The sequence below is a fragment of the Quercus lobata genome, chromosome 2, assembly GCF_001633185.2.
Source record: "Quercus lobata isolate SW786 chromosome 2, ValleyOak3.0 Primary Assembly, whole genome shotgun sequence".
Lineage (NCBI taxonomy): Eukaryota > Viridiplantae > Streptophyta > Magnoliopsida > Fagales > Fagaceae > Quercus > Quercus lobata.
The window spans coordinates 91,809,687-91,880,689 of record NC_044905.1 but is presented as its reverse complement, the minus strand read 5'-3'; the positions used below and the strand labels follow the sequence as shown (position 1 = coordinate 91,880,689).

At 34.7% G+C, this 71,003-nt stretch overlaps 7 protein-coding genes and 1 long non-coding RNA gene across 12 annotated transcripts in view; 1 reads left to right on the top strand and 7 right to left on the bottom strand.

Annotated features, from left to right (window-relative positions):
• Positions 1-3,446, bottom strand: part of LOC115977199 (pentatricopeptide repeat-containing protein At3g59040-like) — an 11,248-nt gene extending 7,802 nt beyond the window's left edge. The window contains exons 1-4 of the mRNA XM_031098908.1: positions 3,311-3,446; positions 2,681-2,993; positions 1,975-2,265; positions 598-846 (exon numbers count right to left, since the gene is read on the bottom strand). Of these exons, the coding sequence (XP_030954768.1) occupies positions 598-846; positions 1,975-2,265; positions 2,681-2,993; positions 3,311-3,369 (912 nt within the window). The 5' untranslated portion in view covers positions 3,370-3,446. The remainder of the gene's footprint in view (positions 1-597; positions 847-1,974; positions 2,266-2,680; positions 2,994-3,310) is intronic.
• A 6,421-nt stretch (positions 3,447-9,867) lies between these two features.
• LOC115977198 (protein NPG1) lies at positions 9,868-19,989 on the top strand. Of its 2 annotated transcripts, none has more exons than XM_031098907.1 (5): positions 9,868-10,329; positions 10,576-10,828; positions 10,933-12,137; positions 13,760-13,907; positions 15,875-19,260. In XM_031098907.1, the coding sequence occupies exons 1-5, from the start codon at positions 10,159-10,161 to the stop codon at positions 15,889-15,891; spliced, it is 1,794 nt and encodes a 597-aa protein (XP_030954767.1). In that variant the 5' UTR covers positions 9,868-10,158; the 3' UTR covers positions 15,892-19,260. The 2 variants fall into 2 exon arrangements, with proteins under 2 accessions (XP_030954767.1, XP_030954766.1); XM_031098906.1 differs by lacking the exon at positions 15,875-19,260 and adding an exon at positions 19,267-19,989 and having other exon boundaries at positions 9,871-10,329.
• A 5,892-nt stretch (positions 19,990-25,881) lies between these two features.
• On the bottom strand, positions 25,882-27,321 carry LOC115973826 (protein PHYTOCHROME KINASE SUBSTRATE 4). Its single transcript, XM_031094067.1, has one exon. The coding sequence runs from the start codon at positions 27,319-27,321 to the stop codon at positions 25,882-25,884; it is 1,440 nt and encodes a 479-aa protein (XP_030949927.1).
• A 5,177-nt stretch (positions 27,322-32,498) lies between these two features.
• Positions 32,499-48,954, bottom strand: LOC115977197 (membrane-associated progesterone-binding protein 4). The gene is made up of 7 exons (XM_031098905.1): positions 48,586-48,954; positions 48,432-48,503; positions 46,143-46,180; positions 36,975-37,018; positions 35,026-35,072; positions 33,042-33,216; positions 32,499-32,734 (listed from the first exon to the last, which is right to left on the bottom strand). The coding sequence occupies exons 1-7, from the start codon at positions 48,771-48,773 to the stop codon at positions 32,567-32,569; spliced, it is 732 nt and encodes a 243-aa protein (XP_030954765.1). The 5' UTR covers positions 48,774-48,954; the 3' UTR covers positions 32,499-32,566.
• Positions 42,176-46,118, bottom strand: LOC115977196. Of its 2 annotated transcripts, XM_031098904.1 has the most exons (3): positions 45,220-46,118; positions 45,057-45,144; positions 42,176-44,969 (listed from the first exon to the last, which is right to left on the bottom strand). In XM_031098904.1, the coding sequence occupies exon 3, from the start codon at positions 44,102-44,104 to the stop codon at positions 43,142-43,144; it is 963 nt and encodes a 320-aa protein (XP_030954764.1). In that variant the 5' UTR covers positions 44,105-44,969; positions 45,057-45,144; positions 45,220-46,118; the 3' UTR covers positions 42,176-43,141. The 2 variants fall into 2 exon arrangements, with proteins under 2 accessions (XP_030954764.1, XP_030954763.1); XM_031098903.1 differs by having other exon boundaries at positions 45,057-46,118.
• A 2,821-nt stretch (positions 48,955-51,775) lies between the features above and the next one.
• LOC115977194 (class V chitinase CHIT5a-like) lies at positions 51,776-60,323 on the bottom strand. Its single transcript, XM_031098900.1, has 2 exons — positions 58,972-60,323; positions 51,776-51,950 (listed from the first exon to the last, which is right to left on the bottom strand). The coding sequence occupies exons 1-2, from the start codon at positions 60,227-60,229 to the stop codon at positions 51,922-51,924; spliced, it is 1,287 nt and encodes a 428-aa protein (XP_030954760.1). The 5' UTR covers positions 60,230-60,323; the 3' UTR covers positions 51,776-51,921.
• On the bottom strand, positions 55,377-58,685 carry LOC115977195. The gene is made up of 4 exons (XR_004088498.1): positions 58,385-58,685; positions 56,754-56,792; positions 56,476-56,545; positions 55,377-55,702 (listed from the first exon to the last, which is right to left on the bottom strand). It is a non-coding gene; the product is annotated as an uncharacterized LOC115977195 (long non-coding RNA).
• Positions 60,324-61,659: 1,336 nt separating the features above from the next.
• Positions 61,660-68,706, bottom strand: LOC115977192 (DCN1-like protein 4). Of its 3 annotated transcripts, none has more exons than XM_031098897.1 (11): positions 68,351-68,702; positions 67,856-67,936; positions 65,898-65,991; positions 64,618-64,692; positions 64,486-64,522; positions 63,275-63,358; positions 63,103-63,163; positions 62,853-62,959; positions 62,701-62,766; positions 62,084-62,220; positions 61,660-61,961 (listed from the first exon to the last, which is right to left on the bottom strand). In XM_031098897.1, exons 1-10 carry the CDS (start codon positions 68,430-68,432, stop codon positions 62,125-62,127), a joined length of 783 nt encoding a protein of 260 aa, XP_030954757.1. In that variant the 5' UTR covers positions 68,433-68,702; the 3' UTR covers positions 61,660-61,961; positions 62,084-62,124. The 3 variants fall into 3 exon arrangements, with proteins under 3 accessions (XP_030954757.1, XP_030954758.1, XP_030954759.1); XM_031098898.1 differs by having other exon boundaries at positions 61,739-61,961; positions 67,856-67,933; positions 68,351-68,706; XM_031098899.1 differs by lacking the exon at positions 67,856-67,936 and having other exon boundaries at positions 61,739-61,961; positions 68,351-68,705.
• Positions 68,707-71,003: the final 2,297 nt, after the last annotated feature.

Sequence of the window (71,003 nt, the reverse complement as noted above, 5' to 3'; positions counted from 1 at the left end):
GACATCCATCAACATTCCTTTGATGTCTTGTTCATTTTTGTATTTCTCTATCTTTATAATTTGTATTCTTTGAAATTGGACTGCACAAATCCCATGTGTCAGCCTATTTTCCTTCTTCAATAAAATTTTTTACTTATCAAAAAATATAATAAAAATTTTGTTTAAAAAAAAAAATCCATCAACATTGCTAAATCATAAGAATTTTAGGGACTCTTTTTAAACATGTTAAGGAAATCAGCATTGCTAAAACATAAGAATTTTAAGGACATTTTTTTAAACATATTAAGGAAGTAAAACATAGATATATAGCTTATTCTTAGATAGCTCACCAGCTAAAACACATATTAGCTGGTGATTTCTTAAAATTAATTACAAAATATCTCTATATCAAGAGGGAATTTCATAATGAAATATACATTTGAAGTTTCAAATTCCTAGGAATAATAATGGAAATTGTAGAACGTCTAGAAACAGCATATTAGAGTACTAATGCTGCATGCTTATTGTCTATAATCACAATAATTTTTTGCTAGTGACTGTCAGTGCATATTATACTCTGGTTACATGAAAGATAAATCAGAAATTTCTTAATTTTACCTGGTCATACATCTTTGAAACTTCCTTGTAATTAGTCTCAAATGACATTAAGCTATTATAAGTAACTGTTGATTGTTGAACTCCTCTCTCAGCCATGAGTGCAAATACTTTTCGAGCTTTCTCATAATTCCTTGCCTTCTTATGCATATAGATCATCATGTGAAACATCTTTTGGTCTGGCTTTAAAGGTGATTTTTCCTCATTCAAAAGGGTCTCGAAAACGTCTTCAGCTTCCTTGAACTTACCTCCCTGCAGTAGCTCCGGTCACTCATGAAATTGCAAGATAATTTAAATTATGAATTACATCTTAGGTTAGAGAGTCACTCCCACTATATAAAAAAAACTTACACAAAAAAATAAAAATAAAAGAAGAAGAAGAAAACTTAACCCATCTCTGTGTATGGTATCATAAATATATTATGATACACATGAAGTTGGGGATGCAACGTGTCTAGGTGTTCAATTTATCTATTTTAAAAAGTTTCTACCATTTTGGAGTGTTCATTAGTTTGATTAGTTTGTTGAGAATCCATAGTCAACCCCAAATATTGAGGGACTAAGGCTTGGTTGTTTTTGTTATTGTTGTTGGAAGTCCAGTAGCCATAACAAACATGTCAGGTCTTTATCCAGTCAAAGCTTGGAGTTCCATCAACTTTCAGTTGTGGATTCAAGGCTCATTACGTTCTTTGTAGGGTCAGCATTCAGTCAAATCTTAGAATATCAACAACTTTCACTTTCAAAGTAGTGGTAGAAAACTATTATTTTCTAGAGCAGTTTATGTCAAGACTCAAAAATGCCTGTAGTGACAATTTTAGATCATAACTTCAATAGATCAAATTTTGTTGAAGGCTGTGAGCCAGCCATAAAGGACCCTGCAATTCAGGCATAGTTCAGATGGTCTTTTTCATTAATAGATTTTCAAAATTTATTGTTCTCAAATTTTTTCAAGTTAAACCTAAAGTTCTAATTCTACGAGTATCAATTTTTTTTTTTTTTTTTTTTTTATGATAAGTAATAAAGATTTATTGATATATAAAAAAAGACACCCAAGCACACAAGGAGTATATAGGGGTATACAATCAATTCCAAAAATTACATAAATCAAGTAAATCAAGAATTGAAAATAAAGATTGGTTTCTCAAATCTGACAACTACTCCAATAAGGTTCTAAAAAAGAATAACTTGAGATCTGGCATAGTTCTCTCATTATCTTCAAAGCACTTGCTATTTCTTTCCCTCCAAAGACACCACATCAAACAATGGGGAACAACCATCCTTATATGACCATTTCAATGATGACCAAACCGACCTTGATGGCAAGCTAGAAGCTCAACAACAGACTTTGGCATAAAGTTATAGGGCTTAAAAAAAAATTACCTCAACAAATATCTTAAGTATTATTTGATATGTTAAGGCTGAAGGTTGAGGGCCTGAAGACAACATCCTTCGAAATATTGCTTCAGCATTATTGTATCGGCCTCCTCTTCCATATGCTTCCATAAGAGCAGTGTGGGATATGACACTTGGTGCGTAGCCCTTCTTATTCATCAAGCTAAAAACTCTCTCGGCCCTGTTGAAGTCCCCTTGCTTTCCATAAGCTGTTAGAAGCATGAGGAAATCCAGTTCACTAAACACCCACCAGCTTTGAGCCCTGAGCCATTCAAGGATCTACAACACAAAAGAAGACTAGTATGTAACATCAAAATAGAAGATCAAAAGCATATATTGACCACCAAAGTAATGAGTTTAGGAATAGTATATTCATTTTATTCCAAAGCACAAAAATGAATGTGTGTGTATGTTAGAGATAGTAGCTCATATTCTGAATGAGAAAATAACACCAGTCTCTAGTTTGAGGACCTCATGGTATGGTAACCGTATATTGGGAAATTTAATGTACACTATTGGGCAGACAACAGCATAACTATGTTGTAATCTTTAATTTTTTTTTTTTTTTCATATAGTGGAATGATCCGTTTGCTTGTTTCTGTGGATGTATGCGCACTGTCAAACCATGAAAAGTTCTATGATTATGTAAATAGAAATCTTCAACATTTATGGATAGTAGATAGATACCTCATACCTCAATGACAAGTTTCCATTTGTTTAGTTGCTTAAATCTGAGCAAGGTCCCAAGGACCTTGTCTCTTGAAATGCCCTGGTTACTAACATTCAGTTGTTTGAGCACTGCAACTGCAGAACCCGTCTCCTGAATTTCAGTCATCAGTCTCCTCCAACTCTTCTGATCAGCTTCGTCAGCTGCATCTCGGAATACCTCGAAACCTTCCTTCTTCTTCTTCCTCTTCCTGGGTGCCAACATTCCCATACAAACAACAACACCCACTCTCCCTCGTATCCTAACATTGCTCACATTATTTACTACAATTGATTTATTACTGCAACATAACACAACAGCAACGAATGAATTATTACATATATCCAATCAAAACTGCATAACAATATTCATTCATTGCAACTACATAGTATATTGGGAAATGAATATTGAAAAAAAATTCAAAATCCAGTTTAGAATAAAGATAACCATCACAATCACATTAAAATACTGCTCACTATTTTGATAAAAACCAGTGACACCCAAAAATAAAGACCCTTATGGAAAAATAAAAGGAGTAGCTGAAAACAGGAATAAAGGGGGTTTATTCTTTAATGGGGTTTATCAAATTCAAGTATTAGACGAAGAGAGAGAGAGAACCTGCAATTAGTAAGAGGAACTGAAGAAATGAAGGGCTTGAGAAATAAGGTTTGAGGCATCGAGTTTGAGAGAGAAAAAAAAATCTTATCTATTTAGACACTCTTGAGTCTGAGCTCTGCCTCATTCTCCGGGCGCGCTTTTCTTCGGGTTCGGAAAGGCATATGACAATTTATATTTTTTAAAAAGTCCAAACTACCCTTCACTAGCTCATACAAATTTCAGTGCCTTCTTAAGGACAAAACCAGAACATATAATTTATATATAAAAAATATATATATATATAAAAAAATAAAAAATAAAAAATTATGACTTCAATTTAAAAAAAAAAAAATTGATATGGGTTTTAAATAGTTGTGAATCTCGGCATTTGGAACTGTTCAAAGTTGAACAGCTATTTGTTGCCAACGACAACAGAGCCTTGAAATGGTTGCATCGGCCAAGCGTAGTTTATGATCGGGTGTTCCTTGAAGCCATCCCCAGTGAGGAAATTTGCCATTTTACTCCATTTTATAAACAATTTTGTTAGTTAGCAAGTTTTCAAAACATATTAGCAAACTAACATCTTGAGTCTCTTAGCGAGTTCATTGTAGCAACTCGAGCTTAAGAGACTCAAGTTCTATGTGTTGGCAGAGTTGAGATGGACTTAAAATCCACGTGAAACTCGAGTTTTAGACACTCAAGTTCCTTTCTTATTCTTTGGCTGAAACTGTTCTTTAGTCGCATACCCATGTTCTTCCTTCTTTCTCCATACCCAAATCAAAAACAACCTATGGATTCATAAATTCTCATACCTAAAAATCTCATTTCTCAAACACCCACACCAAGACCCAAAAATCAGAAAATACCCACACAAGAACAAATACCTAATTGGATCTTCTCCTCTAGCGTCTTCTTCTTCTTCTAGATCTTCAATACTCCTACTCATATCAAATTCAAAGAACCCCCAACGTCTTCTTCTTTCTCCAACGTCGTCATCTTCTTCTTTCTCTAGAACAGAGGTTCTATTATGCTTTCTTAGTATTGCTCTATGGAACTCAAGTCTCTAGTTCCACGTAGATCATTTATCCATGTCATCTACGAACTTGAATCTCTACCATTGAACTCAAGCCTCTTTAGACTCGAGATGCTACTTTGCTAATAAGTTTTAAAAACGTGTTTACTAATGAATATGTTTAAAAAAAAAACAAGTTATATGCTAAATTTCCTCCATCCCCATTTCATGCTTGAGTTCTCTTTGATTTCAGTGGGCTTTGTAGGCAAAATTTGCCAAATAGCACATTTTTAGAAAAAAATTAGAAAAATAGCACCCAAAGGAAATTATTTAGTTATATAGCACATTTTTGAAACTCGAGTTTGGGCTGGAACTTGAGTTTAATAAATTCGAGTTCCAAAAATGTGCTACATAACTAAATAACTTCATTTTAAATTTTTCTAAAATTGTGCTATAGATCAAATTTTGTCGGGCTCTGTCTGTTGGGGGAATGAAAGAAAAAAAGAAAAAATACAATGAAAGAGGGCATCTAAGAGAAAATGAAGAAAATAAATAAAAAAAATATATAGTGAAACTATGAAAGAGAATAAACACTACTATTGAACACCAAGACTTTCCTCCCTCACAATATCTCTGGTTGTAGTTATTGCAGTGTAGCCATTGAAGGGAAGGAAAAAAATTTCTAAAACAATTCATTAGGGTTAATTTGCAAAGTAGCATGAATTTGCCACACTATGTCATTAGTTAGTAAGAATTGGAAAGAATTGAGGAGAATAACATCTCGAGCCTTTGAGGCTTGAGTTCAAGGAAGAAATCGAGCCTTAAAGACTCGAGTTCTAATTACTGACATGGAGATGTTTTTGTCACAAGACTCGAGTTCCATAGAAGAAGCAGAATGAAGATGACGATGAAGATGAAGATGAAGAACCATAAATGAAGGAAGAAGTACCAGATCCAAAGACCTCTCTAGAGAACATAGATCTGAAGAAGCAGAACAGGGGAAGAAGAAGAAGAAGTACGAGCTGGAGGAGAGAAGAACAAGGGAAGAAGAAGAAGAAGCACAGGCTAGAGGAAAGAAGAACAGAGGAAGAAGAAGAAGAAGAAGCACGAGCTGGAGGAGAGAAGAGAAAGAAAAGAAGAAGAATAGGCGTTGGGAAAGTAAATGATGGAACTCGAGTTTTTAGACTCGAGTTTCCTGTGAATTTTTTTCCACATCAGTTGCAACCACTAGCAACTTGAGTCTTAAAAACTTGAGTTCTATCTTGGAACTCAAGTTTTAAACACTCGAGATGCTAGTTTGCAATGGTTTTGCAAACTAGACAACTAACTAAAATATTATAAAAATGAAACTAAATGCAAAAAAAAATTCCAATTCATCAAGTTTTACCTGTTGTCCTTAAGTGGATACGTGGAAAGAAAAAAAAGGCCACACAACACTATTTTTTTGCATAAAGGTGCTACAATTAGCTAAGTTTAATGATTAAATAATGCTACCGAATACCGATGCAACTTTTTAGCAATAATTTTCATAGTTTGTGAATTTATAGATTGAGAGGTTGAGTAAATTTGGTGGGTTTATAGTATCACAGTTAATTATTTTAACAATAATGAGATTTATTGTGAATTATATTATAAGTAAAAACTAAATTTATTGTGAAATTTATTATAAGTATTGGTTGTGTCCATTATTCACGTCATTTTCATTATTCTATATAACATTATTTTATTGGACAAACTAAACATGAGTAGCATGATATATGGCACTTAATGGAAAAATATAAATGGAGGGGCTAATGATACAAACAAGATACATCTTTATGAAGTAAAATCAAAATTCTAAAACTTTAGGGTGTAAAATTTAAAGATTCCTAAACATTAAAGGTGTGTTTGGATACTGCTTATTTTGCTGAAAATTGAAAACTAAAAATACTGTAACAAAATAATTTTTAAATATGTGAATAGTACCACAGGACCCATTTTTAATAAAAGTTTTGTTGAAAAAAGATGTTTGTGGGTCCCATGAACAATGCACGGGACCCATTGAACAGTGCATAATCCCACTTATGGCGCTCTTCTCAACCAAAAAAAAAAAAGAGCGAAAAGCAAAACGTTGGATTTTCATCCGTATCCAAACGGATACTAAGGGTGTAGTTTGCACTTTAGCCTATTTTTTATATCAAAATTATTTTGACTTTTTTTTTAATATTAATTATGTGTTTGGATTTTGCTTTAAACAAACTTTCTTTTTTACTTCAGGTAAATAATCCAACTCTAATTTTTTTTTGAAAATAAACTAAATTTTAGCTTTTTGTCACACATTTAAGAAAAAAAAAATCACATCAATAAAATCTTTAAATTTCAAGTTTTTTATTGAGTGTGAATTTTTACAAATACACATTTGCATTACATTTTCTTCTTATAGCCTCTATGCTTGCAACATTTCAAGATTATATGAGATCAATAATTATCACGACAATAAAACCTTGTTTCTTGCAACAAGTGCAAAAGCTAAACAAAATAAACACTTAGTTCTATTTGTGCATTCTAAGAAATGACATAATTAGTGGTATCCAAAAAAAGACTACAAAATTTGTGATACCAGAATTTTAAAGGAAAAACCAAATTGATCTGATAAAGGGGTGAAGGATGGCTGGAATATAATATGATACAATGAGTTGAACCAAACACTTAATAAATAAAAGGGATATATAGTTCACCACCCTATGGGATACAGAAACACTACCCAAAGAGATATAGAACCAGAACTTGCCACCCAAGGAATCCACCAAAGGGATAAGAGTCTAAAAGAATAAATCCATCTTTTGAAGCACATTTTATAGTTAGCTTTTATGTTTTAGTTCCGCCATGCAAACAAGTCATTTACAAAGTCAATTTGCATTTAATTGGGGTTTTCCTAGGGAATGGTTAGTTTTTATGCTTTAGTTTTCCTAAGTAGACAAGTCATTTATTTTGTTATAGTTCCTATGAGTCAAGGTCTTGAAAATGTAATCTTTTAAATGTTATTTTCATTTTCCCATGCTTAGAGAGTTATTCTAAGCTCTATATAAGCCTTTTGGCTAAATTAAACAAAGACAGAGTGTATTTTCATATTAAAAAAAGGAAAATGCTAATGAGTGCCCTTAAGGCATTGACTAATAATCCATTTTAGGAAAATTTTAACATCACTTTTATGACCCCTCTAGAAAAACCCCAAATAAATGTTATTTGACATTTTAAATAACTTTTCTATGTAGGAAAACTAAAACATAAAAGCTAAAGTTATGTTTGGTAATAGTTTTTGTTTTATATTTTCAAAAACTTATTTTTGGGAATAAAAAAAAAAAAACAATTTTCTTGTATTTTTCAAATAAAAAACATGTTTTGTTAGTTGAAATTAAAAAAAAAAAAGTTTTTTGAAGGAAAAAAAAAATAGAAAATACTAAAATATGTTGTTACTAGGATTTGAACTCTAATGCTAACTCATTAAACGAGACAAATTCATTAAACAAATGCATGTTTTCATTGAATTTTGAAAAGTAGAAACTGAAAACAGTCTTTTGCATGTTTTCAATTTCCTTTACAAATTGAGTTTTGAGAACAATTTTTGTTTTCTGTTCATTTTAGGTTGTCAAACAAGTTTTTTAGTTTCAAAAATAGAAAATTGTTTTTGAAAATAGAGAATAAGAATAAAAAACAGTTACCAAACATATCTTCTACCCTAGGAAAACCTCAATTATATGCTATTTGACTTCTTTTGTTAATGATAAAAGTTCAAAAATGATAGGCTGCACTTCTGGTATTCAAGAAGCACATCTGAGCCAAGCTTAGTATGGTTGTTGGAACTTGGGACACTCCAATGTCAGTTTTTCTATGTCATGCTTCTTTGATCAGTGTGTGTTTGGTGGGACTGCCATGCTTCTAAAAATCTTCTCGTAAAGAGGCTGACTAACAGGTCCACGTTTCGGTGGCCTTCTCTTCCCTCTGGGATGGACCACATTGCCATGCTCATCACCAACAAAAAATGCCCTCCCCTGCTCAGATCTCCCAGTCATCTTCCTTGTGAAGCTTGGAACTCTCTTTCCCTACAACAAACAAATCAGCAGTACTTCATATCCACAATTAATCTACCTATGTAAACATTTACTGCAGTATGCTACCTCGAAACACACTAGCAAATAATTATTACTTCACCATCCATAATACTTTATGAATAGATGTATATTTAGAACAATAATTATTATGTCACTATACTAATAATAAATATAATTTGTGAGCTAACTAACCTGAGTTTGACTGTTTTGTGTAGCACCAACAAGTTGCCCAACATAGTCAAACACGTAGTCCAACATGGTCAAACATATAAACAAGTACGTCATCAAATGTAGATGAGTTCATAATTACCAAGCTAGCTCTAGCAACAACTGCAGGCCCAACAGATGGCATGTTGCTATTTATTTCAAAAGTCTTATTGTTCTGTTGTGATGCCTACAAAGAATGATAGTGTTAGTCCCTTAAACAAAAACTGATCAAATTCAAACCTTCTATGGATTTGTTTTCTTGTCTGCTTAAACAACATAACCTACTTCTTTTGCTTTCTTGTTTGCTTTCCTTTGTTTCTCTCATCGTCAAGACATGTTCTAACATTGTGCCCAACTTTTTTTCATTTCCCACACCTTATATGATCATAGTTCTTCCGTATCTTGTATGGATTTTTAGGTTCATAATGTCTCTTTTTCCTCCTTCATTGCAATTAGAGAGTTACAAGTAATTTCCTTTTGTTGATAAAAAATAAAAATTCTACTCTACTCTAATTTAAGTGTATATGTGTATGAAACTCTCTCTTGGAGACTTAAATCCTGACCCTTACTCCTCACACCCCACAAATGCTTGTATTTATGGAGTGATTATCGCGCCAAGAGAGCGCAGTGATAGTTACAAATAATTTTTGAAAAAATTACTATCAATGCAACAATTAATTAGAAATGCAAATCCGAAACTAAAAAACAAACAAGTCCCAAAATATAAAGCCTGAATTGCAAATTACTTACGGTCACTATCTAAATAACACGGTGGCTGATTTGTTTTCAATCAGCGAGTTTAGGTGTTTTTACGGTGACTCATGATGGTGGTTATCGGTGTTTGTTATTAGATTTAGAAACATCACATGAATGCTGAGTTGAAGTTGTGTTAATAATGTAATATCACTTTTATATGGGACCATTATTTACGTTACTTTTGTTATATTCCAATTATAATAAGATATATTAACAGTTGTGAACCTATAGAAATTTGATGTCGCTAAACTTATTGTAAAGGAATAAAAAGATAAAAAGAGAAGTAATTCAATATATATATATATATATATGGCTAAACATTCAATAAGTTTATATAAAAGTCTAATGAATACGGCATAAGATAACGTGATTGGTGCTAATAAAACTATATCAAGTTTCAAGTTTGAACACAATGGTTAATTTCTTTCCATAATTGTTGTGCGTGTGTTTGTTTGTTTCTTTAAGGATAGCCGAGGTGGCAAAGAAACCAAGGGAAACGGTAAAGACAGAAGAGTGCAGTAAGTGATGACCTCGCATCCGCATAAATATATAAAAATTTAAAACAAAAAAAATGGAACAAACCTTTTTTGGGGTTTCTCTCTTGTGTCAAAAAACGACCGAATATACATTATTTAGATTCACGTTTCAGATCCCATCTCTCTCTCTCTCTCTCTCTCTGAATTTTCAACCAAAAGGTAAAGATCTCCTCTGAAAAAAAAAGAAAAAGAAAAAAGAATTGAATGCTTGTTGTTCAGGGATGATGGTATGAATTCGAAGGAAGAAAGGGTAGTAATAAGTCAAAAATGGAGTTGTGGGGAGATCACTCGGATGTGGAATCGGATTCGGAATGGGTTCGAAAAGTTAGCGCTAATGGGGTTAGCATGAAAACAACAGAAGTTGAAGCCAAGCTCGATCAAGGAAATATTCAAGAGGCTGAAGCTTCATTACGGGAAGGCTTATCACTCAATTTCGAGGTTCTATTTTTTTTTTTTTTTTCCATTTTCATTTTCAAATGTAGTTCGTTTTTTAGATCCCATTTTGATTTCTTCATTCATAAAAATGCTTTTTAAACCTTTGTAGGACCATGAATCCACTTTTAAAGAAATGGGTTCATTTTGTCTGTTCGAATTTTGATATAGATAGTAGAGGGCATGTAAGGTCAATGAGAGCTCTGGCTCAAATGTAATGTATTTGAGATGCCTCCATGGTTTAATTTACAGGAAGCAAGATCCCTTCTTGGAAAGTTAGAGTATCAAAGAGGTAATGTAGAAGGAGCTCTTCGTGTGTTTGAGGGCATTGATCTGCAAGCTGCTATACAGAGATTGCAGCCTTCCCTTGCTGAAAAACCGTCTTCCAGGAGGGGTCGCTTTCGCACTGAATCAGTGCACGCAGTCTCACAGCATGCTGCAAGCCTGGTTCTTGAAGCCATATACTTAAAAGCCAAGTCTCTTCAAAAGCTGGGGAGAGTAAGTGGTAAGTTTAACTAATTAACTTTTGCTCTCTTTTTTATAGCAACTTTGAATTATAAGAGCACACATGGAAGTGTAACTTTTGTTGTCTTAATTGGGGGTTTGCAGAGGCTGCTCATGAATGTAAAAGCGTGCTTGATGCTGTGGAAAAGATATTCTATCAGGGCATACTTGATGTTCAAGTTGACAATAAATTGCAAGAGATAGTCACCCAAGCTGTAGAGCTCCTTCCAGATCTCTGGAAGCAGGCTGGTTTCTATCATGAAGCAATTGCTGCTTACAGACGTGCCCTTCTTAGTCAATGGAACCTTGATAATGATTGCTGTGCTAGAATTCAGAAAGGCTATGCAGTGCTTTTGCTGTATGGTGGAGTGGAGGCTGGTCCACCCAGTTTAGCTGTCCAGATTGATGGTTCATATGTACCTAAAAATAATCTAGAAGAGGCAATTCTACTTTTGATGATTCTTATGAGGAAATTTATCCTTGGTAAGACCCAATGGGATCCATCTGTAATGGATCACCTAACGTTCGCACTATCTGTATGCAGCCAAACACCTGTTTTAGCTAAGCAACTTGAAGAGATCATGCCTGGGGTATATCATCGAGTTGACCGTTGGAATTCTTTAGCTCTATGCTACAGTGGAGCTGGACAAAACAAAGCTGCATTGAATCTATTGAGGAAATCTTTACATAAACATGAACGACCAGATGACATAATCGCACTGTTATTGGCTGCCAAGATATGCAGTGAGGATTCCCATCTTGCTGCTGAGGGAGTGGGGTATGCACGGAGAGCAATTAATCTTGCTCAGGGGATTGATGAGCATTTAAAGGGTGTGGGTCTTCGAACTTTGGGTCTTTGTTTGGGAAAACAAACTAAAGTTTCATCCTCTGACTTTGAGAGGTCTCATCTTCAGTCTGAAGCATTGACGTCATTAGAGGGGGCTATTCCTTTGGAGCCTAATAATACTGACTTAATTTTTGAGTTGGGTGTTCAGTATGCAGAGCACCGAAATTTGACTGCTGCTTTACGATGTGCAAAGCAGTTCATTGATGAAACAGGGGGATCCATATTAAAAGGTTGGAGATTTCTTGCCCTGGTTTTGTCTGCTCAACAGCGATTCTCAGAGGCTGAGGTGGTTACTGATGCTGCTTTAGACGAGACTGCAAAATGGGACCAAGGACCACTTCTCAGGCTGAAGGCAAAACTAAAATTCTCCCAGTCATTACACATGGATGCTATTGAAACTTATCGTTACCTCCTTGCATTGGTTCAAGCTCAAAGGAAATCATTTGGGCCTCCTAGAATTCAGGTTTGATTCTTAATCTACTTTGCATGCTTTATTTCAATTGAAGAAGAGTTTTTTACTTTTCCAATAATAATTTCGGATAAATGTGTCACTCCTAATCTATTGGCATAAGTGGTGCAGATGTGGAATTATTTTGTGATCTTGTAATTATGTAATGTCTCCGTAGGAGCTTTAGCATATCTTATCAATATTTAAAGATTTTACTTACAGGGACATAATTATAGTTCAAATATTAGAAATTTAACCAGATGCAATGGATTTTGAAGGAAGAAATCTTACAATTATTCCCCTTATTCAATCAGGATATCTGAATCTTGTTATCCTTATGAAAGGGAAGGTAGCTTTACCTTACAAAAAGTGTAAATGATGCATGAGAAAGCTACTATATATGAAATTGATGAATAAATCAATAAGTTAGTGATTATAGGATGGAGGCAAGATTTACAATATTTTAATGAGTTTCTCTGTACAACAATTTGAAGTAAGTAGCTACTACTTTCTAATATAATATGTACTAACTTCTCTCCTTTGTGGAAATTGTTATTTTGTTGCAATTTGTAAGTCCTTTATTTATTTATTTTTTTTTATAAGTAAAAATGCTTTATTGAAGTGGAAGCTTTGTGCACTAGATACGACCTTTTAATTATGCTTTATTGAAAATAAAAAGGAAATGAAAAAGAATTCCAAGTACAAAGGCAGTGTACTAAGGATTCAACAAAGAATCAATCAAAATTATGTAAATCAAGAAATTCCTCTAAAGAAGAAAAAGAATGGCCACTAAGGGCAGCTAGCCAATCAAGCATGGTAGGTGAAAGATGCAATTTTAGTTCCATAGTAAGTATGTGTCCCCAAGCTGTTGTCCATGAGAAAAAAGCTACCTTAGAGGAAATTTTAGCCTTCCAAATGCTTTTCCATGGAAAGTAATTGGAAGAACCCGATAGTAAGACTTTACCGCAAACATACCACTCTAGCAGGGGGTCCAAATCAACCATTCCTCCCCATCCTGATTTACTTTAATGGAATAAAGAATACCAATAAACGACCACAAACTCCCCACCTTCCAATCATTGATAGATCTAGCAACCGAAACATCCTAGTTAAGAACCCCATCATGCCAATTCATATTAGAGCAACCTTATCTCAGGCTATATGGTACATTGGGAAGCCATCCTTCACAATTGTATCCCCACACCACAAATCAAGCCAAAATCAAACTCGGAGACCATTACCCACCCCAAATTTGACATATTGTGAGAAACTCCCCTACCCTTCTAAATATGCTTCCAGAGGGACAAACCATACAGTTCCTTAATCACAGCAAAAGTCTAATCACCCACAAGACGCCCATACTTTGAAGCTACTACATTTCTCCATAAGGAGTTTGGTTAGTGGCATATTGCCACAGCCACTTCCCTAATGATGCATTGTTAAAACCCACAAGGCTTCTATTTCTTATAAACCACATCTGATTGGCTCACAAACTGTCTACCAATTTATAAGTCCTTAAAACTTGATTGGTTTTGTTTTGTTTCTTGATGAAAAGAAAACACTACACAGTGCAAAAACAATATGGATTGATGAATTTTTGTTCAACAATTGATCTTATGCCTTTTCTTATATGATAGGCTGTGGATGATAAAGTCAATGAATTTGAAATTTGGCATGGTCTGGCAAAGTTATACTCTAGTCTTTCACATTGGAAGGATGCAGAGATATGCTTGGGAAAGGCTAGAGAGCTAAAACAGTACTCTGTAGAAGCACTGCACACAGAAGGTAAGAAATGAAACTTTAGTGACTAACAAATTAATTTTTGTGACTTATTTCTAAACTCCTTGGAAATTGACATTACATGACAGTACAATGATATTTATTACATGCTTTTGATTTTCTACCAATAAGAACTGCCCTGCACTCTAAACTAAGCCAGCTGCTTGCAAGGGCTGACCTCTAATCTTTGAGGTAGAATCAAAATCTGGTAGATCTTACAGGACATAAGATGAATATAGCAATATTCATAAAGAACCTTGAACAAACAACTTTGTTTGGAACATGAACAGAACACAGCCCTTTCTTGTCTCTCAAGCATACATTTTAAATTTTTAGTCCCTTAGTGGGATGCTCTCCTTTTTGGACCGTCCCAAAACATTAATCCATTTAACTTCCGATATTACCCTTAAATTTGAACTCACATTTCTTGGCCCACCTAAGGTCCTAAGGCATTCAGTAAGACTGTTATGTTTCTTTTATTTGATTAAAATGTGTGCCCTTTGCAACGCACTGTCTATTTTGGGATGGAGGGATTTACTTTCGTTTACCATCAATTTTTCTGTTATGTCTCTCAAGTTACTATTGTTTTACCTTCAAAAAAAAAAACCTTGCAATTTACACCCTTGACTATTACAACGAATCAACGATGTCAGTGTGCCCATCTGTTATGGTTTGCCACATTTTTTGCGTAAAAATGACATTATTCTATTTTACTGTCCAAAACAATGTCATTATTGTGTGGGTTTACAGCAAGATTCTATTGTTGATGAAGGAGCACATTGATATTGTTACAATTTGAGTGTCAATTGTAAGTTTTCATAATTAAGGGATTGATTGAGAAGAAACCTCAAACATAGAGGGTGTAAATAGTATTTTAGCCAACATTTTTTGTTGATTTGCTTTTGTTCCTACCTACTATAAGTAATTATGCATTGAGAAATGTTCCTTATTGTCTATAATTGTCGGTCTTTTCACTAGCATGGTAAGTTTATTTTATCTCTGTTCTTTCTTTAGAAAGGCAATGGACTAAATATATAGTTTGGCTTCCTCATCGCTGTTGAGGAAGAGGAACTACTGTCATTTTACAGATGGTGCTTGAACCCATTCTTCCTACAAGTAAATTCTGTGAGATTGTTCAAACTCTTTGCTGTGCAATAAAGGAGAAAAAGAAATAAGAAATAAAAAAGGGCTAAATGAGATGGGAAGGTTTTATAATTGAATGTTAGGGAGTTCCTGATGCGGGAGATGCAAGAAAATTATTATTTAGTATTATTTATGTTTGTTAGTCAATTGTATTTTTATGTTTTAGGTCATATTAGTTTATTGGGTTATTAGTATTTTAATTTAGCAGTAAGGGTATTTTTGTAATAAGGCAATTAGGGTTTCCTAGCCAATTAGAACTAGGGTTTAGTAATCCTTTATAAGCAACCCATTGTACTCCTTGAGGAGATAGTTGATATTTTGATGAATGAAAATAATGGCCGTTTGGTCTTTCTTTGGTCTGGTGCTGACTCCAGGTCTACCCTAGGTGCTGACTCCTAGTGGTTTTCCCCGCTTGGTGCTGACTCCAAGCAAGGCCTAGGTGCTGACTCCTAGGTCATATCCTTTATTTTTCCGTTCTTTCAATATTATTCTGGTTGTCCTGCGTCAGTTCCTCCTTTAGAAAGATGGTGCCTCTCTGAGGAAGCTGGTTAAATCCTCCTACTCCAAGGTGTTTGACAATAGTAGAGCAAATGGGTGCTCTAATAAGTCTTAGCATCTTGTCCACTCCAACTGCTCTCTACTTGCTTGTTTCTTGTTTTGCAGGTTAATGGATTTTACATTTGCATTTGGTAACTTTTGGGATTGCCTTGACCATGAGCAATCCAAAAAAAAAACTCTCTTAATATAAAATAGGTTGTGCCTTTATTATGCTTTTAGCTGCTTCAGATTAGCTTGAACATGAAATGTTAATGCAGGTAGAAATCTTGCAGGTCTTGTCTTCTTGTAATGATAAACTCCAGTTGAGACTGGTCTGGAACCAGCACCATCCTAACTCATAAAAATATCTTGGCAATGTACTTAGATGATGATATTTTCAAACATACTTGGGCATGGTTGGCCTAAGAGTTATGCAGCATTAAGGTAGCCCTCATCCTTCCCAAAACCCTTGCAATCCATAGTGAAGGAAGAATTTGATCCAAGTTTCTGGTAGGATGTTGAGAGGCTTACCAAGCAAGGATGCCAAGAGACCTTACTGGTTAACCAATTAGCACTTTTGATAACGTATACTTTTACCATGTAGTTCTTTAAATGATTTTAATTTTAATTTTTAAGCACAAGTTCCTTGTTTCTTGTGCCTAACTTTGAAAGTAATTCGACACACTCTTCACAAGGTGTATAAATCTAGATATATTATCCATTATCTCATGAAATTTTGACATATCACATTGATCGGTCATCAATCTAAGATTAATGTAGTCTAATTGTCCTTTCAAATTCTGCATTTAGAATTCTGGAATCAGTTCTTAGACTTTGCATGATTAAATTCTTTATGTAATTTGATATATAAACAACTGGTGTGGTCCGATCAATTTCTAGGTGTCAAAAAAGCTTTGCTAGACTTAACTTACCTTGAGTTTGTTGGTGAGACCTAAATATTTAAGGCACAATTTGTTTTGGAGAAGATGGAATGTAGGCTGTTTGGAAGAAGTTATATTTGTCAAAGGGAGGCAGGCTAACACTGTTGAAAAATGCGCTTTTGAGTTTACCAACATATTCTCTCTCTCTTTATTTACTATTCCCTCTATCATTGTTAATAATAGGCTGAAGAGATTATAGAGATGTTTTTTGTGGGGTGCCTTGGATGAGAAGTTCAAATCCTCTTTGGTGTGTGGGACACAATTTGTTCTGCCATTGTGTAGGTGGTTTGAGTATTAGGAAGTTTAAACAAGTCTTATTAAGAAAATGGTTATGGCTTTAGGAATGAAGACGCAAATTTTCAGCAACAGGTGGTAGCTATGAAGTATGAGGCTTTGAGAATGAGGCACGTCTTTATGGTGTCGGGTAATAGCTATGAAGTACTGGGAGGAATAGGGAAAATAGACTTCAAAATCGGTTATATGGACTTATGGGTGTAGCTTATTAAGAAGTATTAGGGCTAGGTGGGACAGTTTTCTTCAATATGTGTATTTTGATGTGGGGGACGACACACAAGCAAGGCTTTGGTATTATACATGGTGTGGGAATCATTCTCTAAAGGATGTGCCCTGATTTTTATGCCTACTCAGTTGATAAAAATGCCTCTGTTCATTCAGTAATGGATAGGCAGTTGGATGGGGAGGGGTTCTTCCACGGAGGTTTTCATAATTAGGAATTGGATATTGGGAATTGGAGTAAGTGAATTTGATATTTAAATATCTGTAGGAGGGAGGGTTGTACTAAGGAGAGATGGAGATTGAAAGGGAGTGATAGTTTGATGTTTGCTCTTATTATTAGGCTATTTGAGGCACCGATGCTAATGATTTCCCTTGAAAGAGTATTTGGCATGTAAAGGCACCGAAGAGGGTTTATTCTTTGTTACTATAGCAGCTTGGAGGAAGATTCCAACCTATGATGGGGAGGGGTTCTTCCACGGAGGTTTTCATAATTAGGAATTGGATATTGGGAATTGGAGTAAGTGAATTTGATATTTAAATATCTGTAGGAGGGAGGGTTGTACTAAGGAGAGATGGAGATTGAAAGGGAGTGATAGTTTGATGTTTGCTCTTATTATTAGGCTATTTGAGGCACCGATGCTAATGATTTCCCTTGAAAGAGTATTTGGCATGTAAAGGCACCGAAGAGGGTTTATTCTTTGTTACTATAGCAGCTTGGAGGAAGATTCCAACCTATGATGGGGAGGGGTTCTTCCACGGAGGTTTTCATAATTAGGAATTGGATATTGGGAATTGGAGTAAGTGAATTTGATATTTAAATATCTGTAGGAGGGAGGGTTGTACTAAGGAGAGATGGAGATTGAAAGGGAGTGATAGTTTGATGTTTGCTCTTATTATTAGGCTATTTGAGGCACCGATGCTAATGCTTTCCCTTGAAAGAGTATTTGGCATGTAAAGGCACCAAAGAGGGTTTATTCTTTGTTACTATAGCAGCTTGGGGGAAGATTCCAACCTATGATAATATTGTCAGGGTTCTTATATTAAAAAAAAAAAAAAAATGATAATACTGTCAAGGGTGGTTTCTTTTTTATTGGTTGGTGTAATGGGAAGACGGTAGATCTTTATATGATCCATGGTGATGTTGCATATGCTTTGTGGAGTGTAGTCCTTAGAGCTTTTGGGATTAAATGGGTGTTACCTAAGAGGGTAGTTGATCTCAACCTTACTCGCCATCCTTCTTATGGCAAGAAGAACTGCGGTTTGAGATAGAGCTCATTGGTAATAATAATAATGATTATCATTACTGTTATTATTATAATTATCTGATTGTGGTGAATAGATGCTTCTGTGTTTTCCGTGTTGAGTTCTAGGGGAGAAGGCAGAAATCTCTACTGGAATCTCAGATTGATTCATAATTTTCATGATTGGGAGCTGAAGAGGCTGGACTGCCTCATTTAGTTATTATATTCTCATATTTCTTTTGATGGTGGTGCTTATTCTATGTTATGTAGACTTACTAGTAATGGTCATTTTAGTGAAGTGTGGTTGCTGTTGTTATCTGATTGTGGCGGGTAGATGCATCAGTGTTTTCCTTGTTGTGTTCTAGAGCAGAGGATAGTAATCACTATCGGAATCTCAGATTGATTCATAATTTTCATGATTTGGAGCTGAGGGGGCTGTATTACCTCATTTAGTTATCATATTCTTATATTTCTTTTGAGGGTAGTGCTGACTGTATGAGATGGAGACTTATTAGCAATGGTCAATTTAGTGTGCATTTGTCTTATGAATTTTTGGGAGGTGCTAAAAGGCACTTCCAATGGAAGTGCATTTGGAATAGCAAAGTATTGAAGGAAATCATGTTCTTATAAATTGCAAACGTTGGATAAAATTCCAAATATAGATAACCTTATTAAAAGGAATAAGTTCTAGTTAATTGGTGCTATACATGGATGGGGGTGGTTTGTAACTCTTTAGTTGAGTTTATGGATCATTTGAATCTCTGACTGTTATCCTTAGGAAGCTCTTCTTATTGAGCTTTCCTTTAATTATTGAAATTCCTTATAAAAGTAAAAATATTTATCATCATAATCAATTTTCAGTGGAAATAATTAGTTGAAAAGCTTGTTACATGCTGGAATATATGAGAAGAATGTTGTTCCATTACCTAATCCGGTTTAGAAATTGTCTATGTAAAAATTGTCATTTCCTTTTGTAATTTCTCCCAGGTGTAATATTTGAAGGTCGTGGACAATTCCAAGAAGCTTTTGCTGCTTATAATAATGCCCTTCTACTAGAACCTTGTCATGTTCCATGCAAGATCTTAATTAGTGCTCTGTTGTCGAAGAGAGGCTTGAAGGCATTGCCTGTGGCAAGAAGCTTACTGTCAGATGCATTAAGGATAGATCCAACCAACCGTATGGCTTGGTATTACTTGGGGATGGTTCACAAGGATGATGGACGAAAAGCTGATGCTGCAGATTGCTTCCAGGCAGCTTCCATGCTTGAAGAATCTGATCCCATTGAAAGCTTTGACTCCATTCTTTGACTGGCTTCCATCTATCAAAGGTTTTAAATATCTGTTAGGGGAAATTTTAATGATATATACATCCTTCCCTCCCCAATTTCTACAACAAAATCTACGCCCATGCGTGGGGATGGTTTTGCCAATTTAATTTGCTGTTTTGGATTCTGTCTGTATTTTTTCTTCCATGATCAAGGTACATGGAAAAGGTTGTGTTATTTAACTTATTCTGGGCAATAAAAGAAAATAGTGGAAAGGAGTTAATTTGATAGTAGATGGGTAAATTTCCAGAGAGATTAGGGCGGTGACTAGGGGTTAAAAAGATGTATTGGTTAATTTGCAATTGTTGCTCAGCTGTGTAAATCTGTGTTGAGAAACTGAGCAGTTTTGTTGAAAGAAAGTTATAGATTCATTTTCCTTGTGTCAATTCTACATATCTTTTGTATATTCCTCTCTCTCTCTCTCTCTCTCTCTAAGGAAAAAACTTATCTACAATTCTTTAGGTGCACTATCTTAGGTTCTCCAAATAAATGCAACTATATTGCTTTGTACACACAATTTTCGTAAAAGATAAATCACTCGATTACGAAATAGTCTAACAAATTATCAATTTATATTGATTTGTATATGTGTGAGTACAATTCTCTGTGTGACTCTTTACAAATGAAAGAATGCAATAAACTCCTCTAATTTGATCTCTAAGAAACTTTACGATCCGAAGGGTTGTGAAGCTTAATCTTGAATCGTGTCTTAATTTCTCCAAGTTGAATGAGTAGTTGAACGTACTTGATTTGATGCGAGGGACGTTGGCTTGATCTCAATTTAAATTGAAAGAAAATCTCTACTTTGATTTTTAAAAGGAGGAATGAGCTTGGTTTTTGAGGGAGCAAGGGTGCTCTTTTGGACTTAGGAATGACTCTCTATTTTGGCAAAGTGTCAATGACTCAATAAAGTTTTTCTCTCTAAGTTTCAGTCCCCCATTTTTCTCATATGAGAAGCCTCTATTTACAGGCAACTCAATAGCATTTGATTTGGAATTTTCTCTCAGCATTTATTGAGAGTTAATTATGAATTTAATTTGGTATTTCATTTAATAAGAATTTTCCATATAAGTATTTTCTTCTGACGCTGTCATATGGCTTTCTTTATTTGATGTTGTCACATGGCTTGATTTCATTCGCTGATCGTCTATATCATCAATTGGAGATTAATTTGATCAAAAATATTTTATCATAAACAATCGGACGATTGTGAATACATCATAAAATTTTGATGTCTACATGCTTATTAGCCAATGCAACCACATGGTTGAATTTAATTGGAGATTGAGGAGTTTAAGGTATTGCACCTAAGGAAATATACCTAAATTTTACCTTTTATGGTATCTTATCCTGGTTGTTCAATGGATTTTACAAGACGGGTACCGTTCAGCTCTATTTTAATTGTTTTCTTATTGAGAATGATTATCTTGCAATTGAGTTGACTTCAAAGCTATGATGCCTTTATATGTGACTACTATTGGGAAATTTAGGGGAAACAATGTAACAAGAAATTGAAATAGAGAAGTGTGTGTTGAGTTCAGTATCAGCTCAGCTTTTAGCTTTTATTTACAAATTTTTAATACTTCACTTTTTCTCGCATTTTCTCAAAATTTTCAAGATACAAGTATATTTTAGCACATTTTCAATAAAAAGTTTTAAGCAAAAAGCTAGATTAGTTGTTCCTAAATGGACACCTAGGAGACATGAAATAATTATTTTCTTTAAGACAATATTTACCCATAGTTGAATAATTTTTTTTTTCTTTTTTTTGATTGACATAGTTGAATAAGTTTGTTAAGGAGTTACTTGCAAATAGTCTTTAGGATACAAATAAGCTAAGATTCCAGAAATAGTAAATCTAGAAAATCTTTTGAATTTATTTAAAGGTGTACCTAAATCTTCAAGACTTCAAACTAGATATGAGATCCTCCTTCCTCTTTCCTCCTCAAACTCCAATTGATTGAAGGTGAGTCTCAACTCTAAGATTTGTTGTGGCTTGTGGGTTTGCTGCTTTGATCTGTGGGATATTTAGATCTTAGATTTTCATCTCTCTCTCTCTCTCTCTCTGTGTCTCTCTCATGTGATAGAATCCAATGGTAACCGATTTTCGTGCCGATGGAAATCGCCACTGATGTTGCTGGAAAACCGTTCCAATGACGTGGCGGCAGCTTGCATTTTTTTGGAGAACGACGAATTCAGCATGAACAAAAAACCATTCTCCAAACTCGTTGATGAACACCCCTACTCACTTACGAAAAGGAATTTGTGACCATTGCTAGTAACTAGGGGCATAAAAGGTTCACTTTCCCTCTCTTTTTTCTCTTTTCACAAAATTCTACAAATAACTTCGTGCCGTTTAGAATTTGCTTATTTGGTTGAAACTGAAATTTTTTTGCTAAAAATACTGTAAATAAAGGTAAAAATTAACTAAAATAGTTCAGTAAAACCCATAAATAGTACCAAAAAGTGCAGTGGAACCTATGAATAGTAACAAAGATAAGCTGAATAATAAAATAAGTTGGCAAAGATAATCTATGCTAAACACACACTTCATTTCTCAACTCATGATTTTGCTTGAGCAAACTACCTTTTCACTTGAGTGAACTTATTCTTGCTCAAGGGAACTTTTCTGTAAACATTTTAAGATCATACAAAAAGTTCGCTTTTCCATGGATCAACAAGAATCCACAATTTACATGATGATATGAGACGAGATTTTAAAGTAAATTATTAAATTACAAGGAATTAGTTCATTTGTGGAAATATAACAATTATCCAATTGATGTTTACTTCATAGAAAATGTGCATTATTTCACAAAACCTGCAATTTTTTACCCTTGAAATGCATAATGGATTCTTATGAGGTATTTACCTAATTTTCCTTGGGATAGTGATTAGCTTATTCCCAATTTGGCAATAATCAACTTTGAGTTGTCTGGGGACACATGCCTTTAGGAAATTATTTGGTTTTTTCATGAAATGTGTGTCATTATTTTTCAAATGAGTTCCAAATTTATTTGAATTGGTCCCAAGAATTTTATTTAGAGATATGCATTTTGGTCCTTACCAATGAATCATAGGGTCATCCAATGTGTGATGAAGAAAAGAGTACAATGTTCATTTTACTGTGTTTGAAATGATTCAATGTTCATTTTTAAATTGAAGTTTTCTATTAGAGGAACTCCAACGTATTAAAACATGAAAATTATCTATTATTTATGTTATCTCATTTTTGACCCACTAGAATGAACTTTGTACTCTATTCTTTGTCACACATTAGATGACCCTATAAATTATTCACATCAATACAAAATGCCAATTGGAAAGTGAACTCATTCTTGGTGAGGTGTTGTTGAATCATTCTTACTGTTGATAATTTAATAGGTACAAATTTACAATGATGGGGATGAGGGACCCATAGATGTCTTTGTTGAAAACACTAGTTTAACTAAACGTTATACTCTATTCTTCATCACACATGAGATGACCCTATAAATTATTCACATCAATACAAAAAGCTAATTGGAAAGTGAACTCATTCATGGTGAGGTGTTGTTGAATCATTCTTTTTATTGATAATTTAATAGTTACAATGATGGGGACAAGAGATTTAAACCCTAAATGTCTTTGTTGAAAACATAAAAAAAAAATAAAAAAAATAAAAAAGTATGAGTTTAATTGAACATTGTGCTCTATTCTTTATCACATATTAGATGAACCTATAAATTATTCACATCAATACAAAAAGCTAATTGAAAGTGAACTCATTCTTGGTAAGGTTTTGTTGAATCGTTATGTTTTTGATAATTTAATAAGTACAATGATGGGATGAAGAATTTAAACCCTAAATGTCTATGTTGAAAATACTAGAAAGTACTAGTTTAACTACAATACTTTCAGCATTGCCAAAACAATTTTAATATTTTTCAAAAGTATCCAATGATTTTCATACAACATTCAAGATGGATGCAGAAAAAAGACTTTTCTGACACATTATTAAGTTCTAGAACCATGTGAATGTTGATTGGAGATACTATTTAAAGATAGTTTTAAAGAAATTATTTATTACTGGTTTTCAAAAATCTCTAGTCGATCAATTAATGCACTATTAAAAACACTTTTATTTTATGTGATTCACTGACACGAGTTTGTTAGGTTCTGCCTTAATGTTATGACTGTTGAACAAACTTGATTCTATGCAATACCTGTGGCTTTGATTAGAACTAGTTCTGCAAATACAAACCAAAGGAAAATTTGGATTGGATATTTACTAAACAAGTGATTAATTGAAGTTTAATACAAGAAACTCTCGTTGATTCATGAGCATTGTTTATATCATATTTTGTCCAGTCTCGACAAGCATGCCAAAATGTTGGTTTAAGTCCTAAAAGCAAAAAATGTGTTTCTAAAACTAAGAAAATAGGAAAATACATTGAAAATTTGTGTTTTTCTTGATTGGGCATCGCAACAAACCATCCAAGATTTCAAAATCCCAAACTTGCCATTTTTGGCAAAGTTTGTTAACTCTAACCAAAACCTAACCGAGAGTGGTCAAAATGCTGACTTTTTTATTCGACCGTCCGATTGAGGTAAATTGTAAACCATCTTAAAGATCATTAAATTCTCTTTGAAATGACAGCTCATGGGTCAAAATCAGATTTGAAACGAATAAAATATCAAGAAAATACCAAAACCCTATATAAATGTATTATTTTCAGGTCAAAAGCTGTTTTTGGGGCGTTTTCACACAATAAGTTGTACTGGTCTAGCCATAACTGGTGCAATCCACTTAGACTAAATTAAATTATGATGAGTTATCTACCTTCCATTAAAAAGGCTCGACGATATTTGCCTTGGATTGGGAGAAATGAAATTTTCAAAAATAGTGCTACTAAATTTCCTACATTCTGTCTCTTCACTTTCAAACGCGATATCTCGATGACCGTAGCTTCTAATCATATGAGGTCAGAACCTATGGAAACTAGACATCAATATCTTTCCAGGGACACCAAGTTTGAAGAAATCCAAGCTCTCAAAGACCTCCAAACAGCATCCCAAAAATAGGGTCGAGAAGAGGAAAAGACGAAAGCCGAAATTGAGAGGGCATCAAGGAAAAATTGGTCAGATGTTTCGGAAATATGATTTGGTAGTGTGTGTTTTGAGTTCTCCATCACAAGCCTTCTCTCTCTCTCTCATAGCTTTTGTTTGTTTTTTGTTTGACATAATACTTAGTTATTTTGAAAGTTAGAATTTGAATTTATATCAAAATACAATCTTGCTATGTATTTGAATGTGCCTGTAAACTATTTTAGTAATATTAGGTGTAATTTTGTGATAAGTTTTTATTATCATGATAATCTCTCCTTTAAAAAGAATGAGAAATTTGAATAATATATTTGAAACTTAAAATATATATAACTACAAAAAATGCGGGCTATAACCGCGTTTTTTTAGCCACGTTTACAAAAAACGCAATTATAGCTAACCTATAGCTGTGTTTATAAGTGGTTTTAGCTGTGTTTTTTTGGATAGGGCCTATTGTCGCGTTCAAAAAACGAGGCTATATATATATATATATATATATATATATACATACCATAACATAATTTAGAAAAATATGAATCACTTAAAAAAAAAGAATAATATCAATCAAACATACCAAATATTAAAATGATATATTTGTAAAAATGGATGGATGAAAAATAATTTTAGAAATTGTTTAATTTAAAGAGAGAACAAATTATCTTCCACAAAATTTAAAGAACAATTTATACATTATACCTCAATTATAAAATAATTATTTATTTTCACATATTGTGTAGATCTGCAGCTAGTTATATATAAAAATAAATAAATAAAAGTAAAGATTTAAAATGTCGCAAATTTGCTTTCAAAAAAAAAAAAAAAAATGTCGCAAATTTTCTTTGGAGGTAAAGGGGTAGCTGAACCGAACAAGCCAAGGCAGCACAAGTGCTTATTTTTAAAGAATGCAAAGACGAGAAGGATATGATATAATAATCCATTATTCATGATTTGACATTAGTGCTTCTTACTGAAGTAGAACTGCACATGATTAGAACAGACATACAGGATAAGAAATGATAATATAAAAAATCAGATCACGCTATTATTGAAATGTAATAACGACACACAAATTGCATAGAGAGAGAGAGAGAGAGAGAGAAAGAATATTGGTGTAATTAGGGATGGATCTGAATGTCTCTCTTATGTTGCAAAAGGAAGAGACAGACCATCCTTATTTGCAAGACTAACATGCCTCAAATGTAGACTTTACTGATAGAGGCAGACCATCCTTGCTGTTGCTGTGTCCTTCGATTACTATTACTAGTAGAAGACAAGCACTTCACTGGTTTTGGTCCCACGCTCACTGCCTTCTCGCATTGACAACTCGAACTCAACGACAACCCATTCATATTAGATGATGATGATGATGATGATCTTTGTTTGCTGCTCTTTTGATTGCACCTGATGATGGTTGTGTCATCATCCGCTAATTCTGATGCGGCAACTGACATCCCTTCAGCTGTTGTAACACTCCAATCAATGCTAGCCTCACTTGCCTCATACCACTCTACATCTGTAGGTGCAACTGCAATTTCATTTGGCTCCTCACGCCTAGTACTATACAACAAGTAATTATTAGACCCCTTGGCATTGACGATCTCGTCTTGAGAATCTCTGTGCTTCGTTGTTTTTGTTGTTGAGAAGCTCTCTATCTCAAACAGGTCGGAGCTTGCGTCGCTTGCCACTTCTTCATCATCTATCATAATTGATGATTTGTTGGGACTGGTTGCCAATGTAAAACTCTTACTAATTGTCTGAATAGTAGAGATAGATGATGATTCATGACGAGCTGGTAGTCTTGCTTTTAGTGACGACGATGATGATGACGATGGATTTAGTATGGGAAAGGTGAAGTTATTAGCACTATGATCGGTATTAATAAAGGGCTTTCCCGAGGCTCTTACTACACTATGCTGCCCCTGCATTTGTAGAGGAAAAAAACTTGGTGTGTTGACCCACATATTATCTGACCTGGTTTTATGGGGGGTCTGCCTTTTGGGATTCATTGCACTTGTACTACTACTGTGACAATGTTTGTGCAATGATGATGGTGTTGGTGCTGGCAGATGGGCTTTTTCTTGGACTTGAACAGATTTTTTCCCTGTACAAGGGCATTTTCTGCAGAAAAGCCATCTACTACTAGTTTTTTTCTGAGCATTGCGCATGGAAACTGGAATTGCACAGGGAGGATTGGACAAGAGACCAGTCTTGCTGTTCCAACTTGCTTCGGATGAAGCTGTTGGAGTTGCCGCGGCACGAGCCATGTAGTTTCTGGCATTAATATTGCCATCCACAGAGGATGAAGCTGAAGAGAATCTTCTGGGAGCGGCAGAGAGATCAGATCGCTCCGAATTACGCTCCAGATTCATAGCATTGACATTTTTCACAGGGGATACTCTACTATAGTAGCTTACTTTCTCAGCCTCTATGTTACTTGATTCATTGAAGTACTTACGGGCATCGAAAATGCCAATCTCGTCAACTATGGTGCACCCATCAACTGCATGGTCGCCACTATTAACGGCTTTATCTGGTCTATTATAAGAGCACACAGATAAATCCTCGTCTCTTGAACTGTATGTTTTTTGAGATAAGCTACCATTAGAGGTTTCCATAACTGTTGCTTTTTCCATCATCCCTGGCACTCCTTTCGTGAAAATTATTAGAAAAAGAAAAAAAAAGACGGTTTATAATATAATATTCAAAATTTTGGACAAAGAAATGGAGTCCTGGAATTGAATTGCCTCGTAAACTTCATACTGGTGGTGTATATATACTATGGTTGGATTCAACTTTGTCCGTCAATCATGAAGGGACTAGGAAGTAAAATGCAAGAAATTCTTCAAAAGGAAAAGAAAAGAAATAGGAAAGAAACACCTTTAAAGAAACAGAATCTTTAAGATCTTTCCATGTGCATTAAAAATAGTTAGTATTCTTAAAAAATATATAATAATAATAATTTATATTTATATATTTTTAAAAGTTGAAATATAACTTTTATTATTGCTAGACTCTAGTTGAGCTACATCAGCGTCCACGTCATTATATATATATATATATATATATATTTTTTTTTTTTTCCAATTTTTCTATAATTGTTTTTAACATTTATTTTTTTAACATTTACACTTCTCCAGCTTTTCTCTCTCTCTTACTTTTTCATCTCCCCATTACTTCTCCAACTTTTCTCCCTTCCTTATCTTTTCACCTTCCCACTACCTTCTAAATTAATATTATTCTTCATCTTTCCCTTCATCTTCCTTCATTTATGTCTTTTCTTATTCACATTCTCTTACTATAAATTTGTCGCAATCTTTTCCATTCTATGCATAGTTTTCTTTCACAACAAAAAGATTCTCTCTCTCTCTCTCTCTCTCTCTCTCTCTCTCTCTCTCTCTCTCTCTCAAATTTTTGGTGGATTTTTTATTTTTCTTGCATATCAGCTTTAGGTTGATAATTTTTTATATTCTTTAAAACTCTACTTTGGGTTAATGCAAATTAATTTTTTTTTGTTCTCTTTAATTGTTAAATATTATCCTATTGTGTTATAAAGAATTCAATATAGCATATAAAAATATAATATTATTCTATTACATAGTATGATTTGAATAATTTGGTATTTATTGTAAATTGATATTTCTTCTATTACATAGCATGATTTTTTATAGTGTTCAATTTAGATGTTAAACTATGAGACTTTACTAATTTTTGTTTATTCTTTAATCCTTTGCGGTGGACAAAGTACTCTTAATAGTTGTACTAGAAGTACATTACAATGTCATTTATTTAGAAAAAAACAAAATTTAATCAAATGAAAATAATTAGATGGGTGACAAATTTTAGCTTTTGCAATTTTATTATTATTATTATTATTATTATTATTATTTTATAACAATGCATATATAGAAATTTAAGTCTTAGATTTTGCTAATAATTGTTTATTTGATAATATGTTTTGGGTGGATGAAATTACAACAAATTTTTTTATTAATTGGTCCAATTAATCATTGTTAAGTATTATTGATTTTATTAGTTACATTTTTCGGAGTTTTAAATTGTAGGCAAAAAAAATAAGGTTTGAGAAATTTTTTTTAAAACTAAAAGAATAATTTTCAAATTTTATATTCTGTTTAATGATCCACAAAATGTTATAAATAAATTTTATTAAAAAATGAATATTTTTGTTAACTAGCCTTTTGAATTTTTGAGAAAAATTGTATTTTATTCATTTTGGAACGACAAAATTTATATTTATAATTTATGATTATTCCTATATTGCATTTATAATTGTTCCTATAATAAATAAAAATATGATTACGAAATATATCACTCTTTATTAAATTAGTTTAAATTGTAAAAAAATAATGTGGGGCCCGAAATCTGGGGTCCCAGCCCACTTTGTATTAAGGGCCCAAAGCCCAGGCCGAGGAGCCCTACTGCCAAGAACGCGCGATGAAAGCTCCTTGAAGGCCCAAGGATGTGGCCGAGGACGACTTTACGCCCAACATCTCACAAAAACGCCTGAAGAAAAGGACAGATTCAGTACAAGAGCAACACGAGGGAGAAGGCTGCCAGCACCTTAATGTGGAGCCCAGCGCCTGACAAACCCATACTCATACCATGCTATCCAGTTTTTCCCCAACCACTCTGACGTGAGGATTGACAAGACGAGTAACCACCCCGAACAAGGAGAAACGGACACGTAGGTGAAGAATAGGAAAGAAATACTAGTATAAAAGGGAAGCTTGCTGCATTTTCAGGAGGGGCTTCCCAGTAACTAGAGGGAGGAAGGGGGAACTCATAAAAAAGAAGAATGGCGAGGATGAGACGCTCCTCGGACTAAGTCCGAGGAGATAGATCTTCACACCACATCCGTGTAAGGCTTAGCCCTACAGGCCAAACCCATCTTCATATGGACTCCCATGAAAATCCTGACTAAACCGTTGCCCAACGACCAATGTCCAGCCTTTTTAAACCCACTCTCTACAAATCGTATTGTTCGGGCCCCTTTACATACGAGCCCATCCTTGGGTCGTTAAAAATTGTGTCCTTACAAATAATAATAATAAAACCACCATAAAATAATTATCACGTGCAAGTGGCTGCGCCAAGTGGCTACTCTCACTAATTAGTAAATGAATTTTATATTATTTGTTATGATATATTTTTTCAAATTAAGGGATGCTATTTAACAATAGTTTAATTTTAGGTAAAACTTTACCATTTAAATTTCAACACATTTAAATTTTATTCAAACTAAAAATCTATTATAAAAATTAAACTTAAATCCCGAACATCAACCCACTTTTTTTTTTCTTAAAAAAAACCTCACGTTTTGACTTTTACTCCATTTAAAAATCTATAATTAATATTTTAAGAAAAAATAATTAGTAAATTAATTTTATATTATTTGTTATGATATATTTCATCAAATTAAGGGATAATATTTAACAATTGTTTAATTTAGATAAAACTTTATCATTTAAATTTCAACAAATTTAAATTCTATTCAAACTAAAAGTCTATTATCAAAAACTTTTAAACTTAAATATTTCAAAAAATTTAAATTCTATTCAAACTAAAAATCTATTATAAAAAAATCTAAACTTAAATCCCAGACAACAACACATGTTTTCATTCTTAGAAAAAAAAAACATTTTGATTTCTACTCCAACTAAAAGTCTATTATCAACATTTTAAGAACAACTAATTATTAAATTAATTTTATATTATTTGTTATGATATATTTCTTTAAATTAAGGGATATCATCTAACAACTATTTAATTTAAGTAAAACTAAAAGTCTATAATCAAAATTTTCTAAATTTAAATCCCACACAACTCAACTTTTTGTTTTTGTTTTTTTCCTCAAGTTGCATCCAGTATTAAATCAATTTTTTATTAGGATATTAAGCTACAAGACACTTGACTAAGGGATAAGATTTAACAATAATTTAATTTAGATAAAACTTTATCATTTAAGTTTTAGAAATTTAAATTCTACTCCAACTAATACTCTATTATTAAAATTTTCATATGTATATATTAAGCCATGGCTTTTCAATATTATTTTTTTTAAGCATTAAAGTCAGCACTATAATTAAATCCCACACGACACACCCCACGTTGTTGTATTTTTATTTTTTTTTACTTTTTTTTCCCAATATGCAACTTTCGCTTATATTTTAATTTAATAAATTCATGATACTTATTGTTCTTTACTTTTTGCATGCAAGATATTATGTCAAATGAAGTTTTCTATAAAGAAGCAAAACAATAAGTTAAATTTCAAACTCTAAACAATTAGAACTTAAAGCAATTTTTTTTTATTAAAATTATTTACTTATTTTATAATGTATTATTACTTTCTTTCTTTTTTAAATTTAGCTTTTATATATATATATATGGAGAAAGGATTAAGTTACACTTGAGGTAATTTAAAGCAATGTTACTTCCCTCATTAGTTTTTTTATTGAATATGAAATTTGACAAACCAACCATTAGATTACATTTTCTTCTTATAATATCAATGCTTGCAAAATTTCAAAAGATAATTTGAGATCACTAACCATTTTATTTATAAATGTTTAAATTCTAAGTTTTTTGTATTATAAAATTATGCATAAAAAAATAAGTTTATAAATAACACCCTATCCTTATGAAATTTGGCATGCGTGATAAGAACAAAAAAAAAAAAAAAAACATTTAGTATGTGTTTGGATTCACGTTTTGCGCGTTTCATGTTTTGCATTTTCTTCATTTTTTTTTTTTTCACACGTTTCAGCTTTAACTAGCACTGTTCACAGGACCAACAACCATTTTATTCAGAAAAAAAATATATATATATATTAAAAATAGGTCCCACGGTACTATTCACACATTTAAAAATTATTTCGCTATAGTATTTTCAGTTTTCAGCAAAATAAACTGTATCCAAATGGACCCGTAATCTAACAGTGAAATTCTCAAAATACTAATCCCATATAAAATTATTAATAATTAAATAGTGTAATACCATTTAAAGTTACACAAGACGTAACTTAATCTACATTGTAGGAAGGAGAGCTAAAAAAAATTCCTCCAACCATATCAAATTTGGTACTTAAAATCAACAAAGGAAGAAGAAATTACTGAAGACAAATTGATAAATTCATATGAATTTGCTTATGTTGATGAAACAAATTATGCAGCACAAAGTTTAGTTCATTTGTCCTAGATCAAAAGAATTAAAGGTACAAACCTTTAAAAAATTCACGGTGAAAAATAGTAGAAGGCAAGACTAGTATCAATTGGCTTCATGCCAACAGCAGAACATGCCAACATAAGATTTTATAGAAAACATGGCCATACGATTTATCTCTTATGGCTGATGACATCGAAGTGCTACGTTAGATGGATGAAAATTAGAGCCCTATCACTTTGATCACTTTGCCATAAACATAAATATCATAAACTCATCAACCAGATGAAGGGGTAAGATTTGCACACGCAATGCAAACAGTAAAGAAACAGTTGTATATAGACACATGTACCATTGTCCGGACATTTAAATCCATATTCTTATTTTATTTTCTTCTTAACTTTGTCCATGTAGGAAACAAAGATAATAAGTCGGATAAGTCTTTAAGAATTATTGTACTTTAGGACACCTAGGCATTAACAAGTTATTCCTTTTTGGTTATCTTCTTATACTCCATTCTTCTTATATGTAGAGTATCATTCTTTTGTAAAGAACAACGAATAATAGAACAAGACTCTTTTCAAAAAAAAAAAAATTTCCTTAAAAAATTATATAAAACAAGATTATCAACAAAAAAAAAAAAAAAAAAAAATTATATAAAACAAACTTGTTCTACAAACATGACTTGTACAATCTAATTAAACTCGGCAACTCTTGCCAAGGAAGTCACATCCGTCATAGACTTCCAACCCTGGCTGGCCCAGTTGCTCTTCTTTAAAACAGGCACAGCGCTTACTCATCTTCCCAGTCAAAGCAATTTCCAAAGGCCTCTGAACTAACCTTGGGACGCCAACATCACACCAAACCTGACCAAAACAATCAACACGTATGATATTGCTCCATGAACATTAAAATGCCTGTTTAATCATTATAAAAGATTTGATTCAATTCTCATTCTCTATTATGTGCCCAAGTTTCCTTAACTACAGCTTTATGTGTAACAAGGTGGATGCTAAGTCCACTACCTGCCATGCACTCATGCGCAGGCAGACTTTTCTTTAAACAAGCTTCTACCACATGAAGTTGAATCCCTTATAAGTTATGGAAACTGGGATGGAGATCCCAACAGCGGGAATAGCACTAACACATGGTTTTCAAGTAATGAAAAGATACCTCTCCACCATCTCCCTGGCTCCACCTTGAATTGCAACTGGGTTGTTTAGCTTCTTCTTTCTTTTGTTTCTCCAAAAGCTGTGCACCTCTTGCAGCCTTCACTTCAACTCCTTTCAAATATTTTGTGGAATTTCCTTGGCTATCATAGTAACGGCCTACTAGCTTGCCAACAAATCTGACAATCAGGAGTAACACTTAAAGCATTATGCTTGTTCATTGAAATTTTCATGTCAACACTGAAAGCATTATATGCTTGTTCATTGAAATTTTTTTCTTTGAAGAGATCCATGGAAGCATGTCAAACTCAAAACTGGAATATGAAGACGTATTAGTTTAAGAAAAAGAGAGCCATATTAAGTTTAGTCACCAGATGTCCGCAGCAACAATTATAGGAACTGACAGTGAGTACAAAAAACAGCATCAAATTTACATCAACATCAGCAAATTAGGTGTCTAGTTAATATAGCAAAATGACTTCAAAAGGATAAATTAGGCATAAGTCAAAATCCAAAAGTAAATATTAGAAACTTTATAGTAATTTTCCATGTTTCTCTTTGCTTCTATGCAATGTAGCCTTTTTCCAGATTACATAAGCCGTTGAGATATCCATGAGTCCAAAATGATATTAGAGACTCATCAGTATAAAAGTTCTGTTTGGGCCATTTGTGCTTTGTAATACATATATTAAAATTTATTTATTAATTAGGATTAATGATTGACTAAAAGTATTTGGGGACATAGGCTTTTTAAATCTCGTATTTGTAAGCTACGAGTTCCATGCTTTGAGTGAAACTCGTCTGTGTCTGAAGGGACAACTTCCACTGAAAACATGAAATTCGTCTCTTGAAGAGTCGAGTTCAATCATTAAACTCTTCTCTCCAACAGATATGATTCAAAAATAGCTCTTTCCCAGAACAACTTTTAAACATGCTATTTTGCCAAATATTTGTTTTAAAAAAAGAATTATTAGGCCATCTTTTTGTTATAGTCCCCAGAATATCTACTTGTTTCAGTTTCTCTTTAGGTCTTCGTTTCAAGTTAAGATACTCTATGCAATGTATACTTATAGCTTGACGGGTTATGTTATGGTGGACTTTTGGCTTTGTTTTCCTTTATAAGCTCTAAAGTCCTAATAGTTTTGAGTTTTCAATTTGGGAGCAACAAATTTTGTTTATTTAAGATGCTCACTTATGTATCGTGTTATTCGGATGTAATCCTTTATATTTTATTTTTATTTCCTTTATAAGCACTTGTATTTTGGTTTGTTAGTTGCTGGGATTTTGTCCCTGATCTGCATATTTGGGTAGTCAATCTTGGCTGTGTGGTTTAGATATTGTTTGTCTAGTTGTTGTTGGGAGTTGTTTGCCCTGTTGTAGCATTTAACTGTCGTGGCTGGTTTTCCAGCTTGTTGCTTAATAAAATCCACTTGATTATCATTATAAAAAAATAAAAAAAGAGCTTCTCCAATAACCCTTTATATGAATTTTGGATCTTGAACTAACCACAAGTGTAATCCATTTCTTATTCATTCAAATTTTCTTTAAGCCATAATAATATCTCACTTAGGATGAAGCACATGACAGGCTTGCACACAACAAACACGCTCCAGTGATATGTAACAATGGAGAGAAAGTAACATGGTTTCCACAATTTTAGGAAGTCATCTTGAAAATCCATTTTCCAAAATTTTACAATAACATGACCAAGGTATGACACTTTTTGAAAAGGTGAAAGTTGGGTGTTCGAAGATTTATATATATCATTAATCACATTCATTAATAAAAAGTAAAGAAAATGTTTCAGAGCTGCATGATAAATCTTTAATTAGAGAGGTTTCCTGAAGTTTCAGATGCAGGCCACTAACAAAAAGCAAAATTCACTGTAGGAAGATTTTTTTTATATGAGGGAAGAGTTATAACATGATGGAGAATTTCCAAATTTCAACTTACTAGAATGAAAAAGACAACTGATCAATGTAACTCACGTGTAGCTTCTGAAATAGAAATCCCGCCATTCAACAACACTCTTCACCTACAAATGTAATATAATTCAATTATATGTGGAACTTGTTAAAGCTGTATTGAAATTGGTTATGGGGCATGGAACAAAATTAATTGCAACAGATCCCATACAGTCGGAGAAAAAAAAGGGGTTCCCTTGTTTGCTCACTCTATTTTTTTTATTTTTTATTTCACACTTATTTATCTTAAGAAAATAGTACTATTTTGAAAGCAGTGATAGGAATCTGTTTTAATAACCTCACTAAGTACAGTTAGAGAGATTCCTCTCTTTTATTGGTAAAGATTTACTCATAAAAATAGAGAGAGAGAGAGAATGAAGAATGTAAGAATCTCACAAGGTGGAGTGATGCAGAAGCATCAAATTAGTTGTTTCCATTAGCAGCCTTGGTATAAGGCAACAACAGTCAGCCAATCCTTGAGTAGCTGAGTTCGGCTGTGCAGCAGCCTACTTTAGTGTGGTCTAACAGTTCCAGCAGCCAACCAGGGTCAAGATCAGATGGTTAACTAAGTTGTAAGGCAAGTTAGTTAGTTGTAACTGGAGGGAGCATGGAAGGCTGGAGTTTTCTGCTGTGACAGTTAGATAAATTCAAATCAGTTAGACAAGTAACCAAACAGCCAACTTGAAGCAGTTATTGTACCAGCAGTCAATTAGATCCACTTGTATTTGGTTACTTAATTTGTTTGCTGATTGGATAAGCATTAACCAATCAGATTTAATCTTGATTAGAACCAATCTAATGGCTGTTAGTGTAGTGCAGATTGTACAAATAGCAGATCAGGTTCTCATTTGAAATCAGTTTAAAGTTAGTGAACGAAATAAATTCTGAGAGCTCTCTTGGAACTGTGTTATTGCAGAGGTTCTTATCCACCTATAAGTTACTAGTATTGATGAACACCTAAGCCCAAAACAAAGAAAGGCCAAATAGTTTATTTTGTCTAAACTAGTCTTTTATTCCTCTACCAAAAAAAATAGGTTGTACCTACTACCTAGTGCATGGTCTGGGAGAGGTGACAAGTCTGCCCTACCCACCCCCCCCCCCATATTTTGTCTTCCATTCCATGGTTTTAAAAACCGGATCGGTCGAACTGGGAACCGTGCACTAGTCCGGTCCGGTTCTTTTTAAAAACCGAAATTTAAGCAAAAAGCAGGAATAACCAGGAACTGACGATCCAACCAGAAAAAACCGTAACTGTTGCAGTTGAAACAGTTATAGGCTGGTTTGTTCAAAAAGCCAAAACTGCACCCTTTGGGTATGTTCAAAACGGTGTCGTTTTGGTTTTAAAACCCAGATGACATCATTTTTTAGTATTTTTTTTTCCAAACTCTAATTCCTCTTTATCTCTCTCTTTCGTCTTTCCATCCCCTCAATTTCGCCGCCACACTCTCTCTCTCTCTCTTTGCTTCTCTTCTCACTCTTCGCTTCTCACTCTCTCACGCTCTTTGCTTCTCTGCTCACTCTCTCATGCTCTTCACTTCTCTGCTTAGTCTCTCACTCTCTTTGCTTCTCTGCTTGGTATGTTCACTCATAGTCAATTATCTTTTCTCTTTTTCTTTTTCTTTTTTGTTGGATAATCTTGTGCATGCATATTGAGTCACAAATTATATCAAGTCTCTATTTTCTTTTCTTTTTTAAGATTTGCTCTGCTTCTCTGCCTCGCCAAATTGAAAAGATTTTAGATTTGCTCTGCCAAATTGGTAAGTCTGTTGTCTGTCTCTCTCTCTCTCTCTCTCTAGTTTTTTTATATAGTGTAGGGAGGCTAATCCCATGTTCAGTTATCTCAGATGCAAACTTGACAAATTTCCAGCCTTGTTTGCGAAGGCCGGAAAATGGATTAACCACAGCCCCAGACCCAGACCCAGACCCAGACCCAGACCACTGTCAAAAAATAAAAAAGCAAATAAATCAATTACCTCACTGCTAGATAACCCCTGCAACGAGTCTGTGAGCCCATCTCCTGTATAAAGAAACAAAGGGGGAAAAAAACAAGTTTACATACAACATAATAAATTTGGAGCAGTAATAGTTTTACAATATATATATATATATTAGACTGCAATGGTTATCTTTTGAGTTTTGGTTATTTGATATCATAATTTATCATTATTTTTAAAATGACAAAAAATGCACACATACCCATGAACCAAGTTGCAAGAACACTCCTAGAACTAACCAATTGAACCCGTAAACTTTACAAAGAATCCCTTTTGTTAGCCTCTAATGCAAATTAATAACAGAAATTGACCAATGATTCAAGCGTGTGACAACCAAAAAAGCTTTACAAATTACAAAATTATGAGAGAGAGAGAGAGAGAGCACAAAGTCTTGGTGCCTTAAAGAACCCATCCATGATGATTGCAAAAACAATTCAACCCCAACTCCATCTCCAACCAATTCCTACTCTAAGATTACGTTGTGAAACAGGATAATTTACTGAATATAAAAGATAGTCAATTAGAGATAACTAATCCCCTAAACTTGAAAGAGGAAATAGACATTTTTGGTTAATTTTATGCTTAATTCTCGTTAATACATTCAACGTATATAAATAGCCAAGGACGAGATAATCTCATCAACAAATCCTAAAACATTGGAACTGATCCTATCCTAAAACATAGGAATTAAATTGATTACAAATAAGTAATATTACTAATCTAACTAGGAAGTCTTATTCATTCACTAAACTAAATTCAAATAATTTATCTAGCACTTAGGTCATAACATTCCCTTCCCTTTCAAGATGAATCTTGTCCTCAATATTCCAAAACATGGGAATAGATGCTTGCCTACACTAAACCATATTCTTCTTCCCCAATTGGAGAAAACTCGACCTCGAATCTTAAAGAGTTGAAGGATAAGAATTCGAAACATGGATACTTGCACCAATTCTTTAATCATTTTTTTGAAAGGAAGAGCCTTGTTTTTCACATCCTTGAACTCATTGGGAATGACAAATTCAATGTGTGAAATTAGATTAGGTTTATTCGAAATCACGAGAGGCTCCCTTTGATCCATCTTTTCCACTTCATTAACCCTTTGATCTTCAAACGCTATTTGTATAGCAAGTGCATCCTCCAACTTATTACTCTCTAGAATTATTGGTGATGCTTGGAGTACATCACTTTGATTCTTCGAAATTTCATTGGATTCTTGAATCGTTGGGTTTTTCTCGAAGACCTCTAACATTTTATCACATATATCTTGCATCTTTGCTTAGACTTTGGGACATGCTCTTAAGGATCTCTAACATTTGATTGACATTCTCCGATAGGCTTCCCAAAGTCTCGGAATCAAGGCTATGATATGGACTAAACATGATGGACTTTTGAGCCTTGTGCAAAAAATGATTTTTTAAGAGTTTTTTTTTGGGGCGGAACGGCTATTGGGGACTAGTGTGGGTTGGGCGGTTTTGGGAGTAATAAATTTTGCAATTGGGAATTTTTTTTTTTTTTAATGGTTGTCGTTGGTGTCTGTTGAAGAATTTTTGGGTTGTAGACTTGATGGAAATGAGTGGGTGGAAAGTGGAAACACATGGTTAATCTTACACTTAATCTATGTGAGACACTAGGATCATAACATATCACCACGCTCCGCAACTGACATCCACGACGGCTCATTCTATCGACACTGAACCGATGGTAGCCCTTTCTTTTTTTTTTTTTGGATAGGTAATAAGATATATTGATAAAAAAGGAACACCCTAGTGCACCGGAAGTGAACAAGGGAAAGGAAATCAAATACAAAAATTGCAAGAGTCTAGGAAAACAATAAAAGAAGGGAAAGATTTATTTTGCAAAGCAAACAACCAATCCCTTAAAGTTCTAAAAAAGAGAAGCTTGAGGTCTGGAATAGATCTCTCAGAATCTTCAAAACATCTACTATTCCTCTCCCTCCAAAGGCACCACAATAAGCAATGAGGAATGATAGATTGAATAAAACCATTTCGATGACAACCAAAGCTGCCTTGCCAACACCGTAGCAGCCCCAAAACAGTGTGTGGCATAACCCAAGAAACTCCAAAAGGACCCAAAACCATAGACCATAGATCCGTAGCAAAAGGACAATGAAGGAATAGATGGTCAACCGATTCACCATTTCTCTTACACATGTAGCACCAATCCAAAATCCACACCTTCCTTTTACGTAAATTATCAATCGTCAAGCATTTCCCTAAGGCAGCAGTCCAAACAAAGAAAGCTACTCTAGAGGGAATCTTCTGCTTCCAAATACTTTTCCAAGGAAACCCAAAGAAAGCGGAGCCAACTAAAATTCTATAATAATCACTAACCAAGAAACCCTTAACTTTGCTAGGAATCCAACACATTTTATCCTCACCTAGCCCCCTTATAGGAGAACCATAAATGGTTTCCATGAAGTCAGACATAGCCTCTAGATCCCGAGCATGCACACCCCTAACGAATCTCACATCCCAAAAGAGGACACCATTGGTGGACATCATAAGCTCAGCCACACTAGCATCCTTATTCCTGCAAAATCTGAACAAGTCCAGATATCTAACAGCAAGAGATGTCTCTCCACACCACCGGTCCTGCCAAAACTTCAATCTAGACCCATCACCAATATCATACAGAATATCGCGAGAGAAGGAAGGCCATCCCTGATTGATATTTTTCCATAAACCAACACCATAAGGGCCAATCACAGCTCTGGTACACCAGCCCCCCCCCCCCCCCCCACACACATCCATATTTTATCTCTATCACTTGCCTCCAAAGGGCATCTTCCTCAACCCCAAATCTCCAAAGCCACTTCCCAAGCAAAGCTTCATTGAAAAGTCTTATCTTCCTTATCCCTAAGCCACCCGAAGAAATAGGAGAACAAACAGTAGCCTATTTAACCAAATGAATTTTAGGATCATCTCCAAAACTGCCCCATAAGAAATTCCGCTGGAGCGTCTCAATTCGGTTAGCCACACTAGCAGGAATAGGAAATAAAGATAGAAAATAAGTGGGTAAATTAGAAAGGGTGCTTTTGATTAGGGTGACTCTACCTCCCTTGGATAAGTATAAGCGCTTCTAACCCGCCAATCTCCTCTCCATTTTCTCCAGAATTGGATTCCATAGAGTCTTATCCTTGAATTTAGCACTCAAAGGAAGACCAAAATATTTCATTGGGAGAGAGCCCTGCTTGCAGCCAAGAACAACCAAGAAAAGGTCAATATGATTGACTACCCCAACCGGAACCAATTTTGACTTGCCCAGGTTAATCTTTAGGCCTGACACCACCTCAAACCAGATAAGAATCATACGAAGAATCAAAATCTGATCTAAATCAGCCTCACAAAAGATTAGTGTGTCATCCGCAAAAAGGAGATGAGACACCGCCTTGGATCTTCCCTCCAAGTTACCCACACTGAAACCCGACATGCGACCTTCATGAACAGCTTTATCCAACATTCTTCCAAGAGCTTCCATCACCAAGACAAACAACAATGGAGACAACGGATCACCTTGCCTCAAGCCTTTAGTGCTACCAAAGAATCCACAAGGAGAGCCATTAATCAAGATGGAGAAACGGACACTAGATAAACAAAAGAGGATCCATTGTCTCCATTTGGCAGAGAATCCACTTCTTTCTAACATCTGCAGCAGAAAATTCCAGTTTACATGGTCAAAAGCCTTCTCAACATCCAACTTACAAATCAGCCCCGGCATCCCAGACTTCAATCTACTGTCAAGACATTTATTAGCAATAAGAACAGGATCAAGGATCTGTCTGTCCCTCACAAAAGCATTCTGAGAAGCTGAGATTAAATCCCCCATCACCGAGCGGAGACGATTAGCCAAGACTTTAGCAATAATTTTATAAACCCCTCCAACCAAACTAATGGGCCGAAAATCTCTAATCTCATTAGCCGCATGTTTTTTAGGAATGAGGGTAATAAAAGTTGCGTTTAAACTTTTCTCAAACTGACCATTGGCAAAAAAATGATGAAAAACAGCCATGAGATTAGGCTTAACAATCCCCCAGCAAGCTTGGTAAAAAGCCATGGGGAAGCCATCTGGACCAGGGGATTTATCACCATGAAAACTTTGAATGACATCAAAAATTTCTACCTCTTCAAAAGGCCTCTCTAACCAATCCGCATTCTCACCAGATATCATTGGAAAAACCAATGAATCCGGAAACGGCCGCTCAACCTGCTGCTCAGAGTACAGATTCATGAAGAAATGAGTAATGTAGTCTGCAATTATACCCTGATCCGAAGACAAGGTACCATTAACCATTAGGCTTTCAATACCATTATTTTTTCTGTTAGAATTAGCCATTCTATGAAAGAATTTGGTATTGGCATCCCCTTCCTTCAAATGCAACACCCTAGACTTTTGTCTCCAACTAGTCTCTTCCATAGGAGTCAACTTTTCAATATCTGTACGAAGATTAGTTTGTGCTAACTTCTCCTCAACAGATAGACTATGAGTCTCCTCTTTAGCATCCAAACCATTCAGTTTGCTCCAAAGGTCCTGTTTCTTAAAAGTGACATTGCCAAACTCTGTCTCATTCCACTTTTTTAAATCCAACTTCAAGGCAGCCAACTTCTTAGCAAGAATAAAACTTGGGGTTCCTTGTAACAAATAGGATGCCCACCACATCTTCACTTTGTCGACAAAATTATCCACCCTCAACCATATATTTTCAAAACGGAAAGGAATTTTACCCCTTCGCTAACTCCCACCCTCCAACAATATAGGAAAGTGGTCAGAAAGAACTCTAGACATCCTTTTTTGGGTGAACTGAGTGAAGTGATCTGCTAAAGTAGGGGAGAAAAGGAACCGGTCTAGCCGAGAAGCGGAGGAAGAATTGGACCAGGTATAAAGGCCCCCTTCCATATGAATATCCATCAACCCATGCAATGAAACAAAGTCAGAAAATCCAAACATAGCCCTGGAGAAGTGATGCAAATCACGTTATGAAGAACAAAGAGTTTTTATTATTTTCCTTTTCCTATTTGAATTAGGATTTATTTACTCTAATACTTTGAATTAAAATCTTTTTCCTAGTTAAATTGGGATTTTAATTGTTTTTCTTTTCCTAGTTATATTGTTTTTCCTTTCTCAAGTAGAAGTAGGTTTATTATTTCTTTTCCTAAAAGGAGTAGGAGAAATTCTATTCCTATAAATACTCTTTATAGAGAGATTATTTATGTTATATGTGTTTTTTGAATAAAAGTTTGCTAGAGAGGTTTTCTCTATTACTTTACCTATTAGCCTAGTATTCTTGTAGAACTTAGGTTTAGTGGAAGAGTTGTAGTATTTGTGTGTTATAGATTCTGCTTCTACACGCCTACGCTGCATCAAAAAGCTAGCAACCCCCAAACGCTCTGAAGGGAAACGGATAATATTAAAGTCCCCTCCCAGACACCAAGACAAATCCCACCAAGTGATCAACCCAGTTAGTTCCTCCCACATCAACTTACAGCTATTGTTCAAATTTGGCCCATAAACCCCTGAAAAAGCCCAATCAAATTGGTCACCAACATTTTTAAACTTGCAAGAAACCGAAAAATGCCCCACCGCTTCCTCCACCTTTTCCACAACTCGGCTATCCCACATCAATAAAATTCCTCCAGAAGCACCATCTGAGCCCAAGTACAACCAATCTACATATGGATAACTCCATATACTTCGAACAATACCTCTCGTAATCCACTCTAGTTTGGTCTTTTGCAAACACACAATATCAACCTTCCAGGATCGCAACAAGTTGCGAATCTGAAGCCTCTTGCCAACTTCATTCAGACCTCTGACATTCCATGAAATAAGCTTCAAATTCATTAAGCGACGGAAAGAACCCGATTCCTATTAATACCACATCGCCTAGCAGATGAAGAGCCATAATTAATGGCACTAAACAACCCTTTCAACTCTCTTAAACCTTTCACCCCCGAACCTTTTAAACCACATGATTTCTTATTCACCTCAGCCCTTCGATATAATTCAGCTTCAACAGCCAATAAAAATTATGTTGCTTGACCTTCTAAACCCTCAAGGGACGTGCCAAGGAAGCTATCAAAATTATTGAATCTCTTTTGAAACCAATCGGAATAAGGTTCCTGACTCTATGAAGTATCCATACTCACAACACTTTCCTCATCTACAAGAGATTGTTCTGCCATGGTTGAAGGTAGAGAAAAAGCAATTGGATCAACAACTAGGGGCTGATCAGCTTCCTTCGAGTAGGTATCCGAAACCCCATCCTCCACCAATACTTCATCCTCTTCGAAAAGAGCCGATGACACATTCGTAACGTCAGAAGACTCCAACGTAACTAAGGCCAGCTGTTGTTGCTTTTCCAAAACCTCTGTAGCTTCACACCGAGGCAAAGCGATTTGAAGCGGAACCGCAACCCTCCTCCCATCGCGTAATTCAAGAACCCATTGCTCCGAGTCCCTCCATTTCTTGACTATATTACCGGAATGCTCCTGGAGAGTCAGTCGGAGCTCACGCAGTAAGCTCTCATCGCCATCTAAGGTGCATACCGACCCATTCATGGCCTCCTCGGACTCGTCGGAGCCAAGAAGCTCAGAGTCGACTACATCGGAGATTTGGAACGAGTCAATCGACGCCGATAACTCAAAGCAGGCTTCAACGATCTTGTCGGAGTTGAGGGGTTGAGCAACGGCGACATCGGAGACGTCGGAGACCATCGACGACATCAGAGGCATAAACGATGGGCGCGAAGAAGTCTGGTTGGGTCTCTCGCATGGACTCGACATCCCTGGAATTTGGGTCGCTCGCATCGGAGAAGATCTGGTGGTCTTTTCTTTTCTTTTGGGTTGCCAGACCATAGAGGGCTTGGGCTTAAGTTTGTGGGGCTGGGCTAGGTTAAGTGGGGAAGCTTCAGCAAGAACATTGGGCTTAAAAATATCTTGCGTGGGCCCAGCACCAGAACAGCCCACTTCCTTAATGTTGGAGCACTTAATATCCCACTTGCCATTCAGCCCACACACCAAACATAGAGAAACTTCTAGGGACAAAGGAGAATCAGCACCATTAAGAGCGTCATCCTTTATTTCAAGCATGACTTCAGCCTCAGGAACCGCGCTTACCTGCCCAGCACCCCTTTCACGCAGATCCTGGACTGCTCAAGCTAGACTTGATAGATTGATATGATTTGATTGAATTTTGAATTTTGGGCATTGCAAGCTTTCCTGATCTGCTTCCACCATTGGTTTTCCGATGACCATCCACCGCTGCCGACAGAAAGGATTTTTGATTTCTAAACGTCTGCACTGTCGAGAACAGGGCAAATTGAGATGGCAGTTTAACGCCAAGAGTGTCGGGAGCAATAGCCTTACAAAGATGAAAGCCAAAACCTCTCCACCCACAACCCAGCTTTCCTTCCGGTACAATGATGAGGCCCTTCCGACGACCATGAAGAAGTTCAGAGATCATAAGAAAGCTTCCATGTGCATTGAATCCCAGTTGCAAAATAAAAACCTTACTACCATCCCTGAAGGTTCTAGCAAAATTTTCAGGATGAGTATTTGACATGAGATCCTCAACATAAGATAGCAGACGCAAAGCACTATCTTTTCCCAAGAAAACCGACCGGAGAGAATCCTTGTATCTTTCAAATATACGTAAAGAGTAGAAAGTACCTCCCTCCTCTACTGAAAATTCAAACATTTTGGATCGACAAAAAAGAAAATGGAACCACCCATGATAACCAAGGACACGAACAAACCAGAGAATTATGTGACTAATCCGAGGTAGCCAGGCCTCAGATACACCGGTCTTAGAGTTGGTGGTGACAAAATATGCAATAATGGAGAAACCAAGTCTTCTACAAAGGACTTAGTAGACAGATGCCTTGAAATATATGGTGGAATTTTGTAGTGCCAAGACCTTATAGCCTCCATCTTTTCTAGGCACATTGTTCAACATCTGAAGGTTTGTAAAGATCCAATAGTAAGAAATGGTAAAGATTATGTTTTACATCAGGTTGTACTGTTGTAGTAGATCTAGAGATACCTTTAATATGACTTAGGCCATTCAATGTTTGGTTTTTGAACTTGGGCTACTAGACGATGTACAGCAATTGCACAAGGAGGCAGATAAACTGCAGCAAAGAGAAAATGAGTTTAGAAGTATATGATTGATGGTAGCCCTTTCTCTTTTTGAAGGCTCCACTCACCTATCAATTATTTTAGTCTAGTCTCTTAGTCACCCCCTCCGAGACCCAACTTCAAAGCCACAACTGATTTGATCTCATACTCAATAAGTTACGTCCAATTACTCAACGTGGTGGTTGGCTACTTGGCTCTGAGACCAAATGTTACAAACCCATAAGTAGAACTCACACTTTAAAATCGGCTTATAATGGTTGAGTACCCAAGAGCTTATAATCACATGGTTAAGCTTACACTTAATCTATGTGGGGCACTAAGATCATAATAGATTATTGATGCTTGGAAAATATTATTGTGTGTTTCTGGATTTTACTTAAAAAAAAAAAAGTATTTCCAAATTTTAGCCAAAGCACTCAAATTCAGGCATTTGAGTTTCTACTTTGGGTGTCAAAAAGGAATGATCTATAAGAATTTCACCTTGGCCTCAGATTAGGGTTCTTCAACCTATTCGTCGCAATGCTTACTATGTATCCAACTATCCATACATCTCATTCCAACCCATTTATAGCAAGATTTCAACTCTCCTTTGGAAATGACAGCTTAAAGAACCAAGGTGGTTAAAGGCAATCCGAGCAAGCGCCTAGGCTATCAAAGCAGTGCAAGGCACCACTAAGGTGCCTCAAAGTATTGAGGCAAGGTGCCTTTAGTGAGGCACTTGACTGGAATAAAAAACCAGTGCATGGAGGCAAGAATCACACTCAGATTCAGTTCAAAATGAAACTGATGCAATTGGGGGGTAAGTGATTACCAAAGTGATCTTGAATTTAAAGTAGAAAGCTAAAAGAAGGTTTCATTGTAAAAAATTAGAGGCTGACCATGAGTAAAAATTTTGATCAGCCTTCAAGATATCTCAATGGAGTATGAACATAGAACTTTGCATGAAATAATCAATAGGACATGAATAGAAAATATAAATGACAGTTGCTACCTGTGAAGTTTCCTGAAACAAATGCACGAGAAGCATCTCTGAAATTCAATAAGAAGGCAAAAGATGTCAGTTTACAGTTCTCAAACATACATTAAAAAAAGAGCAAAGACAGTCACAAATAAGTAAATATAAGTCAATTAGGGCTGTGCTGGAAACTAAGAAGCATGAACACAGACACAGCATAGGGCATGGTGACACAATAATTCTTGAAAGTTTAGGACAAAACCTGGTAGAGATGCGGCAATTAATTAATATGTATCTTTAGAGACATTTTATTTACTTATAGGCATATTTTATTTGTTATTTTAACTTTTCAGAAAAAAAAATAATAAAAAATAAAAAAAATAAAAATAAAAATAAAAACATATTTAAAACCAAAGGAATTTAAAAATTCACAATTAAAATAAAATTCCTCCCAAGACATTGAGGACAAGCGTGCAAGAGTGTCTCTAACATGTCTGACCAAGGGTTTTAGAGTATGCATGCTTCATAGGCTAGAAATGAGAAGTCTTAGGCAGCAAAGTTTCAATATATGAATAGCAGGTGCTATGAATCTATGAATCAATTGACCAACTTTTCCTTCATTTTCCAGTTGCTACGGATCTGTGGTCTATGGTTTTGGGTTTATTTGGAGTAAGTTGGGTTATGCCAAAGTTTGTTGTTGGGCTCCTAGCTTGTTGGCAAGGTCGGTTTGGTCATCAACAAAATGGACATATATGGCTAACTGTTCCCCACAGTTTAATGTGGTGTCTTCATAGGGAAAGAAATAGCAAGTGCTCTAAAGATAATGAGAGATCTATGCCAGACCTCAAGTTATTTTTCTTTAGAACCTTATTGGATTGGTTGTCAGCTTCGCAAAACCAATCATTTCTTCTTTTCTTGATTTATGTAATTTTTGTACTTGATTTGCTGACCCTTGTACACTTCATGTGTACTAGGGTGTCCCTTTTTTGATATCAATAAATCTTATTACTTATATAAAAAAAAAGTTTCAAAACATGAGTGTTGCCATAGATTCACAAAGGGTGACAAACTATATATAAACTTATGCATGAAAAACTTCCTAGATAAAATTATCATAGTATAATAGTGCGAAAAAATGTTGAAAATACTCCATAAGAGCATTCACATTGGAGGTGCTAAAATAGCTAAAATGCTATTTTATCATCTCAAACACTAAAAACACCCCACATCCCATGTGCTAAACTTTAAAAAAAAAAAATAGCAATATCAGCTACCATAGCTCAATTGCTACTTGGCTCTCTCTCTTTGAGACAAAACCCCCAAACTCATTAACCCTAAGCTTGAGCTCCTCCAATCATCAACGGCAGATCGTCAAAGCTTCATCTCTCTATGGCATCACCTTCATCAATTGTGGATTGTTGTAGTTTTCGTGGGTTGGCGGTGGTCGTTGTGGTGGTCATGGGTCATTGTGGTAGGTTTTGGGTTACATTTGGGTTTGAACTGGTGTAATGGTGGCGATTATGGAGGTTGTTATTGAGTATTTTGCTGATGTGGTCAATTTGGGATTAGCTTTTGTGGCGGTTGTTAGGTGTTGTTAGATGTTCGATGGGATTAGTTTTGATATTTGGGCTTGGCGGATTTTTCCGGTGGTTGTTGGCAGTTGTTGTGGCTGCGTATTTTCTGCATTGGTTCAAAGATGGAATGTAGGGTGACTGGTGGTGCTACTGGGTGTGGGATTTTGGGTTGGCTGGGATGGGATGTAGGGAAATGAATTTTTAATATTTTATTGGGATGTAAAGTGTATTGTTAAGTGGTACATTAAAATAGATAAGAGTAGCTTCTTGAGATAAGGGCCTGTTTGGTAGATAAACTCAAATTCACATTTTCACATTTTAAACAACATTATACACTTTTTCACCTACACATATTTCAAAAAACTACAAACAACATTACTCAAACTACTCTACCAAACACTCCCTTAGAGCTAAATTTAATTCCAATTAGTTATATAAGCATTCGCATCACTCTCAACAAACTAGCCTGCGCTTAAAAATAAAGCTAAAAACCCACAAAAAGCTCATGCATTAGTCTCAACAAACTAACAAAGAAATCTAACATTCAATTTCACCTGGCTACAACCAGCGAGACACTATTCCTCACTACTACTAATAAAATCATTTTTTTTTAATTCTTTTTCTCTCTCTCCTCTCCTTGTTGACTCAATTCTCTCTCTCTCTCGTCACCTGACCGATCAACATCAATCGGCGATGAATGCTCTTCCGATCAACACCATATTTTTGAAATTGAAATAATAATAATGCTTACCTTCCAGCAAAATGATTGTAACCCCCTCCAGTGCCATAATGAGATTTTCCTTTAGTCACATCAAACACAGATCTGAAAGAACAATAAAAATAAAAATTAAAAATTAATAGAAAGAAAGAAGCAAAAGGAAGAGAGAGAGAGAGAGAGTAGCTACCCGAGAATTCCTAAAAGTATGGGTAAATCTGGATGTGTGCCATTGTATAACGCCAATTCTTCGACAGTGAACAATCTCAAATCTTCTTCTTCTTCTTCGACGGTGAACAATTTCAATCTGAAGAGAAGGGCGGCCATGAGGGCCACGAAAACCCCCAACATAATGATAATAATATTATTATTCTTCATTCGCCTCTTGCGATCGAGAAGAAGCTGGCCGGAGAGGATGAACCAAAGAGGGCTAGGTGAGTGAGGAGCCGCAGCAAGTTTTGGCTGTCGTGGAATTCAAAGATATGTGAAACGACCTCGTTTTGGGAGTGTGATTTGACAAAGGGGCGAAAAAAAAATACAGGATATCTCAATTCGAAAGTGGGAAGTGGGAACTCACTTCTTTAATGGATTTTTATTTTTATTTTTTAATTTTTAACTGGGAAAATTTTTAGTTATTGTCATGATGCAGATAAATGGTGTTTCATTCTTTTACATTATGGTGGATTTTACCATGAATTTAATAAGTATATCTCACCATAAATGTAAGAAAAGAAAATATCATTCTCCGTACTTCGAAAGTATATAGTAAGAATTACTCCATTCATCTATTGCTAAAAGTCCCTACTACACCATCATTTATTAATTACTTCATCCGTCTCAATTTGTCTGTACTGTTTGAAAAGTCAAACTTTTTAATAGAACATCATTTATTGTTATGTCTGTTTTATAAAAATGTATAAGTTTACAAAACTACTATTAAATAAATTTATTAGCTTTTTTTAAAAAAAATAGTTATTCTTAATGAGACAACTAAAAAGATGCCTCAATTAGATTGATTTTTAAATATTTGTTAGTTTTCTTTTCAAATAGTTTTGAAAATAAAGTAGGGGTATAATAAGAACATTAGTAAATTAATGACTTTTATTTTTAGAAGCAGGACAATATTTTGGAACATCGTACAATAGAATAGAGGACAAATAAAGTGGGACAGAAGAAGTATTATTTATATGTACATTCACTATTTAATTCAAAATGCCAACGGGGGCTTGGTTGAGTGGGTAAGGTTTGTTCACTTCGTGCACCACACCTAGATTCGAATCCCGCTGCCCGCAGGAGTCCGTTGGTGGGCATCCTTAGTGGGGTAACTCCCCACACAGTGATACAGGCGGGCCCCCGAGATCGGGCTACCCCGTCCAAGGCCATCTGGCGCCCTGCCCGGGGATGTAATATAGCCATAAAGGCCCCCATTTTCGTTTCTCAAAAAAAAAATATATATTTAATTCCAAATAATTTATTTTTTAGTTTCATAGGAACTACAAGTTTTACTACATTGGTCTTACAAATTAAAGTGCGATTCAAAATTCAGTTATGAGGTGATTGAAATTCACCAGTCACATTCATTGACACATCAGTTTGTAAGTTTCATGTAGTAAAAATTGCAAATTTTTTTAACATTTTCTTTTTAATTTGTGTGCATCAAGAGTGCATTAAAAATATTTCACTCAAAAGTCATATACATGCGTACTTTTTTTTAGAAGAATATACATGCATACTTTGTTCTCCATTAAAAACATTTCACTCAAGAATCATATACACTTCCTCTCTATTCTCCTTTTTTTCAAAATAATTAGGTACCTAAAGGAAAAGAAGTGCATGTTATTCTACTTGTTATGCAAAGACAAAAAAAAAAAAAAAAAGCTCAAATTATGCACACAAAAAATGTTGATACCATGCATGGAAATTGTATAAGAAAATTGTAAAATATCATGTATTTGTATGTGTGTGTATTTATTTATTATTATTATTTTTTGTGATATTGATATATTCAGGTTCTCTTTTTATCATATTTTTTATAATTTAAGTTTCTTAATGATTACCCTAGAAAAATTTCCTAAAGTCGCCACCATTAGGAGAAACTTGAAATGTATGCATAATGAATGTAAGAGAATGGATCACCACGTCATCTTGTCCTGAAACATCTAAATATGTCTCACTCATTATACTATTGTTGGGATTCATATGAATTCATCATTTATATGAGGGGAGGAAGTATCATTTCCTTGAACTCCAAATATACCTAATAATTTCCATGTGAATGAAATGTTCTAAAAGAGGCAAATGCCTATCAAGCTTGCTTGTTTGGTAGTATTTAAATACATAAGCATAGAATGACCTATTTAAATCCATATGATTGACCGCCGCGCACCTTGATGCGGTGATCACTCTACAAGTATAAATGCTCTTGAGGTGTAGAGGGCAAGGGTCAAGATTCAAGTCTCCAGGAGAGAGTTTCACACATATATATACTTAGATTAGGCTAGAGTATTTTTATCTTGTATAAAAAAGATTAAAAATTAAAATAAAAAAAATCCATATGATTGAAATGTTCTAAAAAAGGCATCATCACCTATTTTTCAAAAAAGATCAGTACCAGCCTCCATTTTCTGCCTTTTACTAGCTAGCAAACAATTACAAATCTGAAATAACTATTCCATGTGACTTCAATAGAGCATAAGTATTTATTTGTCTTTAGGGTTGGGAGAGCTTTCTTTATGGCCTGTTTGGAAGTTTAAAAAAGGAAGGGGAGTAGAGTAGAGGGAGTGAGAGTAATCTAATTACCTTGTTTGGAAGTTTTTTAAGGAAGGAGGAGGAGGAGTTTGGAGGGGTTTCAACCACCTCTAACCCCTCATTTTTAATTCCTCCAAATTGGAGAAATTTGGAGGGAGAGTAAAATAGATAACTCCAAACAAGGAGAATGGCTAATTACTCCTTTCCCCCCTTACTAATTTTAAAAACATCCAAACAAGGTGGAGGGGAATCATTCCCCTCTACTCTCCTCCCTCTCTAAACTTCCAACAGGCCATTAATTTGTCAAGAGTGATTGTGTGCATGTGAGAGAGAGAGAGGTTGTTTATTATAACAAGATTATATTTGGGGATTTTAGGGGAAATCATTGAAGAAACATAAACTTGAACTAAGCTTAGAAACATAAATAAATTCTCTATCTTGAAGATGATATTTGCCTCCACTCAATTGAGTTTGCTATAACGCTCCAAAAAAAAAAAAATCTTTTAGATACAATTAATCTAGGATTCCACAACGTAGCAATCTTAGATAATTTTGTGAATTTCTCTCTTATGGTGTGCAAAATCTGTATATGCTCTAGAAAGGATAAAAATTATCATTTCACTCAAAGAAGCTAAATATGAAACATTATTTATAAATAATAAAAAGTTGTCTTACAAACGTATATAATACAATTGCAAATTATTTGTGACGCACGTACATATACATCATAGAGCAATTCGAACAAATTAGATGAAGATCATAGAGCAATTCATACAAATTAGATTTCTTCATCCCATGTGTCTGAAGCTGCCATATATCAAACACAATGGAATTAGTGTAGCAACTAAAACTCATGTAAAAGTTAGCTCCTTAAAGGCTAAAATCATTTTAAAAGTATTATAGCTAACAAATTAATAATCCACCAGCCTACGTATTTGAATCCTAGTTAATTAAGAGGATCATACTCCTCAGTCTTCATATATTAGTGATTTTCCAATTCTATGGAAATTTAACTATTCCTGTTGATGAAATATGATGGTGGGTTAAAGATTTTTTATTTTTCCTGCTTTTTTTTGTCCAAATAAAATGCTAAAATGATAGTAATTGGCATTCCAAATTGGTAAACGCACAAGCACAACAAAATAAAATATAAAATATACATACACAAAAAATTTAGAGTCTTTTTCACATCTATTATTGGAGTAATTCTACGGTACCCCCCAAAAAAAAGGGGGGTACAGTACCCACTAGTAGGTAACCTGTTACACCAGGTTACTTTTTTCTCACATTTGACGGTTCCATCTTCACATTGTGCAGTTCTAATATCACATGTGACAGTTCATTTCTCACATTTGGTGGTTTCTTTACTTTTTTCTCACATCTGACGGTTTCATTCTCACATTGTGCGGTTCCAATATCACATATGACAGTTCTTTTGTCATATTGGGTGGTTCTCTTACTTTTTTCTCACACTTGACGGTTCCATCTTCACATTGTGCAGTTCTAATATCACATGTGACAGTTCATTTCTCACATTTGGTGGTTTCTTTACTTTTTTCTCACATCTGACGGTTTCATTCTCACATTGTGCGGTTCCAATATCACATATGACAGTTCTTTTGTCATATTGGGTGGTTCTCTTACTTTTTTCTCACACTTGACGGTTCCATCCTCACATTGTGCAGTTCCAATATCATATGTGATAGTTCTTTTTTCACATTTGGTGGTTCCCTTACTTTTTTTTTTTCCACATTTGACGGTTTCATCCTCACATTGTGCGGTTCCAACATCACATATGACAGTTCTTTTGTCACATTGGGTGGTTTCCTTACTTTTTTCTCATACTTGACGGTTTCATCCTCACATTGTGCAATTCCAACATCACAAGTGACAGTTCTTTTGTCACATTTGGTGGTTCTCTTACTTTTTTCTCACATTTGACGGTTCCATCCTCACATTGTGCAGTTTTAATATCACATGTGACAGTTTTTTTCTCACATTTGGATGTTCTCTTACTTTTTTTTCTCCCATTTGACGGTTCCATCCTCACATTGTGTGGTTCTAACATCACATATGACAGTTTTTTTGTCACATTGGGTGGTTTCCTTACTTTTTTCTCACACTTGACGATGTCATTCTCACATTGTGTAGTTCTAACATCACATGTGACAGTTCTTTTCTCACATTTGGTGGTTCCCTTACTTTTTTCTCACATTTGACGGTTCATTCCTCACATTGTGCAGTTCCAATATAACATGTGACAGTTCTTTTATCACATTTGATAGTTCCCTTATTTTTTTTTTCCACATTTAACGGTTTCATCCTCATATTGTGCAGTTCCAACATCACATGTGACAATTCTTTTATCACATTGGATGGTTCCTTTACTGTTTTCTCATACTTGACGGATCCATTTTCACATTTTGCAGTTCCAACATCACATGTGACAGTTCTTTTCTCACATTTGGTGGTTCCCTTACTTTTTTCTCACATTTGACGGTTCTATCCTTACATTGTGCAGTTCCAACATAACATATGATAGTTCTTTTGTCAAATTGGGTGGTTCTCTTATTTTTTTCTCACATTTGACGGTTCCATTCTCACATTATGTAGTTCGAACATCACATGTGATAGTTCTTTTCTCATATTTAGTGGTTCCCTTACTTCTTTTTTTTACATTTAACAGTTTCATCCTCACATTTTGCAGTTCCAACGTCACATATGACAATTCTTTTGTCACATTGGGTGGTTCCTTTATTTTTTTCTCACACATGATGGTTCTATTTTCACATTTTGCAGTTCTAACATTACATGCGACAGTTCTTTTCTCACATTTGGTGGTTTCGTTACTTTTTTCTCACATTTGACGTTTCCATCTTCAAATTGTGTCATTCCAACATTACATGTGACAGTTCTTTTTTCACATTTAGTAGTTCCCTTACTTTTTTTTCTCATATTTGACGGATAACAGGGTGGAAAATGGCATTTTCCACCATTTGGTTCGGGAGAGAAAAAAAGAGAGACAGAAAATGGGGAGGAAAATAATCCCTTCGGGCTCACACTTTTACCTCCCTATTTGGGAGGAAAAGATGCTGATGATGTAATTTACACAAATACCCTCACTTTGTTACCCTCACCTACTCCTCTCACTTTCCCACTATTATATTACAAGGACATAATAGTCAATTTATATAAACTACATTTTTCATCCTCCAATTTTTCTCTCCAACCAAACAAAAAAGTTTTTCACCCTCCAATTTTTCCACCCCTCCAACCAAACACACATGAGGGAAAACCAAATATTTTCTATCCTCCCACTTTTTCATTCAGCCTACTGATTTTCTATGCATCATCAATATATACTATAAAACCGAAGATGTATAACCTTATGTGCTCTCTAATTGTTCTTATGCAACATTTGCAACTTAATCACAGTTGTGTGTTTATTGTGGTGTCTAAGGTTGGAAATAAGGTGACTATACAATTAGCAAGTTATGCAAAAAATCCAATACAAAGATTGTTGATAATTTTAAAATTTTCAGTAAACACTTGAATTGAAACTACAGATTTAGTATGAAATAGTCATCAATCAAGGCTACTACACCAGGTTTTATATTTTTTAGGCATTTTCATTAGATCCACGTGTGCAGAAGTGTCAAATGACTGTGTCTGACATGAATATAATCACTCCAACTAAAGTGTCTATGCAATTTTGTTTCATAAAATTATTATTATATTTAGACCCATCTAAAACAAAATAAATATCCCAAAAATTTTCTACAATAACAAAAATTACCAATAGAAAAGGTAAAACAATTAAGCATAATTGACTGATTTTACCAAAAACGAACAACCCAGTCCTTTTTAAAAAAATTATCAAAATAATTTTGTCATTGAGAGTTTAGCATATCGACCACAATGATAAGTGTGAGCCTCATTTGAGTCCGCAGAACCTCCACGAGCTAAGTCCAAGAGAGCCTTAACAGCAATGGAATGTTTTCATTGTTGAAGACTTATTGGTGCCACAAAGCATTTATCTCTCTCTCTCTCTCTCTTTGGATTTCGCAAAATTTATACAAACTCATCATTCTAAAGCCATTTGGTATTTGTTCCTATAAAATATTGGAACGTGTAATTTGAACATAATTAGCTGTTAAAAGGAAGTGGGCCTTTAATGTGCATTAACATCTCCATTCCTTTCAAGCATTTGCAAACTTCCAAGAAACAAGCAGCAGCAAAAACAATTCAACATGTTATAGAATCATCACAAATACTGATGATTTTTCCAAGAATAATATTTCATTTATGAAGAGCTAACAATTTTATGACTTAAATCTAGGAGCAGCATAAATTCAACTTGCCGCCAATACTTCTTAAAAAAAAAAAAAACAAAATGGAACCACCTCATAAAGTTTGGTACAAACAAAAATCATTCCAGTATCAACCTTTGGCAACCAGCCAAGTAAACACGTAACTAATGTAGAGCAAATTTCAGAATAGCCTTAATTTCACATTGGGGGCCGACCTGAACCTAGCAGCTGGCCGATTAGATTAGTCACCTGGCAAAAACACAAAATAGCTTGCTTTTATTTCCATTACATGATGTTAATCGCACGCAAATCATAATTCATACGTGATGAAATACCAATTCCTTACACTAAATTACCACAAAACAAAATAGAACCAGCAAGCAACCCACACTATTCAAATACTGATGTCACAGAAAATCACATGTCTATAAGGTTAGGCCTTTCTAAAGCAACACCAAGGCTGCAAGACTTACACAGATATTTCTAAGCTAATGGCATGGTGCACAGAATTATCAGTATAACATACGCATTGATAAACTACATAAAATAATGTGAAGGAAGCATGGAAGTAATGGATGATATAAAATTAAACTTAAGCCAGAAACATGATGGAGAGAATCCAATCAAACATCAAGACAACAAAATTCAAAGAAAGGCCAAGGGGAAAAATGAAACTTTTGGTGTGGAGGGGTCGAAGGTAGAAGAAACTGAAATATTGTCTTTTTTGTAACAAAATCCAGTTCAAAAGAATATGACAATAGATGAGAGTCAGTCCACATTTTAAACATCTGCATTGCTCCTTATACAGGATATCTATGAGTAGCTTGAAAATATTTACAAACTTATCAAGCAAATTATAACATGGATATGACTTTATATCAATCAAATTATAACAAGAGACAAGAGAGTAATATAATAATGAGAAATTTAATCTACCCCCTCAAAAAAAGAGTACATCAATCAAAAGTTTATACTGTGGGAAGTACTGTGTAAACCATATGCGAATATGATTGTCAACTTACATGCCAATATTTTGATACGCAGCGATCAATGCAACTATTTTCACCCATATTTAGTTCAGACTCCTTGTACCTGAAATAATAAATGATAATATGACCAATTTGATACATTTTCTTTACACAAGGATGTCAAATGAGTACTTTCTGCAATTAATTAATATAGAGAAAAAATTACTGAACTTTGTAAAAAAAGTTAATTGGATTCTACAAAGGTGAATTCAAAATCAACTTAGAAAAGTTCATGCAAATTGCAGGAAAGAAATTAACACAAAGTTTTGTACCTTTTCTCAACGCACTTATTAAAACATGTGTTTGTAAGCCTGATTCAAAAACAGAAAAAGGAAGCAGGTCAACCTCAATAAATATTTATCCTGAATGGAAAATCATAAACAATGCAATTTTATTCAAAATATATATCACTATGAGACATCCTCAACCATAGCAGTCCAATTCCCAATCTTAATCTAGCAAGTGAAAGCATTGATAAATGTGCTTACTATAGGGTAGTTTCTTTTTTGGTGGTAATTATGCACTTATCCTTTTTATAGGTGAGACCACACCTTAAAATGACATTGACCTAAATTCACAAAGTAATATTTCCAATCATAATGGTTAGTCATTTATTCGGTATCATCTTGATTCAGAGTATCTCACCTCACCTAGGAAAAACCAAAACTAAAATAAACTCTCAATGAGAAATAATGTTAACCTGATTTTTCACAGTAACTGGACTAAAAAAGAAAAAATAAAAATAGTTAGCTAATCCTAATTTGAAAGTAATCACTGGGTTGAACCTGAAACTATCTGTGCAACGTCTGTTGTTGCTATTCAGAATTGGAGATGACCTTACCCTGTACTCTGTAATTGTTGTTGAGGTAAAGATGTCAGGGTTGCTATATCTTTGTCAAACAAACAAGTGGGTTTTGGTTTTTGTCTCTTGCTACATTCTCTTTCCCTAGGTGCAGTGCTGCTCTACAACTTCTGCGGTAATGTACAAATGCTTTGGGAGTCGGGGGACCAACTATTTGTTACTCAAGTTGAGAGATCGCTTTGTTACTGACTAATTCCCAGTTGAATCCTTGCCTTTGGCACCAACTGGCTCTATGCAGAGCCACACTGCTAGAAAGTAGAAAGTAGAAACTAATGCTAAAAGAGGGACACAATTTTGATACAGGAGATGATCTAATTAGGAATGCTGTTTTTATTACAACTTCAATTTATGGTGAACATCATCCAGATAAAATATCTGCTCCTAAAACTCTGAGCAAACTCACCAGGCTTCTTTCAAATTCTAAATTTTAGAGAAACCAACTCTAAAATTGGAAACCAACTCTAAAATATAGCACAAACCAACACTAAAATTGGTGTTCTTACTGCCAAGGTGGTTGAAAAAAAAAAAATCTCCTAAGTCCATAGGTTCATAGTATCATGTCCTCCCCACACTCCCAACCAAATCTAATCTTGTCGCAACTTATGGATAAGGGTTCCCACGTCTCACTCAAGTTTCATGTTTCGCATCCCAAACTCAAAAGTGTAAAGATTTTTTTTTTTTTTTTTTGAGAAACCAGTCTGTGAGACAGACCGATGCTTTTATTAAAACATAAGAAAACTATGAACATCAAACAAAGTAAGGGGGATAATGTCCCCAGGTAAGTCTTCAACCCAAACCTGAAGTTCTAGCCCAACCCAAGATTTCTTTGCCAAAGCATTGGCAACCTTATTACAATTTCGTTTCACATGGCAGTAGTGATCCAAGCAATCAGTGGTGGACTATCAAGCCCTTCGGTGTAAAGATTAATTTGTCAAATATATAAGAACCGAAACTCAAACAAAACAATAATAGCATAAACCCACAAAGTTTAGAGAAATAATATAAACCCATATCAGCGTTAATCATATGTGAAGAGAGAACCTGAAGATTGTGGGTGGTTCCACCGATTTAGAATGGCAGAAAAGAAGTGCCACCGAGTCATACGGGAAGAGTTGAAGCGCCGCCGAGTTGGATTGGATATAAGTGAGCCGCCGATTTGAGGATGGATTGGAAGAGACGAAATTAGAGAGCGGCGCCGACGAGTTGGATTGGATTTAGCTATTTTGAGGGCTTTGTTTAGAGAGGCAAACTGAGACAGGCAGAGGAAGAAGCAAACGTGAGAGGAGAAAAGTATGATTAATGTTATAATTTTTGGTTTATATATAAAACCTGTTTAGCCGGTAACCAAAACCCATTAAAATTACACCAACGGCAAGATTAAAACAATATTAAATGAATGGTTCTGATTTAAGAGGGTACCGTACCCCCCTTTTTTTGGGAGGGATACGGTAGAATGACCCCTATTATTGATATGGCAAATTGTGATTTTAAAAAAAAAAAATCACTTTCATTAAAACCACTTTTATTAGTATTTAATTAAGTACTAACCGTAAAGTCACCTCAACTGTGGTAGAAATGGTTGTAAATTTTGTGTTTATTGGTGTAAAAAAAAAAAAAAAAAAATCTACCTGTTTTAGAAAGTGTGAAGTCCTTGTCATACCCAAGGGCCCAGAAGAAATACCCACCAAGACCTTGAGCCTTTGCAAATTCAACCTTCTTCTCAATCGATGCTGGCCCATCGTACCCAATCCAATCGGTTCCAGCATATGAGTACATCGATACAGTCTGCTCATCAAACACCACACCTTCAGCATTTGTCACATTGAACTCCACTATGTCAATATATTTCATAACACCATTATTGCCAGGCCCAGTTCCAACTGCAGGAGCTCCAATTCCATTCTCGCTTGGACTTTTCAATTGCCAAGTTCTTCCATAAAGTGGTAGGCCCATGACTAATTTCCGTGGCGGAATCCCAGCCTTGATCCAAGATGAAATGCCATAGCTAGTGCTAATATTGCTGGCCTTGTCATAAAGCAAAGCATGTTCACCAGTGACTGAAGTGTCCCAGCTTCCATGATAATCATAGCACATGGGACTAACAAAATCAACATATTTGCTCATGGCTTCGACAGGGTAAGCTCTAGGTATGTTGGATAGGAAAAAATTGGATGCAAAATAAACTGCTGCACTTAAAAACAGCTGAGGTTTTCCAGAGATAGAGGACTCATTTTCAATAGCTTCATGCCACTCTTTAAAGAGTAATGAGAGATTTGACATATCTTGTGGAGTATGTGGAAATTCCCAATCGAGGTCAAGCCCATCAAAGCCATACTTCCTAGCCACACTGACTGAGGAGTTGATAAAGGCTGCACGACTATCTGGATTGCTTGCCATATTGGAGAGAGTGTGTGGGCTTGCAGTGCCACCTCCAATGGATATGAAGGCCTTTGCTCCAGGAGTTTTGGCGTGGAGGGTGGCCGTGAAGTTTTTCATCCATTTGTCATCAGTCTGAGTGATCAAAATTTGGTAATTATTGGCATCAGGCACAACAAAAGCATAAAAGAGGTGAGTGAAGTAGGATGTAGAGATTGCTGAGGGAGGAAACTTTTCTGCTCGCCATGAAGGCCAATAACCAGCTTTGATACCTCGAGGAGGTGTAGATGGAGATGGTGAAGTACTTTCAGGAAGTTTCAACATGGTATTGGCGATGGTGAAGGTGAAGTTGACTTTGGCTGGAGAGTAAGGTTTGACTCGGTCCTTGCCAATGCCATCATATATTGGAGTATATAACCTTAATGATACTGGTAGGTGTGAAAGCTCTGGCTGTGTCAATATACAATGCTCTCTTGGATTTACATTGATAAGATAAGGTTTGGTTCGCATAAATTTACAATGTCTACTGTTTGATGGGTGTTAGTTTTTTTTGTTTTTTTATTTTTATTTTTTTGAATAATTTGATGAGTATTTGTTGGGTTCTTATTTTCAATAGGATTTTGCCATTTCAATTCCGTGTACATTTGGCTCCAAATTAAAAAGCCAACTTATTTTATTATTCAGTTTATTTTTGCTACTATTCATGAGTCTTAATGCACTTTTTGGTACTATTCATGAGTCCTACTGTACTATTTTAGTTAATTTTTACTTTTATCTACAGTATTTTCAGTAAAAAAATTTCAATTTCAGCAAAATAAACGGATCCAAAACAAATCCTATAGCTCACCCCATTTTATGATTTTATCATCAAACTAATTCAAGTGATAGTTGAAAGAAAGTGGCATCAATTCAAGTGACGATTGAAAGAAAGTGGCATCGCCTGTAGAAAGTGGAAGAATCTTATAGTCATTTAGCTTGTAGCTTGCAACTTGCAATACACGCGATCTTCAACTTAATAAACAAGGTATTCTTTATTTTGGTAAGGGTGAAACTTATGGTCCATTTGAATTGAGAGGAAGTAGGGTAGAGTAAAGTAAATTTAGCCTAAAATTAGCATTTTTTTCAGTCAACTCCCCTCTACTCCTCCCCCTCCTCCTTTGCCCCTCAATTCAAACAGGCTATTAGGTACAGTACTTAGATGTTATTTCTTAGATTTCTCTTTTAAAATTCTACCATGTGGATTTTTTCTTATGGGATAAAAATATATTTTTAAATTAAGTAGCTACATAACCAAATTTTAAGATGAGAACTTAAAGAACAGCATCTAAAATACTTTCAATAAAAAATTTTCAATTTCACCAAAATAAACAGATCTCAAACAGACCCTGTGTGGCTCACCCCATTTTATCATCAAACTAATTCAAGTGACAATTGAAAGAAAGTGGCATCAATTTAAGTGACAATTGAAAAAAAGTAGCATCAATTCAAGTGACAATTGAAAGAGAGTGGCATCGCCGATAGAAAGTGGAAGAATCTTATAGTCATTTAGCTTGTAACTTGCAACATGCAATACACGCGACCTTCAGCTTCATAAATAAGGTATTCTTTATTTTGGTAAGGGTGAGACTTAGGTACAGTACTTAGATGTTATTCCTTAGATTTCTCTTTTAAGATTCTGCCATGTGAATTTTTTCTCATGGAATGAAAGTATATTTTTTAATTAAGTAACCACATAACCGAATCTTAAGATGGAAACTTAGAGAACAGCATCTAAGGTACTGTACCTCAGTTTTGTCCTTTTGGTAAATACTAAATAACAAGATTAACAATTGACCTATTTACGAAAGAAGTATGTCAATTGTAATTAGAGTCTAGTTATTCTGCAAATGATCATGTGGATTATTAATCGTCTGCATCTTGATAGCTATGCAGGTTAACCATTTTTAGTTGAATTAATCTTCTGCATTCATTTTTAAAATCCAATACAAATAAATGCTGCATTCATTTATAACTCATGTCTAATTAAAAAAATTATTATTGACCAGTCAACGGGGCTAGGGGAAACCTAAGTAAAAATTTTGATGTTACAAAAACAGTACTGCAATGCTCAAGAATAGAATAAGAATGCCTGAAGCACCTCCAGATCACAAAATTGCAGCTTTGAATGAGAAACGAACTTCAGCAATGTTGTCAGTATAAATAGTTTGTTAGATATGATCCCTACATCAAAGTTTGCAAAGTCCTGCAGATCCAAGTATAACATATTAATATAAAGCCATAAATCCTCATTCTTCTAGTTTGAAAGCCAATTGGTCAGATGTCAACTGATTTTCGAAAAGAAAGAGAAAATATAAATACGATTACCATTTATCTGAATTGATTTCTGATGGCCAAAGGTGCTGAAATTACTTTCGCTTTTCTCTCAACCATTCAACAAAACTATCAAGGATCAGAGGCCAAGCTTGGTCGGAATCATAGTTGTGAAGATCAGGAAAACTTATCTGCCAACAATAAAGAGAAGGATTTAAACTTTTAAGAGTAATTTAATTGAAAGAACCTGCACAAAAAGGGCTAATCATATCTTGCCATCAATTACCGCATCAAGTTATATAGTCACGCATTTCTTACAGACGGAATAAATAATTATGTCTACTACTACCCCAAATGAATCCCAAGAATATGATAATTTGAAAAATAATCTTGGAAAGGCAACCACTCAAACATGACATTACAACTATCCAAATACAAGACATTTACAGCATTGCACGGTGTTCCTTGTTCTATAGCAGTATTGGACATAAACAGTAAAAGAACATGTCACTTCTTCGCTTTATTTTCATTGATCAGGATGATATAATTGTATTGGAAAAAAAAAAAAAAAAAACTAACTATAACATAAATTTATATTTACTTGATTCAACTCCCCAGAGATCAGTGCAAGAAAAAAAGATGACAGAATGATGGCAAAAACAATTGCTTACCTCATGGCAAAAACGATAGAAGTTAACCCACTGATCCATGGTTAGCACCCTGTAATCACTCTGGAACTGCATGGGTCACAAAACATACCATGGGGTAAATGTCGAAATAACAAAACATAAAAAATCTACATTCACGTAGACAAGAAAAATACCTTTAGATACTCAGTTATTGAATCAACCTGGGCACAGAATTGGGAACCCAGAACAAGATTCAGCAATTCACAAATGGTCTCAACGTCTACACACTTTTGCATCTCTTCTGAAAATTTCATCAATGTCAGATTGGCTAAAAAAATGTGTGTGTGTGTGTGTGAGAGAGAGAGAGAGAGGATAAAAGAACTTTGTCTTGAAAAACAGAGTGCAATGAAATGTTCAAAAAAGGCAGATGCCTGCCAAGCTCACCAGTTAGGCAGTATTTAAATGCATAAGCATAGAAATCCTCAAAGTTGGGTGGCGTCATCACCTATTTTACACATAAAAATCAAGATCAGTTCCAACCTCCATTTCTGTCTTTTATTAGCAAACAGTTTACTTTCTGAACTAAATATTCCATGTGACTTTAAAGCATAAGTACCTCGGTCTCCAGGGTTGGGAGTGCTTTCTTTAATTTTTCAAGGTTGTCGACCTTTAGAGCTTTTAGTCCTGTTCGCCACTCATCCTAATAAATGGAGGATATTGATCATAACATTTCGATGAACAAATCAAAAAATATTACCAAAGGAAATTCAAGAAGCTATAACAATTGATTAAAAGAATAGTAAAGGGGATATGTATTTCAAGGTCATGGTTAACTCGATTTTAGGTTGTATTAAAGATAATATAAGTAACAACCAGTGGCCTGCTAGCACCCACCCCTACTTGGGGGGTTTAAACAAGGGATCAAACTGATTCCTCTCATCTACTATAAGCCATAACACCACTGTTATAGTGCGATGAGACCATGTCCAGGACAGAATGTCATCCATGTTTAATATCCACCATTAGCCTGAAGAAGGTAGGTTTATAATTGCTTGTAAGCCCCAGATTCTAGAGAAGCTTGAACAATACAAGCAACACGTTAAAGCTCTTACAGGTCCTTTCACCAAGCCTGGATCACTTGGGAGTTGCTTACTAGTCTCTCGGTGGGACATAAGAAGATAAAGTCGACTGTTCCCAAGTCCAAAGATGTGCTTCTCAGTTATGTCCTTTGTAGCCCATGATTGCTAGGTATCCTGTCTTTCCCCTCAGATTGGACTGTCATGGGTGATCCCAATGTCGCTGGGTGATCTTCCTCAAAGTTGGCATATAGGTTTTTACCACATACATTGGTATGACAGTTTTGAATATTCACTCCTTTCACTAGGGCATCTCAAAACTTAAAAGACCATCTTTAGAGTTTTAAAGGGAGAGATTTAAGCATGCTTGATTTGTTGCAAAAATCTAGAACTCATCTGTTTTATAAAAATTTAAGTTAGTTTTCATAGGGAGGAGATGTTTGTGAATGAGTGATATATGAAGTTTGGGGGGTGTTTTCTTTTCAGTTAAAAGGCTCTTTTTCATAACTTTGGTGGTCGGTTTTCATTATCTTTCTCCTTTACTAGAAAGTCTTGGGATGTCTCATATATTATACGTATGTGGGTACAAAAGTGCACGTGTGTGGATTCTTTCATTACCCATCAGAAAAGTTATACATTCCTTATATGAAGTATGCACATCAAAGAGTTGACAACCAGGATATAAGAAGACATGTAAGCCCAGTGGCAATATGTTCTAGCAGTAAATAGCCGCAGCAATTCTCAGGCTTACCTTAGAAAAATAACCCTGCTTTTTAGCTTTCATTTTCCTGTTAAATGAAAACAAGACAAATTTATAATAAACGTAAGATATAAATCAGAATGAAGTATGGACAGAATAACATGTACACGAAAAACAACATACCAAGCGAGCATCAATATCCTAACATCAGTATGCTGCACTCCCATGCCAGAACAAAGTGTTTCAACTCCTTCTGGACTGTTCAAGCATATAAACAGCACAAGGAAATCAGTAATCATTTAATGATGCACATCTGATCAATTACAGTCACATCAACTTTAGCAATTCATGCTGGCCATCAAATCAAGGAATTTTTTTAGAAGTCAAATAATTTTATATAAAAGAGGAGATATGTCAGATACGCAATATGCGCATTGGCCTACTTCTCAAAAAAATACAATCTCAAATTCAGAGGGTCTAGGAATTTTTTTTATAAAAAAAGGTGATTGGATACTGGCCAAAATAGTCATCCACTCAAAAATAGACCTCTAAATCATTTGTTTGAGTACATAATTATGCTTGAGTACAAAGGAAATTGGGTTAAAATTAGCAGAGTTTTCCTTAATGCAATCAATTTTCTTTAGAAAATCATGGCACAGATGGGCTTGAAACCATAAAATGATAAATAAGAATGAAAAAAGATGTTTTGAGGGGTCAGTAAGGATATCTTTGACCTGGGTTGACAAACCTAATGGACTAGAACTCACCCATTCCAAAGATATCCACAAATAGAGCACATGCCCATGTTGTTAATGTAAATGTATAATTTCTTTATATGTAAAGAAATATCACACTTAATTGTAGATATACAATATAAACGAATAATTCTTAAAAGTAGACATGGTAACAAGTCAAGCATCCATAGCCTAGTGGTTAAAATTCATGAACAATGATGGACTATTAGATTAAAGTCTGGACAAAGGAAATTTTTGATACACAGAAAGTTGCCTTGGGAATGTCAAGAAACTCCTTTACTCAATTATGTAAATAGTAAGTTGAATACATAATCCATATCCAGTTTCCAATTAGTTGATTGGAGCTCATTACCAGTTACAATCATGTAGTATCTAAAGTGTGCAATTCAAATTTCATAATGAGAGCAAGCATCCTGCAGTCTACAGGTACTTAAATAGTAAGAGAAACCCTTCTGGGAGCTGACATTGTTGCATGGGCAGAAGTTAGATGACATGATCCCACAATAAAGGCCACAAATGAAACAAGATCAATTATGCTATCAGGATGCAGTGCAAGCCACAAGCTGAACAACTAACAACCACACAATGGGAAAATCACATTACTGTTCAAACATGTTGGATACCAATATAAAATCACTACATTAAAATTATCAGCTCTGAAGATATCAGTAGCCTGACAAAAAACACAAATTTGTATATATCACTTACTCAATCAAGCCTAAATCCTTATTTGCATATGAATCAAATAGTTGATCTATCCGATCCACCTCCTTTGTTACAGCTTTAACTGCTCCAGCTTTACCTGAGGATTAATAACATGATACAGAATGATAGTAAGAACAGTATACTTAATAATGTAGACAAAACATGAAGAGCTCAATCAAATGATAGCAAAACCATACACTTCACAATCAAATATCTATCAAGTAACCACTAGAAACATTTAACAAAATTATTTGCTTCATTTTTCTTAATGATACGCAGACTTTGCTTAATAAATATTCATTAGTCAAAGCTTATACCAACAAATGATAAAGCATCTGAAAACATAGGCTTTTGCACTATATTTTGATTAAAAGAGAGATGCACATTCATAAAGTACCACTATTCCCAAAAACTTAGCTGATAAGAAATGTGTGTTTTATCACTTAACCATTATTCTAACGCTCCCCCTCACCTATGACTCAGTTCAAGGGTGTATTATTTACATTTACATAAATAATGCAAGGACAGTAATCAATATGAACGCTACTCATAATTCAAGTATCATCTAGAAGCATAGGTTAGTCCTTTAATAAATTAATGACATTGATGATGTCAATATATAATAGTCACAAGGTTAATTATCAAATTATTGAATATATATATATATATATATATATCAAAATGTAAGTGTTTGGCCCCCATTCTACCCCAACATGATCAACAAAAAACCAAATGTTCCATGACCCCTATTTTTTGATAAATTGACGTGTTCCATAATGACACTTTGATGAATTCCATTAGACATACTAAGAGCATTTGCATCCGACGTTGTAAAATAGCATAAAGGCCAAATTTTGCCCAATCAACCCAAAAAAACAACCACAACTGCAGTACTTATGCAAATATACACAAGCATTGTTGTTGTGCATTTTAGTCTTTTATTCTTTCTTTGTGTTTCCCATTTTCCCAAGGATGAAGGAAGAGAGTGGATGGTGGTTATGATGTGTAAAGAGAGCGAAACAATCTAAAAAAATCAAGAAAATTGATATTTTAATGAAATAGAACTTCGAATAGATAATTTGATGTGGATGTTTTGAAAAGTGGTTAGATAAAATATAAAAAATAGGTCCTTATGCTAAAATAGATAAAAATTTTAACACGAGCTAATGTGAATACTCTAAGCGTAGAGCCACATATCATCTCCACTAGAGTATCAAGCCAAACCCCTTTGGCATATACAGATGAAGGGTAAGACAGTAATTTCATAAAATTGATAAAAACTTTAAAAAGGGAAAGATCATAATAATATCCTAAAAGTAAATTCTTTCATACATGTGTGGAAAACAAGTAGGATCAGCAAGTACATGTGGCAAATTTTGATTGGCCTAGAGCAACAATTGTGCATAAAGTGAGAGGTTAGGTAATTTACAGGAGGTGAGGACAGTAGTGCAGTGCACCCATGTCACGAGTGCCAGTGCTTTGATTCAGCAAAAGGAGTTTGGTTTTGGTCCCCTTTTTGACTTATTTTGATTAATATCAGTTCTTTTTTTATGCATACATATATATATCAAGAACAAGAGGGCAACATTATAATCTCATGGGAACCAAAAAAAAAAAAAGACAAATTTTAAAAGGAACACAATAGAAGTTAATCTATTTACATTATACTCCCCATAAACCACTTACCAAATTGACTACAAGTTATTTAAATTTTTAAAAAAATAAATAAATAGATTTTTTATTTTCGTTTGGGTAAGTTTAACTCAGCCAAGGATTTCTCCAACATCTAAAATTAGTCAATGCTTTTTCTTTTTCTTTTCATAATACATAAATTAGTCCCCCCAAATACACATTAAAGTCTATGTTTTTTTTTGGGTATTATCTTCCTACGTTTTCTAGGGAAACAAACAGGAGGAGGGGAAAATCAAGAAGAGAATTTTGGGGGGGATTGGATTGAGTACCGGAACGAACAGAAGAAGATTTGACGGATTCTGAGCTTGGTGGGGCCGCTTTTCGTTTTGATGTGCGAGGCTTCTTCTCTACTTCTCAATTCAACACACCAAAATCAATCAGCCACAATTTTGTCAAACCCAGAATCTCTCAACAATATATCATAAATTCAACCACACTTTTCAACCAAATCCATCAATTTTCTTTTACACAAACTTTAAAAGGATAACAAATAAAGTTGATCACATTTACATTACAATACCATTGACTATAATTTACTTTCAATAAATTAAATTTCAAAAAAAAAAAACCAAACAGCAAAACCAGCTTACACCCAGCAACGTAAAATTTAACGGATTTAAAGAAATCATCTTGAATTAGTTTCTTTTTCTTTTTCTTTTTTATAATGAGTAAATTAGTTAAAGCTGAAATTTTTATATGGTTTTTTTTTTTTTTTCTCGGGAAACAAACAGAGAGAAAAAATTTGGGGGGTTGGGATTCAGTACCGGGACGAACAGAAAGGGAGTCAGAAGATTTGACGGATGCTGAACTTGGTGGGGCCGCTTTTCGTTTTGATGTACGAGGCATCTTTCTCTTCTTCTTTCTTCTTCTTCTTCGAATCAAAGAACACAAAATCACAACCGTTGGTTTCGATGACCAAAACTCGAATCCACCACAATTTTGTCAAACCCTAATTGACAGAAACAATTTTTCTTTTCTTTTTTAATAAAAAAGAGAGAGAGTGAGAGCTAGAGAGAGAGCGTGAGGGGTTTTTGGACTTTGGATGGGTTTAATTTATAGTATTTGGATTTTGCTACAGAAGAAAAAAGAAAGACAAGGGAAGAAGGGTCGGACTCGTATTTGCTTCGCACCGACATGCGCGTTTTGGCACGTGCAAAGCCTGCTACTACTTCTACTTTCATCGCTCTTTACTCCTCTTCCAACTCCAACTAGTTCTCACAATTTTAATTAGAATTCTCCTAATCCAAATTGGATTAAAATAACTCAAAACATAATCGGAAAAAATCTACCCTATTTGATTGAGAAAAAATATATATATATATCCACGTAATAAATGTTTTTTTTTTTTTTGTAGTTTACAAATTTAGATATTTAATGGAAGATATTGTGAAATTTTGTGAATTAAATTAGTTCTAATTATTCAGCTAATTTAATTGAATTTTGAGGAGGATTGTAAATAAATAATTTTTTTCAATCACTGTTGGGTAAAGAGCAAGATCATTAAGGTTGAATATTTTAACTTGTCACAAAGAAAAATGAACTGCGTAGAAGATAATAATTTTGGTCATGATGTTAGATCATTGGTCTTTGGTTGAAATAAATTTAACATCTAAAGCACAATTTGTGACCCCTTAGGTGAACAACATGAAAGTGAATTCCCATATGTTTAGCGTGGGCATGAAACACATATTTTTTTGCAATTTAACAACAAAATACTAACAATTTTATTAGTTAGCATTGTTTTCAAACTATTTAGGAAACTAATATCTTGAGTCTCATAGACTTGATTTTACTGTAGCAACTCGAGTCTCGAATACTCGAGTTTTATGTACTAGTAGTGCTGAGGTGGAAAATTTTTCCACATGAAACTCGAGTTCCCTAAAGAAACAACAAAGAGCAACAACGAAGAAGAAGAAAGGCAAATAGATCAACCCCTAAAGAAACAATGAAGAGAGATCAACAACAAAGAAGAAGAAGAAAGCAGATCAACAAAGAAGAAGGCAACAACCCCACGAACCCAAATTTCCCTAACCAAAAACCCTCAACTCCGACCTCCCTAACCCAAATCCCCACACACCTAGATTTCCCTAACCCAAACCCTTTGGCTCGAACTGAACCTAGGCGGTGGTGGCGGCGACAAAGGCGAAAGCGAAGGCTCCAAGCAAAGGTTTCATTTTCCTTTAATTCCTTCATTTTTCTTCTTCTTTGTATTGCATGAATCAGATTTGTGCAGAGGTTTTCTTCTTCCTATTCCTCAGGAAAATGTTTCGTTTTACTCAAATTATTATTATTATTATTGTGCAATACAAGAAATCAAGTGTCTAATACTCAATTTCCACGTGGATTTTAATCCACCTCAGCTCTGCCAGCACATGGAACTCAAGTTGCTACAATCAACTCAAGTCTAAGAGACTCGAGATGTTAGTTTCCTAAATAGTTTAGAAACGATGCTAACTAACGAAATTGTTAGCATTTTGGTGTTAAATTGCAACAAAAAAAAAAAACCCCATGAAACACTGAGCTTGCAACAAGATGAGTGGTGCCAACAGTATCGCACCAAATAATAAGATTAGAAAGAAGAGTGACACCAAGTTTGTGGAGAAATGATCAAAGTTAAGTAATCTCAACATTAGTTTCAAATAAGGTTTTATATATGAATTCAATTGAAGGAGGCTTCACACATATATATACACTTAGATTATAATAGAATAGAATTTTTATCTTGTATCAATTTTTTTTTTTTTTTTTTTAAAGAGTGAGCAATGTTGCATTGTTTCTTGGAGAACTATGAAATGAAATTATAACCTAAGAAAATGTAATAACTAGTAGTTAAGCGATGGTCATCAACATAACCAACCCAATCCACATTTGAGACAACTTGGAGTTGAAACAACCAGGATTAATTGGATATTCATCAACTTATGACAATCATATAATTATTTTAACAATTACCTCAAATTTTTATCTGAAAAAAAAAAAAAAAAATCTTAGAAAACATTTCAACATTTTGCTCTTTCCTTCTTAATTTTTTTTTATTAAAAAAAAACTTAAAAAAAAAAAATGACCTTCTCTTACTTACTTTGCCATTGATGATGGAGAAGTTGTGTTTCTGTTCTTCTTCATCCTCAACAAGTTACACACCAATAAAGGTCTGTTTGGATACTGCTTATTACTGAAAACTGAAAACACTGTAATAAAATAATTTTTAAATGTGGGAATAGTGTCGTGGGACCTAGTTTTAAAGTTCTTTTTGCTAAAAAAAAAAGTACTTGCGGGTCTCGTGAACAGTGCACAGGACCCACTAAAAAAAACACCTGTTGGAAAACGCGCAAAACGCACTTCCCAAACTCACACTTGAACAGTTCAAACTGAACTTATAGGTAATCCACACGGTGCCCATGGGTGAGTCATTGACTA

Bases quoted from the DNA above. Each gene is read 5' to 3' on its own strand.
- LOC115977198 (XM_031098906.1), top strand. From the start codon at position 10,159: ATGGAGTTGTGGGGAGATCACTCGGATGTGGAATCGGATTCGGAATGG. The intron at 10,829-10,932 runs GTAAGTTTAACT...GGGGGTTTGCAG, and splicing joins AAAGCTGGGGAGAGTAAGTG to AGGCTGCTCATGAATGTAAA. The intron at 12,138-13,759 runs GTTTGATTCTTA...CTTATATGATAG, and splicing joins TTGGGCCTCCTAGAATTCAG to GCTGTGGATGATAAAGTCAA.
- LOC115973826 (XM_031094067.1), bottom strand. From the start codon at position 27,321: ATGGAAAAAGCAACAGTTATGGAAACCTCTAATGGTAGCTTATCTCAA.
- LOC115977196 (XM_031098903.1), bottom strand. From the start codon at position 44,104: ATGCTTGAAATAAAGGATGACGCTCTTAATGGTGCTGATTCTCCTTTG.
- LOC115977197 (XM_031098905.1), bottom strand. From the start codon at position 48,773: ATGAAGAATAATAATATTATTATCATTATGTTGGGGGTTTTCGTGGCC. The intron at 48,504-48,585 runs GTAGCTACTCTC...TTGTTCTTTCAG, and splicing joins ATACTTTTAGGAATTCTCGG to ATCTGTGTTTGATGTGACTA. The intron at 37,019-46,142 runs GTAGCAACTGTC...TTCTTTATACAG, and splicing joins TGTTTCAGGAAACTTCACAG to GAGATGGGCTCACAGACTCG.
- LOC115977194 (XM_031098900.1), bottom strand. From the start codon at position 60,229: ATGCGAACCAAACCTTATCTTATCAATGTAAATCCAAGAGAGCATTGT. The intron at 51,951-58,971 runs GTAGATTTTTTT...GATATATGGCAG, and splicing joins CTTCACACTTTCTAAAACAG to CTTCAGACACATGGGATGAA.
- LOC115977192 (XM_031098897.1), bottom strand. From the start codon at position 68,432: ATGCCTCGTACATCAAAACGAAAAGCGGCCCCACCAAGTTCAGCATCC. The intron at 64,693-65,897 runs GTAAGTGATATA...ATGCTTGAACAG, and splicing joins AAGGATTTAGGCTTGATTGA to TCCAGAAGGAGTTGAAACAC. The intron at 64,523-64,617 runs GTATGTTGTTTT...TTCATTTAACAG, and splicing joins AGGATATTGATGCTCGCTTG to GAAAATGAAAGCTAAAAAGC.